General features: G+C 41.1%; 1 long non-coding RNA gene across 1 annotated transcript; it reads right to left on the bottom strand.

Moving 5' to 3' along the window:
• Window positions 1-30,971: 30,971 nt before the first annotated feature.
• Window positions 30,972-39,145, bottom strand: LOC114888338. The gene is made up of 3 exons (XR_003791763.1): window positions 38,561-39,145; window positions 33,708-33,766; window positions 30,972-31,310 (listed from the first exon to the last, which is right to left on the bottom strand). It is a non-coding gene; the product is annotated as an uncharacterized LOC114888338 (long non-coding RNA).
• Window positions 39,146-72,089: the final 32,944 nt, after the last annotated feature.

The following is a 72,089-nucleotide window of genomic DNA, read 5'->3' as shown; positions in this document are numbered from 1 at the left end:
ACCATTCCACTTACTCCACCAAACTCAAGGGCAACATAAGCCATGGAAACGAAAAATAAGAGGAGTGAGATCTCCACATGACTCTAGAAAAAAAACAGCAAAGCTCCCTTCTGAGGAAACAACTACTGGAATTGCATTGGGGGACACAGAATGACCATCTAACTTCTTGAGCTCCCGTTGTATCCTGGATGATGGTAAACAGTGCTCCAATTCTCTGGGCTGCTTGGCTGGGCCGCTTCTGAGGGTGCATCCTTTCCTCCTTAATTCATGATGTCCCTGTAGACTGTGTCTCCACTCACCGAGAGGTAACCTGATGGTGCCTTGCCTGTGTTCTTTGCAACATGAAAGAACCACCAAGAACACGGCTAGTATGCTGTCCTCCCAGGGCTCTGTTACAATATAAATTGTATTCAGATTCCCTAATAGGAAACTGACAAAACATGACCATAATGCAGGCCACCCTTTAGTTATTCCCATAATGTCGTGAAGGGTATGCAAATACCCTCCTTTACTGAAAGGAAACCCTCAAGGATAAGTACAAAGTACAGAGGAAGGGGTAAAATTATCTCGTGGGTGGTTATTTTGTTTTGTTGTCGATTTTGGGTGGGGTCACCTGGCAGCCATGCAGTCACCCTCAGAAGGTACTCACCCTGTGAGCATCTTCTCTGTCTGCTGTCCCTCTTTCTTCTCCCTTGGCAGTGCTCTCAGTCTTTTAAGCCATTCTCCTGCTCACAGGGCCCTCAATACCTGCTAACCAGTTCTTCCAAGTTTCCTACAGGTGTCTGTTGGGTTGGTCTCCTCGGGGCTCAGAACTTGTTGGGGGAAACCTTTAGTTTCTCCCAAGGAAACATAGCAAAGAGGATTTTTTCCCCCAATGGACACTGACCACTTCCTGGGTGTCACTATGCTGGCAGGGTCTCTTTTGCTCTGTTTTTACCAATGACAGACAGGGGTGGGATTAGAAAAGAAGAGGGTGGGGAAAAAAAATCCCATCCTGTCACACATGTATGAGAAGACACTGCCACGGTTACATTTTTCTAGGTCACAGTTAATAAACACTGACAAATTGCCTATGAGCATATTATTCCTGTTAGGCTGAGATATGAATATTGGATTTTAGTTTCTCTGTTTTTAATTTTGGAGGAGCCTGCATTCATCACAGGAGGCATAGGAGATGAAGACTGCAGGTTAGAGGCACAGTGCCTGTAACAGCTTACTCTGTAGGTTTAATAATATATTCTTTCCCAAGCAGTATTTGCTTCGTGCACCTATACTAGACACCCACAGGGTGACTGTCTAATTTACAAAACCTGTAGTGAGGGTGAATGGCAGCTAGCAGTAGGCAAGGGAGTCTAGACTCCAGAATCACAATTAAGTAAAAGAGCATCACCAATACTTGTCATCACACATTGAGCCTTCACTTTGGGAAAAGAGCAAAATACGCAACACATTGTCATAATCACCAGCAGCAATTAACATTCCGTGAGACTGTTTTTCCCAACACCTAAGTTCTCCCAGTTCGCAAAAACCTCGTTTGCTGTCCTCTCAAAAACGCTGAATTCCTTTTCAGGCCAGAGAATACAATTTGTACCTTTATGCAGTGCCCTACAAAATCAGGGAGCAGTTGACCTACAGCCCCTGGCTTGGAACTGGAGCTTTTAAACTGCAGATAAGTCATAGTGGTTAGAGAGATACGGAGAGAGAGGACTGAACTTTAGCTGAGATTCCCCCCTGGGTGTATCTGCAAAAGCTCTCAAGGGCCACCATGTGAGGGTCTTATAGCAACTGGAATTTACTGGCATAGAAAGTTAAATCCTCGGAGCTTTCTGTATCACACTAATGAAGCCACACAAGAGCCATGCCAGTTAAATTACCCCTTTCTGAGAAATTCCAGGCACCCCAATGAAGGATCCTGAGTCTTCCTTGGACGATCCCAGGGTGATGGCTGGCCAACTCAGTCATATCCTCTCTCTTAGGGAGTTTGAATGCAGACCATAAAGAAAATGACCCAGAGCAGAGTATTGTACAAAGTAATATACATACATAGCTTTAATAAACAAAAAATAACTGGATCTCCTAAGCAAAAAGGATTTATTGGAAGGATGCTGGGGCTCCAGGATTGATTGGAGACTGTTGACCCGGCAAGACCCAAGGATCTCTGGAAAACTGGACAGCGGGAACCACAGAAGAGTCATACATCAGGAAAAGTGTCTCTCTGAGGTGTTGTACTATAGCAGCCACAAAATGACTTCCAGTCATCTCGTACATCACTGAACGGCTTGCTCCAAGATTCAAGAACCTCAGGGCTGACTCTACATCAAATGCTCACTCCCTGGCTGCCCAGGTAGGAAACTGGACAGGCTGGCCCCAGTAGCCTTTGCAGCAGGAATTGGCTGCTGCCTCCCTCAGTGATCATACACAATGGAAGGTTACTTCAAAAGGGAGGTCACGGGCTTCCCTGGTGGCGCAGTGGTTGAGAGTCCGTCTGCCGATGCAGGGGACACAGGTTCGTGCCCCGGTCCGGGAAGATCCCACATGCTGCGGAGAGGCTGGGCCTGTGAGCCATGGCCGCTGAGCCTGCACGTCCGGAGCCTGTACTCCGCAACGGGAGAGGCCTGCGTACCGCAAAAAAAAAAAAAAAGGGAGGTCACGGTGCCATTTAGAAGAGAAGATTGGAACACCAGTTCCGTCAAATGAGGACCGCCCTCACTACTTTCTGCTGCCTAACAAATGTTCATGGCAGCATCGTTCATAATAGCCAAAAGGTGGAAACAAACTATATGACCACCAACTGATGATGGATAATCAAATGTGGTATATACATACAGTGGCATAGTATTTGGACATAAAAAGGGATGAGGTACTAGTATATGCTACAACATGACCCTTGAAAATATTATGCTCTTACCATAAAGAAGCCAGACACAAAACACCAGCTATATGACTCCATTTACATAAAATATCCAGAACATACAAATCCGTAGACAGAAAGTAGATTAGTGTCTACTTTCTGTCTCCTAGGGCTAGGGATGGTTGTAGGATTTGGGGGTGATAGATGAAGTGTACAGGCTTCTTTTTGCAGGGTGATGAAATGTTCCAAAATTTTTTGTGGTGATGGATGTACAACTATGTAAAACCATTGACTTCTATACTTTAAATGAGTGAGTTATATCTCCCACCTGTAACTAAAAAATGAATAATATTCTTTTTGCTCCAATTATGGAAGGTAAATATTTCAACTATACACTAAGTTGAGGAATAATCACTGAATGGGTTTGAAATCCCAGCTGTGTTTTTCAAGAAGCAGACTTTAGTCAAACTTTTATCACCTGCCTCGTAAACTCCACTTTGGCAGACAGTGATGTTATGTTCTGAATCCCTTGAAATTAGTGTTTATTCAGAAAAAATATCCAAAATTCCATACAGTTTTAGGGTTTATCATATTCCCCAATATACATATTCCCTGGACAATGAACATAGGTCTCTTTTGAGAAAATCTAGAATTTCCCCTCAAATTCTACACTCCCCCCCACCCAAAAAAAAAAAAAAAAACAAAACAGAGTAAGATGGTGAACAGATCAGAGTACCTCGCAGGGTTATCACAAAGTCCATGCTCAGGGTTACCCAGCCTCCCCTTCAGTTTAAAGATTGAATTTGTGCATTGAGAGGTTGTAAATCTCTGTTAAGGTGGCTTAATTCAAGAGTGTATTTTTGTTACTTTTATTTGACAAATCAGGGAAAGCCTTAGAGGGCTAGCCATCTCTCTATGCCCCAGGGATCCCACGAACAAGTAACCACCACCAAAACTCTTCTCAGGTCAGAAGACTCAAATTGCCCCCTCAGCTCTGCTGACAATTGTGGGGAAAGTGAAAGGTGATGACATAACCTCTGCTTCTCCAAATCCTCCCACCATCTTCCTTCTCCCCTCTGCAGTCAGGAATCATATTTCACTCAGCCAACAGGGAACACTTCTCACACTCAAGCTTTTGGAAAAAGGAGCACGTCTTGGACTTCTTGAGGATATAGTTAGGGGTTTACGGTAGATTCACTCCAGCATTCTTATACTCTAATGGCCTTGTTTTTAATTATGTCTATTGAGATAAAATTTACATAGAATAATCATCACCTATTTTAAGTGTATAGTTTCACGAGTTTTGACAAACACATATAGTCATGTGTATTAGTTTCTTAGGGCTGCCATAAAAACTACCACCATATATATACATATACTATATATATTTCATATATGTTGTTTATGTGATAATTACATATATCTTTATGTTGAGTGAAAGAATTTGGTGTTATACAGACAGTCTGGTGTTCGATTTCTTTTGCTCAACATAATACTTTTGATATTCATTTGTATATTTTGGCATAGCAATAGGTTGTCCCTTTTTTATTGCTGAGTAGAGGGATATACCACAAATGATCTACACATTCAATTCTTGATGGACATTTAGGTGGTTCCCAATTTTGAATTGCTATAAATAAAGCAGCTATGAACATTTGTGAACAAATCTTGTGTGGGCATAAGATTTCTCTTGGGTAGATATCTGGAGTGAAATTGCTGGGTCATAGAGTAAGGGTATGATTAACTTTATAGGAAATTGTCAAACTGATTTCCAAAGTGGTTGTACCATTTTGAATTTCTATCAGCAATGTATGAGAGTTCCAGTTGCTCTTCATCAGCACCTGACGTTGCCACTTTAAAAAAATTCTAACTATTCTAATGCATGTGTAGTTTTATCACATTGTGGTTTTAATTTGCCTTGCCCTAATGACTAATGGTGTTGAATATCTTTTCATGTGCCCTTTTGCCAGTGCTATATCTTTGTAAAATGGGTTTGCCCATTTTTATCCAGTTGCTTTTTTATTATTATTGAATTTTAAGATATATTTATGTATCTAGGATACAAGTCCTTTATCAGATATAAATTTTGCAAATATTTTCCCTAATATCTGCTTTTTATTAACAGTCTCTTTAAAAAAGCAAAGGATTCCATTTTGATGAAGACCAATTTATCCATTATTTGTTTTATAGTTTATACTTTTAATTTCCTATCTAAGAAAGGTTACAAAGAATCTGTTCTGTTCTAAAAGTTTGATAGTTGTAATTGTTACATTTAGGACTATGATCCATTTTGAGTTAATTTTTGTATATGATATGAGGTAAAGGTCAGGGTTTATTTTACTTTATTTTTTTCTGATGCTCTTCATTTTATCATGTCAATTCAGAGTTCTACCTAGTAACATTTTGTTTCAGCCTGAAGAACTTTACTTAACATTTTTGCTTAACATTTCTTATAAAGCAAGGCTGCTGGTAATAAATTATCTCATCTTTTGTTTGTCTAGAATGGACTTGATTTAGCACATATTTCAAAGTCATTTTTATTAGATATAGAATTGTCAGTTAATAATGTATTTCAACTCAAAAGACATTATAGTCTCTGGATAACATAATTTCTGATGAAAAATCTGCTGTAAATCTTTTCTTTGTTTTGCTGTATATAGTGTCATGTTTTTCTGGTTGCTTTAAATATTTTTCTTTATCAGTGCTTTTCAAAAGTTTGATAGTAATGTGCCTTGGTGTGATTTTCTCAATATTTCTTTTTTTTGGGAATTTATAAAGCTTTCCGTAATGTAGGTTTATAATTTACACCAAGTTTTACAAGTTTTTACCTGTTATTTCTTCAAGTGTTTTCTGTCTCAACTTTTCAGTCTCTTCCTCTCTCTCTCTCTCTCTCTCATCCACTTGCGCATTTGTTAGACTGACAGTGTCTCACAGTTCAGTGAGTCTTCATTTTTTCCACTGTGCTGCTTCACTTTGGATAATTGTTACTGCTTCATCTTCAGATTCATTGGACACTCCTTTGCAGTATCTAATCTGCTATTCTAGTGTGTTTTTCATTTTATATATTTCAGCTAAATCTTTAGAAGTTCCATGTGGGCCTTTTGAAAATCTTCAGTTTTTCTTATCATCATATTATGTTTTCCTTTACATTATTGAGCATATTGATAGTATTTGTAATCGTCGTTAATTACAAATTATCATACCATTTCCCTCATTTTCTTATATGATTTTTTCACCTGCTTATAGGTCATATTTTCCTGCTTTCTTTCATGCCTGATAATTTTTTAATGCTAGACATTGTGAAATTTATGTTGTTTTGTGGTGAATTTTATTGTATTCCTTTAAGCAATGTTGAATTTCTGACAGGCAGTAAAGTTACTTGCAAGTCAACGTAATCATTTCAAGGTTTTCTTTCAAGCTTTGTTAGGGTGGGCCCAGAGCAGCCTTTACGCTAGGTATAATTGAGCCCAACTACTAAGGTGAGAACTTTCTGAGGATTCTACCAAGTTCCCCGTGTACTATGAGGTCTCTCCAGTCTGGCTACAGGGGGGAAAAGTCTGTGTGAACTTGGGGAATTATTCAACCTGTAACTTGTGGAGCTTCTTTTTTCAACCTTATATATATTCATCCCATGCTCTCATAGATAAACTTTTGCTAAAAGATTCAGGGACATCCCCTACAGATCTTTGTAGTCTTCCCTGTGTCCAGCTTTCTTCTCTTCAATATTCTATCCCATAAATTCTAGAACATCAGCTTCCTTGAGTTCCAAACTCTGTCTTAATTCAGAAAGACCACTGGGCTCTGCATGCCACATCAGACAATGCTAGATGCACTAAACACTTATAGTGAACAAGCAGGAAAGTGGCCTAGTCCTTGTGGTACTTGCATTCTGATGTTTTACAAGAAAAGGAAATTTACTGGAAAGAAATCTCTAAGAAACACAGAAAAAAATACAAGCATACCTCATTTTATTGCCCTTCACTTTATTGCACTCTGCAGCTTCTTTTGGTTGGTTTGTTTTGTTTTTTTTTAACAAATTGCAGGTGTGTGGTAGCCCTGCATCAAGCATTTTCCCAACAGTACTACTTTTTAAATTAGGTATGCACATTGTTTTTATAGACATAATGCCATTGAACACTTAACAGACTGTACTGCAGTATAAACATAACTTTTTATGCACTAGGAAACAAAAAAAAAATCATGCGACTTGCTTTATTGCGATATTCATTATATTGTGGTGATCTGGACCTGAATCTGCAATATCTCTGAGGGATGCCTGTATGAGAGATATATAGGAAATGCAGAGAGTCAGCAAAATAAATAGCCAAGGTCATGCACAGAAACAATATGTACTGTACATGCTACTGTTGCTGAGATGGATAAGTCCTCTCACCATTTTCAGATTCTTGCATCATGTGCTCAAGAGTTGAAGTTCTAGAAGAAATAATCATATTAGCAAAATCTAAGATAGTTCTCACCACAAGTCCTGGACGGAAGGGAGAGGAACTTCAGGGACCCTAAATTTTTGCCGTGGAAGTGAGGCATTGTCTCTACTGACATGGCACATGATTGAGGATTTCTTATGAGGGGGATTTGGTGTGAATAGGAAGGAGGGCAGTGGTGAGAGGCTGGACAGTCAGAAGATGACAAAAATCCTCTAGAGCTGCATGGAAGAGTTGAGACCTATGGAGATGGCAGCAGTAAAAAGCAAAAATAAAACAGAAGCTGAGTTCAAGAATTAGAAAAAGAAGAATAAAGGTTATTTATTCATTAGCAGCGACAAAATACACACCAGGGAGAGGAGAGCTGAGCTCTGAGCAACTAGGGTGGCCATTCAGTAACCAGCACTCTTGCAGGCTAACTAGAGATACTGCTGTGTTCTGGACGGCAATGACTCACGTTCCAGTTGCTCACGAGGGCTGGATTTACGGTAGACACGATAATTTTCTCTCCCTTTTTATTCCCATATGCATTTACAATGAACTCATCATTAAACAAAGAAACCGCGTGTGTCTGTTCTTGGTATCTGAAAGAACAGACCAAAGCCTGCTCTGCTAAATAATGAGGAAGTTATGCCAGGGCCAGAAATGCTGGAAGTTCTCTAAGCTGTGTAGATTCTTTGGTCCCAGTGACTGGGGAATCCCATCTATAATCTCACACAGAACCTCCAAATCTTTCCCGCCTACACTGGGCTTTCTGTTCTGGGACTTTATATTTTAAGAGATGTGATAGAAGAATCAATGGTTTGACTACTGTGTCCACCTGTGACGCCTCAGCAGGCATGATTCACTCAAAATAAGTCCCTGGGCTTGGAAGATTTTTGCTCTGATGTTTAGAGAAATTATTTGTCCCACTTTGATTTTTCCAAACGCAGACTACTTTTGCTGTCTCAGAGGGCTAGACACAATGGAAGTTCTCTCCAGAGAACAAACTCTCCTTAAACACGTTAGGCTGTGAATTGGGAGTTGTAAAGTGGAGAGAACAATTAAAATCAATTACACCATTTAGCTTCCTGCCAAGAGTAGCTTGCCTAGTTAACAGCCTGCACTCAGATGCCTGCAGTGTACCAGAACACCCCTGGGCTAGCTGGCTGCTCAGCTGGGGGACACACTAATTGCTTTTATTAATGAGGAGAGCTCCCTTTTCTCCACTGATGTTTCTTGAACTTCCATCTCACGCTTGGTTGGTGAAGCATCACTACTACAAGCCAAACCAAAGTTACAATATTTTTGTACTAATCGAAATCAGCAAAGCATATTTTGAAGGAGGAAACAAGAAAAAGAAGTTATATTTAATTCCTAAATGGTTCTTTAAAATGATAAGCATTTTAGAGTGTAAAATCAACTTATTATCAAATGAATTTCAACCAGCTACAACATGTTGCCCAAGTGCTACATGTGAGTATTGGGGGTTGGATACTAGCTTTGAAGTAGAGCACTGGATTTGGAGTCCAAAAACCAGGGTTCCTGTACCAGTTGCTCAGGGATACCCAGAGTATCACTTGATGTTACTGGACTTTAGCCTCTTTCTTTGTGAAAAGGCGATGATCCAGGACCACACTGTCTCACAGCCCTGGGACTTGGGTCCAGTGAGACACTGCATGTGTATAAGGTGTTAGGCAAATACAAGAGACTGTCATCTGAAATAGTGGGTCTTACATACATTCACTATGTTTATCCCACCAGAAGAGGTTAAACTACCCATCAGTGAGGACATACTGATCTCTTAGCACAACCCAACACTGTGGTGGATGAAAGCGTTAGTTCATGTCCCTGCTCTTACCTCTGTCAACTGCTCATTCTTCAGAAAGACCAGTAGTTTTGTTAATAGAGCCATGGACAGTTAGAAAGAAAGACACTCACTTATTCCAAGACCCAGCACGAGCCAGAATTAAAAGGATTATTTTGAGGGGGATTCTTGTCCTCCTGACAGCATTTTCCCTTCAAAAGAAAATTGCTTCTTCCACCATTTGGACAATAATACAAGAAAAGAAAGCATTGTGTCTGGGAAAATATTGCACATATGGGAGAAGGTGACAAGGAGGGAATAGAACAATAAAATGAACAGGAAGTAGGTAAAAGACTATAAAAGGAGAGAGAGTGCTGGGGTATGGAGAATAAATAATTAACAATAAAGAAAAAGATATTAGCAAAGAGAGATGCTAATTTAGGAAGAGAGACCAAAAGACATTTGAAATCAACTTAGAAAACCATATTACAAAGAGATAATTTTGAAATAGAGGTCACCCAACACACAGAGCTGTGCTGAAGGCTGTGTGTAGAAAGAGGGATGGTCTAATTGAAACTAGTTATGTAGCTTAACCTGCAGCCCTAGTAGTTTAATACCTCTGTAATCATGGATATAATTGACATGCTTAATGTTTTATTTATTCTTCCGGAGTCATGTTTATTACAGACTGTTTCCTCTTAGAGTTATTTATGTTCCTGTCTATCTCATTTACCAGAGAGAGTAGATTCTCACGGGCCAGTCTTCTCAATTCTGTGTTATCTGCAACTCCTAGCACAATATCTATTATGCACTAAAGTTTTAATAAACTTCTAAATTGAGTTGAATTATTTTAAGACTTTGTTATCTCCCGTGTGTGTGTGTGTATGCATTCACGTGTGCATGCCACGTGCTAGGTTCTGGAGAGTCACATTTTGGTTTTAACTTCTCTAGTTAGAGATACGACAAAAGTGCACTAAAATACCAGGAGGACAATTCTGATAATCTGTTCACTAAACAATGCCCAGGGAGTAATTATCTGTCTATTCTTGATGGGGTCTACCTGTCCTCATGTTTAGGGGCTAAGGAGAGGAAGTGGGGATTAGAGAATTCATATCCTTGCTGGCAGGTAGAGCAGGTCGTAGGGAGTAGCATTGTGTCTAGAAAAGAAATATAATACAAGCTGCAATCCTTGCCTTACAAAATGTAAAATCTATTTGGAGAAGAAGAAACTGAAACAGTTAAGCAGCTACTGATGGGAGCAAGCCACACATTTCTTTACATAATGGGAATATTTTGGCAACAAGTGATAGAAGGCGTTACAGTTGCTCTCCACGATGATACTAGTTCAGCTTCACTCTCCTCTATTTTTGTTTAGTTACCCTGAGGGAAAAGTTTTAGCCCAAATCTTCCCGCTTAGTTACTCCAACCCTGTCAGTGTTTGAAAAAGTCCTCCAGCACCAGCACCGGCTGATATGGCAGAAGCTGGTAGGGCTGTTAGCCTGCATCAGTTGACAGTGAAGGAGCAGAATTTGAAAGTAATTTATGGTCTCTCTTAATCGAGAGCAGTGTACAACTTCCTGATACAAATGGTAAAGCTGCTTCTTTTCTCTTTGTCCATATGTGACAGTTTCACCCAGGCTATGAATGTGTGTAAAGACCCGTGGGTGACGGTGACACCTGGACTTTAGGTGAATAAGCTGAACACTGAAAGAACAAGCTTGTTGCACGCACTTGGCATTTCCACTCATGCCGTCTTTGCTTACGCCATCTCCTATTCACTACAGAAGTTTCACTTCTCATTATCTCTATGATAATTTTTGTTGTTTACACCTAAAAAAAATCAGGAATTGTTTTTTTATTAGAGGGGAACAATGATAAATGTAAGAAAAAAAAGATTCCTTTATTATATGAAGGTGGAAAGCTATTTACAGGAGGCATTGACAACTCAGAGGATTTTAATGTTTTCTTCACTTTTCTAAATCCAAATCCCTCTGGTAGTGAAACACCTAAGGATGAAAGGAAAGGGTGGCATTCTTAAACTAAGAATTACCTGTTTCGTGATCACTTTATTAAATTGGCTGTGTTCATATCCAAAGTTGCTAATGGATTGTGCTTACGGTATGAGACAAAATGGCAGTCATTGTGGAGTTTAATATTGAAAACTCATACAGCATATTCAAGTGGTGTGAAGACAGAAGAGAGAGAGAGGGTGTGGGAGGGAGGGAGAGAGGGAGAAAAATAACTGATTTTGAAACAAAAAGACTTTGGCGTTTACATGCCCTCCTTTCCAATTTATTTAAATACGGGAACATGAAAATTTGAAGAAAGAACTAAATTCGCACTGTCAACTATTTACATACAGAAGCCTTTGACATCTAGTTGTCTTTCTCTCTGTCCCAAATCTCTCCATCATAACAGTAAACATGAGACATAAGAGACTCTACAGATAGAAACTAAGAACATAAACTTTGGAACTAGCTTAATGGGTTCAAATTATGATCAATCTCTGATTTACCTGCTGGGTGAGTTGGGGGAAATTACCTAGTTTTTCTGTGCCCTCACTTCATTGCTATACGCCGCAGTCTCCTCGTCTGTAAATCTGGAATGTAGTCATTGTACTTACCTCATAAGGTTGTTGCAAAGATTAAGTGCATTCATACATCTGAAGCACTTAGAACAGAGACTGGCACATAGCCCACGTGTTAAGTAGTCTCTGCAAATTTTAGACTCATAGAAGTCAAGTTGCTTGGCCAAAAGAATATGGGAGTAAAACTGTGATACATAATATCAAATTGCACTCAAAAACAAACAAACAAAAAAAAACCCTGTACCCATTTATATTGTTAGCAGTATTTTGCAATTGTATCTATTTCTGCAAACAGTGCTGCCAATCGATGCCTGTCAGTTATTTAAATTTTACCACTCTGAATCAGAACTGGTAGTTCATTGTTTTAATTGATATTTTTCTGATTACCTGTGAAGTTTATAGCATCTTTTCTTGTGTTTATTACTACTTGGATTTCTTCTTCAGTGCATTTACTATTTATAATCTTTTTAAACAATTATTTTATTGAGTTGTTATCTTTTTCTGTTTATGGATTTGTGGCAGCTTTTTTCATTCTGAATATTAATTTGTTGTCTATTACTGTATATACATTGCAAATACTTTTTTTTTTTAGTCTATGGCTTGTCCTTTATTCATTAACTTATTTAAGACTTCCCTGGTGGTGCAGTGGTTGACTCCGTGCTCCCACTGCAGGGGACCCAGGTTCAATCCCTTGTCAGGGAACTAGATTCCCACATGCTGCAACTAAAGATCCCACGTGCCACAACTAAGACCCTGCACAGCCAAATAAATATTAAAAAAAAAGAGAGACTTTTTGAGCACTTAGTGCTGAACAGTGCTCTAGATACTGGAATTAGAGATGTGAGAAAGACACAGTCCCACTCTCTTGGAGTAAATAGTTTAGTGTGGAAGATATACAATAAACAAATAGCAAGATAATGTTATATAAATGTTATAAAGAAAAATAGAGTAGGGTAATGGATATAAATTGATGTAGCATGCTGTTATAGGGATGTCAGGGAGTTCATCTGAGGGCTGACATGAGCTGATATCTGGATGAAAAACATTCCAATCTGAGGAAACAGCATGTGCAAAGGCCCTGAGGCAGAAACATGATGGCTGTGTTTCAGAAACTGCAAGGAGACCAGTGTGGCTGGAGAACTGCAAATAAAGAGAAGGGTGGTATGACACAGACTTAGAGAGACAACCAAGGCCCAGGCAATTAAGGCCCTGTAGATTACAGTCTATGGCTTTTATTTCATTGGAGAAGGGAAGCAATTAAGGATTTTGCATTGGGGAGTGATGCAATCTGACTTCCACTTGAAAAGGATCATAAGGGCTACTGTGGAGAATAGCCTGAGAGTGTGTGTGTGTGTGTGTGTGTGTGTGTGTGTGTGTGTGTGTGTGTGTTTAAGGGGCTGCTGGGAAGAGTGGGAGCAGAATAATCATGTGGTAGGTTACTATAGCACATAGCAGGTAATTCTGATAGCCTAGGCAAGAGATGATTGCACCAGGGTTTTGGCAATAGGAGTAGTAAGAAGTCACCAGATGAGGGACATATTTTGAATGTAAGGCTGACAAGAGCAACTGATGGTTTGAAAGTGGGATATGAGGAAAAAGAGAGAAAAGATAAGTTCAAGGTGTTTGGCTCAAACACTGGGTGAGTGGTGGAGCCCTTTGCTGAGATGGAGAAAACTGGAGGGAAAAGAAAGGAACCTCTCTTGTACATGTCAAGGTTTGAGAAGCCTATTCAGTATCTCACAGCTGCCTATGCCCTGGGTGTGGAGTCCAGAGTTCAAGGGGGAGGAGGTTGGAGGAAGTGGCGTGAGTCTATGAGTCAGCAGTGCACGGATGCTATTAAAAGCCATGGAACTCTGTGGAAGTCAGTGTGGGCAGGAGAATGAGGCTGTCCAAGACCAAGTCCTAAGGTGCTCCAGTACCCATTGGGGGAAAGAACAGGGGGAGGATCCATCATGGGCTCTGAGAAGAAGTGACCAGTGGGGTGAGGCAAAAACCAGGGGAATGTGGGGTCCCAGAAGCCAAGGGAAACACTTAGAACAGTGCCTAGTGCATAGTAAATGCTACATAAAATTAGCCGCTGTTGTTAATTCTGTATGAAGCCCTATGATTTCCAGGTAGTCCCTTATGCTCTGACCTCAAATAGGGCTGAATTCCATGACAGCTTTGACCAATAGAATATGGCAGGAACTGTGATAGATTCCAAGATCAGATCTTAAGTGATGGAGAAGTAGATCAAGTTGAGAATTTAGAAGAAATACCACATTTGGCAATGTGAGGGTCATTAGTGACTTTGAGAAGAGAGGTTTTAGTGAAAGGAGACCCAATTCTAAGTGGATTGCTCTCTAGAGAGAAGAGCAAGAGGAGAAGGGTATGTACTAGGTGAGGAATTTTGTTTTAAAGAGGCACAGAGAAATAAGTTAGTAGCCAGAGGAAGATATAAAATCTGGGAAAGTTTTTATTTTTGTAAGGTACTTACTTTTTTAGGATGATTTCTGGTGATGGCAGTGAGCCAAGAGAGAGTCTAAATTAATGATGCAGGAGAGAGATAGGACAATTGTAGAAATAAAGTCCCTGGGTAGGTAAGAAGGCATCTGATCCAATGCCCAAGTTTAGATTCTGACTGTATAGAGGAGCACAAATCATTCATCCATTGGTAACAAAAAGCAACAGAGCAAATCTCCAGGGGCAGAGCAGGTAGGCTGGTAGATGTTTCAGTGGGAGGACAAGGAAGTTCAGTTCTGATTCCCTTTGCTCAGTGAAATAAGGTCATCAGTTGAGGTTGTGGAGGAAAGAGTAGATATTGGAGGTTTGTGAAGAAAGGAGAATGAATGAACTGTTAAACTTGGACAGTGTGGCAGCAGCGTGAGTCTCTCCAGGAGGCCCCGAGGGGTCCTTGGAGATGTGTGGTCAAGTTAACGTCAGCATGGTGTTTTTAATTCAGCCATTGTTATGCATTTTTGTCCATCTACACTGTTTATGTTGTTTATTTGTCTTTAATCATATGTAAGATTTTTTTTTCTTTTTATGTAGGCAGCTCAAATCTGCTAATTTTTCCTGTATAAATTCTGGGATTTATATATTGTCAAGAAGGTTTTATTTCCACTCTAAATTATTTTTTTAATTCTTCATTATTTCTTCTAATAGTTTCATAATAAAAATTAGCATTTTAGGGCTTCCCTGGTGGCGCAGTGGTTGAGAGTCCGCCTGCCGATGCAGGGGACACGGGTTCATGCCCTGGTCTGGGAAGATCCCACGTGCCGCGGAGCGGCTGGGCCCGTGAGCCATGGCCGCTGAGCCTGCGCATCTGGAGCCTGTGCTCCGCATGGGGAGAGGCCACAACAGTGAGAGGCCAGCGTAACACACACACACACACACACAAAAATTAGCATTTTATTCCATATGGATTTTTGTATGTGTGCATGTGTCTAACTTCATTTTTCTCAAAATGGATAATAATGTGTCCCAACATCATTTTTCAAAAATCCATCCTTTTCTCTCTTAAATACCCCGCTTCATATGTGCACACTAGTTTTGGACTTCCATGGTTGTTTCATTTACCATTTGTCTGCTCCTGCATTATTAATACCACATTGCTTTCATCACTATAGTATTTTTCAATATCTGATAGTAAAAGTCACCATTCAAATTTCTTTCAAAAATTTCATAGCAAAACTTGGGAATTTTATCTTCCAGATGAAAATTACCTTCCAGATAAATCCAATTCAATACAATAATTGCCTTGTAAAACATCATTTAAAATCCTGAAGAAGTTTTGCTTGGAATTAAATTGAATTTATAGATTAATTTGGAGAGAATTAGCATTTACAATCTCAGGACTTTTCATAGAGAGACCTGTTATTCTCAGTATTTATTTGGGTCTTCTCTTATGTTCTTTACAACAGTTTTATAGATATTCTTCAGTGAGGAAACTCTGTGGCATTTTTAAAGGCATTTTCTCACTCTGACACCATAAAACAAAACTCGTCTATTATCTTCTACAAGGCACCTTGAGCAAATTAATCTCTTTGTGCCATAGTTTCCTTATCTGTTAAAAGGGGACTGTTGTGAGGAATAAATGAGTTAGTATAGGTGAAGCACTTAAAACAGTGTCTGGTGCTGCCATTATTATAACTCCTTTCAAAACCCCATAATCTGACTAGTCCTTTGTGTTCTGACAACATCAAACCACTGCCATTCCACAAAAGAATATGTGCCTGGGACTTGCACACATTATTCCAAAGTGTCTGAAAAATGTAATTTCCACACCTTCAGCTTCTGTAATAAAGGAGAGAACCTGCTAGGGCAGGATACTACTGACAATTTCAAAGAAATGAGAAAGATTTCTCATGTAATCATAAAAATATGTAAAAAATTATTTGGGAACTGCTCTGTAGTTGATTATTTGTGTTTGGTACCAGTTTTTTTTCCTTTAGATGTTCTACATAATCTAAAAGCCAGACAAGTTAAATTTAAAAATATTTTAAAGGCAGAGGAAGACTTTGCAATAGATGAGTTCCCTGAGTATCAGTGTATTTATATATACAAGCAATAAAGTACACCCTTTGAACCAGCCATACAAACACATGACATTCATTTCATATTTAACATTTTAAATTATACTACATTATGCTATTTTTCATGTGCATTCAACGCCGCTACTTTTACACATAAACACATGTATCCATTAATCACCAGGAAGAGGAAGCCCTGCAAAAACTACTTTGGATTGCTACATTTCTCACCTAATGGTTTCATTGCCAGAACCAAAAGACCTATTAGACCCCTAATCTGTTAAAATATATTTTTCTAGGAAGTATTAAATGTTCTCAGTATCAGAAGTCCCTCAGAGGACTTTAATAAATGGATGCACATATTTTACATGAAAAGTTTTCCAATATATTCTTCATTCCCCCTCTCCTTAAAAAGCAGAGTTTTAGGGGAAAAGAAAATTTAGAAACTCCTAGGTTGGCCTTAGGAAGGTGACACTCACTCTTCCACAACTATCATTGACTGGGTAGAGAGTGAAAAGATGGCAAAAAGGGAAAACCTGCCTCTATTTCCCTACATCATTTCTCTCTCTCTCTCTCTCCCGCCACTGAAATAAGGGAATACATCTAAATATGGAACAGTGGGCTCTCCTTCATCTAAGTATGAGCACAAGAGCTTAACGGAAGCACTATCAGGGTATTTCAGATCACTAACTCTGAGAGCCCTGGGTTCCCTTCTGGAGGCATGTCCTAACTTCCAAGAGTTCAGCACATGCTTCATAACTAACTGAGCCAGCACTGAAAAAAAGGCAGCCTCGGTCTCTAGAGGACGTCTTCAGAAGAACATGGTAACTAGGGTACTAGGTCATCTGAAAGTAAATGAAATAGACAGAGGATAAAATAGCGCATGTAATATTAATGCAGATTGCACTCAAGAAAGAAATATGCTCTGATCACAGTGTCTCTGTGACCCGCTGCCCTAATTTACACGCCCTTAAATTTATGCACTCCTAATCCACCGTGAGTCTAGGGTTTCTGCTCCTCTCTGATGTGTTTATTTCTCAAAATTGTTGAGTTCATCTTTTTTCAGAGAGCAGAATCAACAAGATATATTAGACATAAAGTTGAGTGAAAACTGTACTGCTCTTGACCAGAGGACTACAAATGCCTGAAATCTCATGGGGTGGGGAGAGGGGGTTGGCACTTCCCTTCAGTTCCTTCATCTGGGTTTGTCCAGACCTCAAAGGGCTAGCTGAGTCCCCACCCTTCCCCCAGGCAGTGGATCTTCTGCTACTCACCAGGAGGGTGGGCTTTGAGGATTCTCAGAGAGGTGAGGAAATAGGCCTCTGAAAACAGGGCTGTGGACTTCCATCCCAGGGGAATCCTGAGCCCAGGCACAGTATGTAAATGTTCCATATGTTTACCTTTATGCAAAATTAAATATATTTGTCAAAATGAAAAGTCATTATGGACTTAACCATTGTGAACAGCTAAACACCAAGCGATGAATGATGATTTAAGGAAAAAGTAGAGCAGAAGAGGCCCCCAAACACCTTATACTGTGCCATGCAATAATGTAATAGTCCCCCAAAGCTCAAACCAGGAAATAGTACTGCTCCAGAAAACTGGCAAGGCTCTGGAAAATAGTATTTGCCAAGAAAAAAGAGCTCCTTTGAAATGGTTATTCAGCTTATCATAGCAGACGCCATTTTCTGTTGACCTCTGTGATTTCCCTGTCATTTAGTTTCTGAGAAAGCACTGCTCTGCAGATTTTTGCAACTGCTTTATACAGTTGGAAAATGATGATAAAGTTCATTTTCCATCCCTGACTGTTCCCAAGTACGACTAAGTCCTAAAGGATCTTCCTCGTGTAGGGATACAGACAGAGCTGGGGAGCCATGGCCTGTTAGAGAGAGAAAGCAAGTCCTAAGACAGAGCTCACCTTTCTGGAGTTTAATCTGGTTTGGGATTTATCTTTTCAAGCAAATCTGGTCATAAAACATAATCCACACAATGTTAGATAAAGTCTACCTTCTAGATTGTAAGGAACAAAAAAAATAAGCTACATAATTGGCCATCTTCCTTGCTCAAAAATGTCATCATTTATTACTCTGTGCCTTTGCTTTTCAGTTAAGCTGATTAAGATGAACTTAAAAGCAACAGTGCGGCAAGAACAAGGCATTCAACAAATAGCTAATCGATTGAAAGAAATAAGAGATTCACAGAGTGAGTTCGTGCACGATGAGAAACACTAATTAAAACAATATAGTTGGTTTGGTGTTTTTAGTTTTCTTAACAAGAAAATGCACCCCAAAACTCGATTTCATCATATGGAAAATGTGGGTAAATATAATGCAGTTGAAAAATAGAATCTATATGATTACAGGTAGAGAAACAATTAGTGAGAAACTGAAAGGTTAGTAAGAGAAATGGGAGAGGATAAAGAGACATGGGCAAGACCTGGGAAGCTCCATGGAATAGAGAAAAGCGTGAAAGGGAGGAGGTCTGAAGCACATGGTAGTTTTCCAGTCCGTCACTTGCTCTCTGTAAGGGACCACTTTCGTTCTGGAAAGGTCTCTTGAATGAGGTGAGTTTTTAAATGAAGGATTTGGAGAAAATGGTGAGACTGGCTGTCAGAGCAGAATATCACTCTGGAGCAGCAGGGGAGAGTGCCTGCCTGCTAAAAAGAAATGAAGGATGGAGAAAGGAGCCAGTGCCTCAGGCTGGAAGGGAGCAGTACAACAGACACAGAGGCTGCGCTGAGGCAGTTAATATGCAGCTGCCTCAGGGGTTGGCAGGCCTAACAATAAACACATCAAAACACAATTCCATACGGAGAGGGAAAGGTGTTGTGAGGAATTTAAATCAAATAAAAATAAAGACTATCAAAGCATAGAGAGAATAAGGATGTTAGAACAATAAGGGTACCCTCTCTCTACCAGCGACATTACATCATCAGCAAACTTCCCTGCTCTAGATTCTAAGGACATTGTAACCTGGGGACCACTCGCAACCTGCGCGTTTCCAGAAACAGCAGCACACGATGCAAAGTTTCCCATCAGAAACCAGACATTTTTATCTTTCTGTCATTCTTAAGGAAAAAATAAAAATCACCATAGCTTGTTTTATTGAGTGCTTCCTGTTTGGCAGGCAGTGTTCTGAGTACTTCCTACGTGGATTCAGCTATCTTCGGAACAGCTCTGTTTTATTATTATCTGCATTCTTCAGTCGAGGAAAATGAGGTACAGAAATGTTAACTAACTCTCCCAGAGTCACACAGCGAGTAAGCAAGGAAGCCTGGATGCAAACTCAGGTAACCTGGCCCCAGAGTCCATGTTCATGACCAATGCATGTCACTCTCTCCTAAGATACCAGCAGCAACACTGTAGATGACCCTGGAAACTTCTGCACTGCCTTCCAAGGACCTCATTGTCATAGGGAGACAGGACACCAGGTGCAAACCTAGCTGTTTCTATGAGATGCACAGTGTGGAGACAGGAGTGCACATACTTGTGACGAGGGGAAACTGGCTCATTTACCCTCCATATTTGGTTCATTCATGAGAATGCTGACCTGGTCCTAGTCCTTGGAGAAATTTTTAATGTCGTCTCATGTCTCTTCCCAAATATGAACACCTAGTAGGCTCTTTATAAGTCCCGGTTTGCTATCCCATTTAATTTTTAAAATGATAAGATGCCTAAGATATCTCACCAAGTACTCAGTGTTTATACACTCTTGTCTGTATAGGTTAGACCTTAAACTTAATTGGATTTTCTAATTATTGCCATTTTTGTTTTCCTGAAGCCTGATATCGGGCTTCTGGATTTGCGAATTTGCAGAATGTGTTCCTTCATATTTGTCCTCTTGTGGGCAGTACAATCCATTGCTGATTTACAAGGTCAGGTTCACCTCACAGTAACTGCAGTAGAATGGACCAGGTTTAGAAAGGTGGAAGAGAGGAATAATAATAGGATGTGTGCGAACCGAAAAAGTATATATAAATACATATTCTAAATAGAGAAAGGGTATCTGAGCAAATCAGTTTTAAAAGACTCTAATCTTTCATGAGAGAGAAAAATGCTGATGTTGATGGGAATGTATTTCCTTTTATTAATTTGATAGGTGTCTTCTTGAAGACAGTATTCACCACTTAACAGCTTTAGCAATTCTCCGGGCCCTCAGTCCATCCTTGTCTTGGTAATTTTGGAACACAATGTGGCATCTTCTTTCTTGGCTCCAATAAATCGCAGGGTTTGCTGCTCATCTTCTTTAACAAGAGTTCTGATTCTTTTATAAAAATGGGCCTCTGAGTGTAAAAGGCAGTCTAAGCCCCTAAAGACATCTTGGGTTGAAGAAAGAGAGAGACTTTCGAATGTGGCAATAAAAAATAAATTACACAGCATTAAATTTACTAAGTAAGCAAGATAAATAGAGTCTGAAACCAAGGTGCTGAGTGAGCAAGCTTCCACCTTAGTCAGAGCTGAGCTGTGATGTGACCCGAATGCTAGTCCTGCCATGTGTAAGATTCATTATTGAGATGGCATCCGTTATCGGCATTAGTTATTCAGTTTGTATGACAATTTTCATTACTAAACTTCACTTTTCCAAAGCCTATAACTCAGTGGTAAAAATTTATATCTTCCATTATTTTTAAAGGACCAAATTTGGCATACAAATTCTAGTGCTTAAAATGGAATTTTATTTCAGGAGAAAATTGGGCTGCATTCAAGTAAGATTCTATTGCATATTACAGAAGCTTACTAGCTTAACTGTTATGTCTAAGCATAAGAGAAATAATTGATACTGCGTGGGATAATATTTTTATTCCTGCATGCACAACGCAAGCAGCCTTGCAACCATATGAAAATATCGATCTGGCAAGTCGGGAGCCCCCAGAAGTTTCAATTCCTTTTCTGGGTGCCCACTGAAGGTATTTCTGGGGAATGACAGTTCTAGAATAAAGCCTCAGTATAGCCTTCATGTTTTAAGGAAAGCCAAGGGGACTTGTAAATGTGAACAGCCCACAAGTGAAAACAGAGATGAGATGGATCCCACCACTCAGCTGGCTCTAAAGATCCAGGGCCAGGAGCAGGTGTGCTCAGGAGCTTCCAGTGGACACAGTTGTGTGTGGTGTGGTCTCTCCCCAGTGAATTGAGGTTCACGATGTCATTATTGGACATCAGGTCTTTGGCCCAAAACAGCATTTGTCAACATTTTAAAAGTCATGCACCCTTTTGAGATACTTGATAATGTTGCCATTTCACTGAGACTCTAGTCTTGTCCACAGTGCTCAAGGTCAAGTCTTATTAAAATGGACTTATTAAAGCGGCCACCGTAACACATGACTTCTCATTTCTTTACTTCTTTTTAATTAGTAATTAATTAGATATATTAGATCATCCTGTAAAAACAGGTTCTAATTGGAGGGAAAAGAGTTTGAGGAAAAAATGCCTTTCACGGTGCCTGGTACATAGCAGGATCTCAACACTGTTAGTTCTCTAGCTGGGTTACAGGTTGTAAAGATGGAGCCAGGGAAACTAGTGTCCCACCCTTACTGGATTCTCTACCCACTTGACAACGTATATTCAGGTTTAGCTTGACTGTAGGTCTTTGACAGTGATTGGGAAAAATCCCACTTGGCTAATTGTCCAAGAGAAGGTGAAATTGTTACTAGCAAAGAGAAGAACGGTTATAAGGGACAAGGAATTCATAGAATTATTGACTCATATTCTGCATGAGATTATTTTTTCTTTAGGTTGTTAGTATCCTGAGTCTTCATATATCTTATTGTTTTATTTATTTTGCATGCCGTCTTTCCCACGGTCTCTCTTAGCAGACAGAATTCAGTCTCCTTTTTTTTTTAAACATCTTTATTGGAGTATAACTGCTTTACAATGTTGTGCTAGTTTCTGCTTTATAACAAAGTGAATCAACTACACATATATCCCCATATCCCCTCCCTCTTGCATCTCCCTTCCACCCTCCCCATCCCTCCCCTCTAGGTGATCTCCCTGTGAGATAGAACTAGTCTTCTTCTTTTTTTTTTTTTTTTTTTTGTGTGTGTGTGTGTGGTACGCGGGCCTCTCACTGTTGTGGCCTCTCCGGTTGTGGAGCACAGGCTCCAGACGCGCAGGCTCAGCGGCCATGGCTCACGGGCCCAGCCGCTCCGCGGCATGTGGGATCTTCCCGGACCGGGGCACGAACCTGTGTCCCCCGCATCGGCAGGCGGACTCTCAACCACTGCGCCACCAGGGAAGCCCAGAACTAGTCTTCTTTAAGGCATCAAGAGCCCCCAGCCTAGAGCTTCAAGCCCCTGGCTGGTTTATCAGACTGAAGATCAGTCTTTGTTCCAAACTGTGACACACTCTTACTCCCTCTCTGCAGTTTCAGTCAATGCCAAGCACACAATTACTTTCTTTAGATTGCTTCAGCATAGTTTGGAATACAATACATTGATTCAAGTTGAACTTCACGTTGGGTAGAAAAGAAATATATTCTCTTTCTGGTCCATTTGCCCAGCAGTAGATACTCTTTGGATGGAGTGAATAACTAATCATACAAATTCTAAGTAGAGCACAAAATGCTCTATTCAAAGCAATGTATGTTGACCATATCACTCAGTCTCGAATATCTTTAATCTATCAATCTATTAGGAACTGGAGTTAAAGGAAATCAGTTGCCTGTGAATTACAAGGTAAAATTTGCTTTGTTAGATATTATTAATTCAAAAAAATTCCAGCCTATTGGGAGAGATTTCAATTGAAGGCAAGTAGTGCCTTTTGGCCACTTTCTTCTTACTTAGACCGCAGGCACTTAAGTGTAAATCTATTAATGAACAATTGGCATTCCTAAAAGCTTATTGCCTCTAAAAGCTTAAGACTATCCATGTGCCTTCTTCCTATCAACACAGTTCCCTTTCATTTTATTCACGTATAGCTCTTTTAGAACTAGACATTCCTAGCCAATGAAGTCATGTTATTTCTTTCTCAGAGGAGTTTTGAGTGAGAAGAAAATTGGTTCCATGTAGATTGTAGTCTTGTGCTCAGCTGGCACTTCACATTGTGCTGGGCAGCAGAGCTCTGTCTGACGTACAGAAAATCATGCTAAAAAAAAGCTGACCTGCCCTAGACGCAGAAAGACAGTGTGGCTCAAATACCACATGATACTCCAGGTCTCACTGAAGGTCCCTGAACAAAGACCATGTGTCCAGCCCTCCATACACTGTCACACTGGCCCTGTGGCCAAAGCCACCTCAGTCTTCATCAAGAGTAGCCATGAAGGAACGGTGACACCAAACAAGACTATGTGGCACTGAGAGTGCTTTAGAACACCAACTCTCCCACCTGCTCCGGGGCGATGCTGACAGCAGACCCAGGAGCCACCGGGCCCATCCTTCATCCTCATTGTCATCCTCTCTGTACCCTTCATCCACTCTTTCTCTACCCCTCTTCATGCTCTCACACCACAGAGGACCTTCTTGTCTCAGAGGAAGCCAAGCGTCCTCACTCATTTATTCAACAACATTATTGAGCACCTCATGTGGGCCAGGTTCAGTGAAGGGCTCAAAGTTAGCTCTTTACTGCAAGGGGCTCTTTATTTAGGAGGAGAGGTTGACATGGAACCACTGACAAAACACTGACTTAAATGCAATGCTAGAGGTTTGTTCAGTGTTGATGACTCACAGAAAGGAGTGAACAATTATGCTTTGGAGGGAGATGAGCGACCAGGGAAGAATAAGGATAAAGAGGTGTCAGAGCAGGCTGTAGAGGAAGACACATACATTTTATCTAGGCTCGCAAGAAAGCATAGGAGTTTACTAATAAAGTAATTCACATTCTGAGTGATATAATCATTTTTCTGGATGTCCCACAAAAATCTCAAACTGAGCCCACTACCCCAAACCACCCACTGACCCACACTCAACCTGTTCTCCTAATTGATTTCCCCATATTGGTTTTTGGTATCATTAATCAACAACATCAGGTCTTGAACCTGGAGGCAACTTTGATTTCTGTGTCTCCTTTATACCTCACATCCTAAGATCTGTGGGATGAATCCACTTTACTCAAGAAATGTCAACTTGACCCATCCCCTCATCTTCTTCTCCATGAGAAGCCCACGTCAACCTTCTCTTGGACTCGTTACCGTAGACTCTTTACCGCAAGTTACTTCTTAACAAGGAAAAGATAACATATATTTTCGGCCTCCAGCTGTATTGAATGCCCCTCTGGGTACGCCCTGGGTAAGCCATGCTGCACCACTGGGTGTCCTGCATTGATCATGCCCCTACCTTAGTTCCTGTGTTCTGCTGTAGAGGATGTGTGTGTGTGTGTTCACATGTGTGCACATAGGCTTGCAGCCTGGAAATTCCTCCTTTTTGCTTTAATGCAACCCCCCTGAGTGGCCTTTTCATGTGGAAAACTCTTTCCATCATTCTAATCCACTGCTGTGTCTATAATTTTTCTGACCTCTCTTACCCATACCTTTAATGGAACACAGCACAATGAATTGTAAGGAGTTATTTGAACAAGCTGAACACAGTAGGATACAAGCAGAAAGTATCTTGATTTTTTTTATTACTGCCTTTTAAACTTGCTCTTTTGAATGTTTTTTTCCCCTTATTCCCTTATGTAATCTTGGAGTGATCCTATAGCTTTTACAGCATTCTCGGGTATTAACAAATTCTGTAGGCTTGCAGAAACGAGAAGTGTAGACGAATCTATCAATAATTGATTCTGTCATTCAACAGAAAGCACAGGGGGCTGGGAGTGGCAGTAGTGAGTTCAGAGAAAAGTTCCTGTGTCACATGGCTAATGTGGTTGTATATTGTTCATGTCCAACAACCACATGTTGTCTCTTTCATTTGTGGGGATTTGGTGGGGTCTTCAGAGAAACCACCCTGCTTGTCCTCTGCCACTTGGACCATCTTACTATCATTCCCTGAACAGGCTAAGCTTCTCCCAGCTGGCCATGAATGACCCCTTCACCCCAGCTTCTGGCCATCCACCCAGCAGGATCTATCTCTGTTGGTCACCTTGCCTCACAGATAATCAACTCCACAGAAGGTTTTTCAAAATAAACTTTTAATTTTAGAATAGTTTTAGAGTTATAGAAAAGTTGCCAAGATAATAGAGTTCCCACGTACCTCACATCTAGTTGCCCTTATTGTAAACCTCTTACATCAGTGTGGTATGTTTGACACAACCAATGAACCAATATTTACACTTTATTATTAACTAAAGTCTATACTTTATGCAGTTCCTTTTTTTCCCCCACCTAATGTCCTTTATCTGTTTCAGGATCCCTCGTTAAATTTAGTCCTCATGTTTCCGCAGGCCCCCTGTTCGCTGTGGGAGGTTCTCAGCCTTCTCTTGGTTTTGATGAACCTGCTGATTTTGAGACATATTGGTCAGGTATCTGGTAGAACGTCCTTCATTGAGGACATTCGTGATTACACTGGAGTTACCGGTTTTGAGGAAGAAGACCACACACAAAGTGCCATTCTCATCACATTATATCCAGAGTACACACTGTCTACATGACCTTCACTGTTGGTACTGACCTTGATCAGTTGGCTGACATAGTGTTTGTTCAGTTTCTCCACTGGAAAGTTAGTCTTTATGTTTCCCGCCTTTCAACACTGTACATTTTGGAAAGAAGTCATTATGGGCAGCCCATATTGAGGGAGTGGGGAGTTATGGTCTACCACTCTGAGGACAGAGTAGCTACAAAAATTATTTTTCGCACACAGCTTCTTCTGCATAGGTGGGCTGTCAACTGTTGGTCTCTGAATTTGGGGCCTCTGCCCCCTAAACTCTAGGGAAAGTTGTATTCAGTGTCCTGTTAAACTGTCACAGTTCGATGATTCTGAAAGTGTGGCCCTGGACCCACAGCATCAGCATCTCTGGAGAGTTTGTTGGAAATGCAAATCCTCAGCCCCCACCCCAGACCTTCTGAATCAGAGACTCTGGGGCTGGGGCCCAGCAGTCTGTTTTATCAAGTCCAACACCTGGTTCTTCTTTTTTTTCCAACACCTGGTTCTGATGCAAGCTGAAGTTTGATCACCACTGTGGTTAACAGTTTATGTGTACTCTACCCTGAACTCCCATCAGCCAGCCTAGCACATGACTTGACACAGGGTAGGAGCTCAAAAATGAGCTACAGTTTTCTTCTATTTTATTCTCTGTCATTGAAATTGCACTTTTTTTTTTAACATCTTTATTGGAGTATAATTGCTTTACAATGATATGTTAGTTTCTGCTGTATAACGAAGTGAATCAGCTATACATATACATATATCCCCCATAACTCCTCCCTCTTGCGTCTTCGTCTCATGGGTGGGGTTGTATTCCTGTCTTCCTAGTTGTTTGGCATAGGGTGTCCAGCACTGTAGCTTACTGGTCATTAAGTGGAGTTAGGTCTTAGCATTGAGATGGAGATCTCTGAGAGAGCTTTCACAGTTTGATATTACATGGGGCTGGGAGGTCTCTGGTAGATGAATGTCCTGAACTCGGCTCTCTCACCTCAGAGGCTCAGGCCTGACACCTGGCTGGAGCACCAAGACTCTATCATCCACCCCACCAGTTACATGGGGAGTTTCATGCCTTTTGGGAGGTCTGAGGTCTTCTGCCAGCGTTCAGTAGGTGTTCTCTAGGAGCTGTTCACCGTGTAGATGTATTTCTGATATATTTGTGGGGAGGAAGGTGATCTCTGCGTCTTACTCCTCTGCCATCTTGAAGCTCCTCCACTGTCTTAGTTTTTAAAGGTGATATTAGCTCCTTGCTGTTGTTGGGCCTTGGGTGCTTCCCCATCTTTTATGAGTTCCTTCAATTCTGCTCATACCTTTTATTAAAATCTCTTTAAAACTTTTTGAGTATGCCATCTGTGTCCTATCAGAGCCCTGATGGATACAGTGCCCTCAGATTTTATTCATTTTTGTCAAGGACCGCAAATGGAACACTTTTTTCCAAAGAAGAAAATTACTAGTGGTGTGCTTTTAGGTTTTGGTTGTTTGAGTGTGAAGAACATCCCAGTACTGTTCTGAAGAAACAGCTGGATTTATTGTCTGTGTATGTTCTGTGTGCCAGAATTATGCCCAGTCCATTGTACATTATCCATTTAATTCTCACAATAATAATCATGAAGTTTTATTATTTCAATTTTACTGGAAATCAAAGCTCGGAACAGTTGTGACTTGCATCATATTACAAAGCTAGAAGAAACGGGAGCACTGGGACTGGAGCATCTGTATGATGACAAAACCAGGGTCCTTCGGGCCCTTGTAGTCCCCAGGCATTGTCCCTTTGCATAGGTGACACTGCAGATACGCCACAGGAAGGGGGTTACTGGCCAGTCTGAGGCAGAGGACGAAGCCCTAGAGATACCTGCAACACAGCTTCTGCTTCATGTACAGAAACAGAGAATTTAGCAGGGGTCTGACAGCGCTACAGTGAAGGACAGGGTGGGGAGAGAGATTAGAAGTCAAGGTTAAGGGCACAAAAAGTCACAAAAAGTGTGTGTGTTTAGGATTAGGCTGTAAACTCAGAAGGAAATTGTGTAATATTTATAGATGAAGAAGAGGACAAAAATAGTCCCTATTGCAATTCAATTTCCACAAAAGAGGCAGTTAGGAGAGACAAATATAAGGATGGTATCAGTTAGCATTTGGAGAGTGAGTGAGATTAAGCTAACTTGTCAACTCTCCTTGCTGAGGCTTCTTTCTCTAGCCTAGTTGCCCCTGGGCAGATGATGGCAGCCACTAGAATGTGCCAAGACAGCACGTCCAGGGAAGCAATGCCAGATGGAGGCTGTAATCATTATCCCGCTAATTAATGGCATTTCTCCTCCTGAGTACAAATGCCAGCTCCTAAAAAGGGAACAGTGGATCTCAACTCAAAGTCTCCACTGAGCATGGCAAGACTTTGCCTTCCATAAATAGCATCCATAAGAACCTGCCTTGAAAAACACCTTTTAGTGAGTGGTTCCTATAGTCATAAATAAATAAATGCCTGTTGGATAAGAGGGAACGGGAATTGTAGCTAGACCGAAACATCACCTTCCTGATTACAGGGCACTGAACTCTTCATCCCAACTCTGTGGTCTGTGCCAGGGAGACCATGGTAAAAAGCCCTCGTGGAGCTTATCACACTGCAGCAGGAGGGTTAGACAAGATAGAAGTAAACTTTCACATCACAGTAGGTGCCATAAAGGAAATAAACAAAATAGGATGGAGAACAGTATGGTAGTCAAAGCCCTCGGAGGAAGAAATATTTGGGCACAGACTTAGAGGTTTAAAAAAAACACACACACACACAGAAACTGCCCATTCAAAATACACAAGCAAAGTTTTTCAGGTGGAAAGAGCAGTCAGGGCAAAAGTATGGATTTGGGAAGGTTCTTGGTACTTTCGAGTTCATGACCTGAGGACAGAGTGCAAGAAGGGAGAGGGCAGGAGATGAAGCTGGAACTAAGGGTCAATTTGAGACCACGCATGAGCCCTGGAAGAGCCCTAGGCCTCCCAGCACCATGATTCTACGAGGCCATCTGGCCTCGGGTTTCAGAAGGTGTATGCACTTTCCTTGTTTGCTGGGGATCAGGTTCTGCTCCTGGCAGGCTGTCGGTAGAGCTCTCACTTGGCAGGTACAGGCTCCCTTGACTTCATAAATGCACAGCCTGTAGTAAAGAATTTCCAAATGTGATTAAAATGAAACTGCCATGGAAGTCAGGCTTGGCCGCCTGTCTCTCAGGTACTGAGAAGGCAGAGCGCCTTCCGGACCTGGCAGATAACCTCAGTGACATTGTTTGGAATAGATTTAGGAAGGGCTGCCAGGTAGACAGGAGATTTCAATAACTGTGCAGCCAAATTAGTAATTAGAAGGACTGGGTACTGGGGACACACCATGGAAAACTTCCTGACCTCTCAATAGTTGAAGTCATTGAGATAAATGAGCTCTGAAAACAGTGCTTCATTTGAGAAGGAGCACATACGTCATGATTAACTCCAGATGGCCACACTCCCCGGAGACTGACCAAACCCTGTTCCCGGACATCAGAAAATGGTAACTTCTCAATAGCACTTTTGACCAGTTCAGCCCTTGAGCAGTTCAAAAGAGGGAAGAATTGGCCCAAAGTGTCCTATATCAGCAGAGAAGCAGAGATAAAATACATTTTCCTGGATAGTTTCAGTTTGGATCCAAGGTCAGCAGACCAAATCGCTACAATTTCCTTTCTCAGTGGTTAGTCGTGCCATGGAAGAGATGGTTCCAGAAGGATAAACAAAGGTAATGCTTTAAGTAAACAGATTGTACCTGCTCGTGAGAGTAATGACAGTCCACAGCCCGCACGGCGACAGCCCACTTCCTCTGTGGCTGGTTTTAATTGAAACCAACAGAGCTGTGGAGCTGGCTGGGCTTTGCATAAATCATCATCGGTAATACAATTTCAAGGGTAATCACGACATTAATATACCAAGCAGGAAGTGAAATAATTAAAATTCAGCATAGTGAGGTATTGAGGTTTCCAAAATTAATCTGAAGCACCTTTCCTCAGTACAAATGAGCAATTGCTTCGATCCATAGAAAAGGACATTCAAAGAAATACTGCATTACATAGTCCATCAGCACCAAAAGAAATTCCACTCTTCTTCCTATGCTGCAAATCATCTGCTTATATTTTAATCCCTTTTCCTTTCTTCTCTGGTGGTGCAAGGTTTTTGTTGTTGTTGTTGTTTTAAATTTGTTTTACCTGCCTTTAAGCTAAATATGTGTCAAAAAGCCATGTAGATTAGAAATCCCACAAATTTGTGAGTGTTAGAGGGAAAAACTGTCCCCTTATGATCTTTAGGAAGACAGTTCCAGCACAGAGAGTGAACATGGACATGTACAACAGGGAGAAACCTAGGGTGATAAACATCTCACTTCAATATATCTGCTTAGAAGGTAATGAAGTATCCAGGTTGGATCCCATAGTGAGCCACAGGGGTAAGACACTCAATGGCTCACTTGTTCTGATGGAGTAAGCATCTTTAATGCTTGATGCTTTAAAAGATGATAAGCAAAAACCTCCCCATCGTAATATGTAATCTCATATGCAGGCAGCTTGAGAACAGCAATATTTTGCAGGGGACCACACCCCTGTGTTCCAAGTCCAGGAACACCTCGACCTAGGAGCACAAAAATAGCAATCAGACATTGAGAAGGGGCTCCCTCCAATGGGCAAGATCCCTGGTACCCAGACAGCATCCCAGCTAAAAGCCAACCCTCCTCTGAGCTATAAAGCAGGTAAAGTCAGCCTCTGTAAGTTAGGAGTGACTTACCTCTTAACTCACATTGGTGTTATTTCTTTTCTCCTCAATATCACACCTTCCATTGGGAGTTAGGGGCCTAGGAGTATCTGGAGGAAAAAGTGGTAATGAACTCCCATCACCCTTGTGATAATTACTTGAACAGGCAATTTCATCTAGACTTCACTGACGAGAGGGGACACAAAGAAGAATGTCCAATGGTGGAATATCAGACACTGGGGAAGGTGAATTAGCAGTGAGACATGGGGTAGTGCCCCATGCCTCTTACATCACATTGTTCAAATCATACTCCCCATGCTGTTTGTATGTAAAGCCAATTCTTAGGACTTATCATTTGAAGCAAACACTGCCATTTCCTACATTAAAAAATTCCCTAGTGGGTTTGGTCATCCTCAAGTGATGGGATATGCAAGAATAAGTGTAGAGTGAGGAGAGTTGTCTCCCCTCCAGGAAATGTGCAAAGTGTCCTATTTATAATTGACAGTGATGATACAGCAAGAGACATTTGCTTCCAGATTTTATTTTGGTTTTGATCAGGTTGAATTTTGATAACTTTGTCATCAAGCATAATTAACAAAATAATGTAATTATGGAATACATGGCACAGGTGAAACTTAATTATTTGGACTCCCAGGAAATGAGCTCTTACAAGCAAAGTAGCAACTTGAAGGAGGATCAGGAAACCGTGTGTCATCCTTCTCTGATTTAGTGGTGGTGCCATCTGTACTGGGCTGAATCCAAGCAAGCAACCAGCCAGCCAGGAGGCTAAATGCAGGAGCAGTGGGTTGCAACCCCAGGGAACATCTGGTCCCTTGAGCAGCCAAGGCAGTTCCATAAATGGTGAGAGCGGTGGGCCTTCAGAGAAAACATTAAAAAATGAAAAGTTTAACATTTTCTCCTGCCAGCTAACCTTCCCTACTTTGGCTCTCTCTCTCTCTCGAAAATATAAGGCAGAGCCTATTATAAAATAGTTGCTGTAGACTGTTTGTGTCCCCCCAAATGCATGTGTTCAAACCTAATCCCCAGTGTAATGATATTTGGAGGTGGGGCCTTTGGGGGTGATTAGGTTATAGGAGCAGAGCCTTCATGATGGGGATTAGTGCTCTTATAAAAGAGACCCTAGAAAGCACCTTTGCCTCTTCCTCTGGGCGAGAACACAGACACATGAGAACCAGGAAGCAGGTGTTCACCAGACACTGTACCTGCCGGCACCTTGAATTTGGACCTTCCAGCCTCCAGAACTGTGAGAAGTAAAGGTCTGTTATTTCAATCACCCAGTCTGTGGTATTTTGTTATAGCAGCCAGAACAGACTTAGACAGTAGTGATTAGGGAGATAAAGTTCTCTAGTAGACAATGCATAATTTGAGAACAGGAACTGGCACAATGCATGACACCAAGTTACTGTTCAATTTAATAAGTGAATTTACTTATTAGTTTTGCGCCAACTTGGGTCTGGACTGAGGACTGACTCCTACAGAGACCAGACCCAGAGATTACAGAGAGTTCAGAGTTTTTCCTCCCCTTAAACCAGGGAATTTTAGAAGCTGCTTCAGAGTCTGAGTCCTCAGGGGATAGTCCCAAAGTAGGCAGCTGGACAGAGATGGCAAATGGGGGATCCCGGCCTGTGTTTGCCATCAGATAAAATTAACATTTGTTCACTATGGAGAACAGTATGGAGGTTCCTTAAGAAACTAAAACTAGAGCTACGATATGATCCTACAATCCCACTCCTAGGCATATATCCAGAGAAAATTCAAAAAGATACATGCACCCCAATGTCCATAGCAGCACTATTTACAATAGCCAGGACATGGAAGCAACCTAAGTATCCATCGACAGAGGAACAAAGATGTGGTACACACACACACACACACACACACACACACACACACACACACACACACAATGGAATATTACTCAGCCATAACAAAGAATGAAATAATGCCATTTGCAGCAGCATGGATGGACCTAGAGATTACCATGCTAAGTGAAGTAAGTCAGACAGAAAGAGAAATATATGATGTCACTTATATGTGGAATCTAAAAAACTGATACAAATGAACTTATCTGCAAAACAGAAATAGACTCACAGACATAGAAAACAAATTTAGCATTACCAAAGAGGAAAGGGGGGGAGGCATAAATTAGGAGTTTGGGATTAACATATACATACTACTATATATAAAATAGATTATAAAAAACAAGGACCTACTGTATAGCACAGGGAACTATATTCAATATCTTGTAATAACCTATAATGGAAAAGAATCTGAAAAATAATATATATATATAAAGTCATATATATATGACTGAATCACTTTGCTGTACACCTGAAACTAACAAAACATTGTAAATTATACCTCAATAAAAATAGTTTAAAAACAGTTTTAAAAAATTAACATTTGTGCCAAAATTTCAAGTAGTAACTTCAGTTTATGCAGACAGCAGAGGTACATGGAATATGGAAAAAGAATAAGCAAAGAGCCAGGTATCTTTGGAGCATTCATTGACGCCTACTCATGTAGGATGCAAATGAGTTTTTCTTTGGGTTTTGATCTTAAGTTTCACCTCAAAAGGAAAATGCCTTTTTATTTGGCTTGTTTGCTATTTTTTAAAACTTATTTTGTAAATATTTTATAATATTTAAAACAGTATATAAGGAGGACTCTATGCCTCTTGCAGCAGAAAATAATTAATAGTACTTGGCACTTAATGGCACTTTTCATCATTAAATCTCTTTGTAGACATTAATTAAGGAAGAGATACTTCATCTTTTTAAAGTTGGTGTTAGACTCCTGTCAGTGCATTTCATGAATATCGGTTGTAACCGTAAGTGAAATATGTAGAATCCAAAATACAATCTGCCAAAGTTTTGCTTCAAAGGTAAAAATAAGCCTTTGTATGTTTTCCATTATAGTTTGCCTCTTTGAATAGGTTTGTAAATAACTTTTATTCATAGCTCTGTCTTAAATAAGTTTTTTCTTTGATTATAACTACTGCGATGCCATATTAAAAAACAAGTATTTTATGAAGTATTTTGAATTATTCAAATGTAAAAGCTTCCTGAATAAAGGCACCAAAAGTACTCATGTTCATGGAGAAACATTCGTTCAGTTGGCAGAATCAGAGCAGCTCCCTGCTTTTCTTCCCTGGAAAGTAGAGGTTCATTTGGTGAGAGAGATGATCCGTTTAGTCATTCTCCCTCCTCCGCCTACAGGGACAAATGTGTTCATCTCCAGGGCCAAACTTACGGCCTTGTTTCAGTGGTCCTCTTCTTCCAGAAGTCTTTCTCTCCATTTGTTTCCAATGCCTGGAATATTTAAGATAATCCTTTTATCATATAATTTGAAGCAATAAACATTGCCTCCTACTTCTCATATAAAATAGTTGCCTGCAGGCCAGGATCCTCATTTTTCTTCATTTCCATCCTCACTTGTGTTTATGTCCTTCACTTCTATCTTGGAGACTAGCTCCTGTCTCAGCCAACCTCATTCCTCCATCAGCGTTAAGCACTTCCCTTTAATTCCTCCAGCAACCAACTTCTTAAGTTTGTCATTCACATCTATCTCCCTACTCATTCTTTGCAGGCATTCTTTAAATGCAAACCGTATCTGTTGAATGCATCCCCCTAGGTACCATCTTGCCCTCTCTACATGTCGGGCTTCCCACAAGAGCAGCCTTCCACATGAGCAGCCTGCATCGTCGTCTCCGGTTTCTCTGCTCCCAGTTATTCTTGAAATAACATCATCTGCTTTCTGCCCTCACAACTCCACGCCTTGCCACCCCGTGAGGCAAACCAGCCATCACCTACCTGCCAACTCCACGAGGTACCTTCCACCTAGCATCTCCTGCCTGGGCTCCTTCAATTTCATTCCTCCTGGTTCTCCACATACATGCTCAAGGCTCCTTTTCAGTCTTTTTCAGGGCTCTCATCTCCCTGAATGTTAGTGTTTGCAAGAATTCTTTCCTATGAATTCTAACCGCTGTCTTCATCCTCTCTGAGGGACTCCATCAATCCTAGGCTGCAACTGCATCTACATGTTCTAGCCCGTTCCGCTCTGTTTTCCAACATCCTGTTTCCTTCGCCTGGGGTGTCATTCATTCTTGGTGAGTCTAAAGAGAACTGCTTATCAATCTTCAAGACCCAGTTCAAAGAGAGTTCTCAAATGTCCTTTCTTTCTTCTTTCCAACCTCCACTTCCCCCAACCCTGACAGAATAAGTTGTTCCCTCCCCAGCACTCGCACGGCACCTTATATGCATTTGCCTATGTGTGAATGAATGTGTGTGTGTTAATATGTCTATACCTGAAGATTTGTCAAGGAAAGGGATTCCAGCTTAATTGTCTTTGAATTCTCAGCACATAGAATAGTTGCAATAAGTCAGACTAAGATGACTGTTTCATATTAGAGGATGGGAGAGAATAATAATGTGGATTTGGTTCAAGGTTACTTTTTCTTTGTTTTACTCCCAAAGCAGCTAATGAACAATGCAAAGGTTATAAATAAGACAAGGACACTGGGAGTGAATGTAGCTCCCATTGCTTCTCTTTGTATCTTACAGAGATATGCCCAATTTTTGGTGGTACTGGAAGACCACACAAAGTAAGACATCTGTCATGTCAGAGAAATGGAGAACTGTAATTTTTTTTTATGTCCACAGCCATGTCAGCACCCAGAAATATCTTTTTCCACTATATAAGCAAATAATTTTACAGCTCAACTAAGTAACATCTAGCTTAATAGCCAGGGCCCTAGCCTCAAAATGCTTGCCGTGACAGTACTGGGTCAAACTTTGTCTGTACTTGTACATTAGGGCCTAAGAATTTTCATGTTTGTCCATTTATCAGCTTTTCATGGTCAGGCCAGGCCAGGCCTATGTGATTGTCATAAATATTGAATGATTAGTTAGCAAATGAGTAAATGACCACCTGGTTAAAGTAATGCATTGATTGTGTAATCCATTGCCCAGTCACCCAGTGACAGAGGGGGTGTCTCAGACACACTGGGTATAACTACTAAAAGCTTCTTAGCATGAATTACTTGAGATAAGCAGTTATCTGAGATAACCTAGGGACCTGAGTCCAAGAAGACTGATTGAGTTTGAGGAATGACATTTGCTTTTTCTTTCTCTCACTGTGATTCTGATATTCCATTATATTTTTAGACTGTGGTAATATGAATGATGACTTATCATGATTCCATTAAGAAACCCCCTTGTGAAGGATTTAAGAATAGAGTGGATGAATGTATGTGTGTATGCATATATGTAAGTTCATTCAGAGAAACTCAAAATTCATTCTGTTTACACTGAACTTTATTACCTAAGAATTCTATTTTATATAGTATCTCTTTTGCATACAGAATAGGTGCATAGCTACTGATAACTTCAACAAGGATTTAATAACAACATGGCCAAATATCTCTAGGGATACAAGAGAAATATAGTTATCTAAATAACAAACGTATATGAACAGACTTCTATGTACCAAGTACTATGAAAGACTGGTCTTCAGATTCTAGGAACTTACAAATGTGTTGATAAGGCAAAATATATACATGTGAAACATTAGGGAAGAGTATATAATCTTGTGTTAGATTATGTGATTCAGATGAAATTCAACAGAATAAGAATGATGTGTGAGAACACCATGGACCAGCACATTATTGGAGGAGAGGTAGACAGTTCTGGGTTTAACTCTACTGGTTAATTTTAACCTTAGGCAGGGCTTAATTCATTTCTAAGCCAAATTTTTCTTAACTGTAGGAGTAATTCATTTTTTCTACACACTTGCCCGTTCTGCACCCTCCAGAGTTTTCATCCATGCAGTGTTGGCATCAGTCAGAGTAGGTGAGGCAAAATGAATGCATAAGTATTTGACTTGTTTATGATGGTTATGACCAAACCATAGAAAGATGCACATCATCTCTTCTCAAGAGGTGTGTGTACACTCAGACTCAGCCCAACTCCTGTACGAAAAACCCAAAGTCCCCTTCTTTAAGATCTGCTGCTTTGTCATCCAAACTCCTCCAAAATCTGTCTCTCAACCTTCTCCCTATTTTGAAGGAAATATGACTACACGATTCCCCTTTGATTATTATTTATTTTTCACTTGCAAGTGTAAAATTACGACCACGATGTGGAGCCAATCATGTGAAGATAGGGGAAGTGTTTCTCAGAGGAAGAAGCAGCAAGTTCAAAGCTCTGAAGCAGAAATGAGTGGGGCTTGTTCAAGGTAGAGAAAACAGGCCAGTATATGTGGGATTTGGAGGGTGGGGGAGTCAGTGACAGGGCGTCGGGGTGGGAGAGGCAGGCAGCAGTAGGTCAAGCAGACAAGTTAAGACACAGGGATTTCTTCTAGGAGCAATACAAAGCCCTGGGAGATTGAAGCAGTGAGGTGACTTGACTAGTTTCCCAATTCACTCTTACTGTTGAGTCTTCCTAAGGGGGCGAGAGCGAAAGCATGGAACCAGTCAGGAGACTGTTTCCATATTCTCAGCTGAAGATGGTGATGTTTAGCCTGAGGTTATGGCAATGGACTTTAAACAAATGGAAAGACTGGAGATCTATTAAAGAGAGATATTAAAAGCACATTTCCAACAAGTGTGATGCATTTAAGGAATGGAAAGGCCAGTGTCCCTGGGAACTGAGCCAGGAGAAGAGGGATGGGAGGGTGAGGTCTGAGCAGTAAGCAGAGATCCTATCAAAGACACCACGTTAGGAAACGGTGCTGTCACGTTTGGCAGAATCTGCTGTCAAATTAGATGTGGGAGGGCAAAGGGAAAGAGATTAACCAAAGATGGCTCATTTCCAGGTCTGTGGCCAGAGCAGCTCAGTAGCTGCTGATACCATTTACTGAGAAGAGGAAGCCCTGGTGAAGAGTAGATCTGGGGAGGTGGAATCCAGAGTTCTGTTTTAGACGTGATAAGACAGGAATAGTAAGTGCCTTGTATGGTTGTTGGACCACCTGGACGGCCAGAGGCATATACAGCACTTTACCAATGAGTCTTGTATGTGGTAAGAACTCAGAAAGCTTTGATTCGGGCTTTCCTGGTGGCACAGTGGTTGAGAGTCCGCCTGCTGATGCAGGGGACACGGGTTCGTGCCCTGGTCCGGGAAGATCCCACATGCCGCAGAGCGGCTGGGCCCGTGAGCCATGGCCGCTGAGCCTGCGCGTCCAGAGCCTGTGCTCCGCAACGCGAGAGGCCACAGCAGTAAGAGGCCTGCGTACGGCAAGGAAAAAAAAAAAAAAAGCTTTGATTGTTACTTTCATTGTCAACATTACCATTCATATAACTGTCTCCATCAACTAAAAAGCTTACTAAAAGGCAGCCCCATTTTTCCATGACCTCACTATCCATCATTTACAGGCAACAACAGTGAAAGATGCCTTTTGCAGAAAACGTCAGTTGGTTTCTCTCCCTTCTGCACATGCAATCATTATTTTGTGAATGGATAGGAAGTGGAGCAGAGGTAAACGAAATTTACAAAGCGCCTCTGTCTGATTTCTTTTTTTTTTTTCCATGAAGATTAAGGGTTTTCCACAGATGGATTACATTCTTTCCATCGTTAGTTAAGCCCATCTTAGTGGAAGTTCTACTTAGGAAAATATCTGAGAAAGGCAGACCAATTTGACTATGCAGAGAGCTTTACTTCATATAAAAGCAGAGTATGTGTTTGAAAGGAATTAGAGATGGAAGAACTGGGAATTTCCTGCCTCTGTCCTCATCTGCCCTCACACCCACCCCTCCCCCTGCCAGCTGATAAACAGTCACCCTCTTGACACATCTATATGCCGGGAAGGGAGCAGCAACATAGAAAATAATTGCCACACACAACACATAATTTTCATTTGCCCTCAGGACATAAAATGCACCAGGACACCTTCTGTGAGTGGGTTGAGGGGAAGCAATGATTTAGATCCTCACTCTTTATCAACATCCCTGAAGCAGAAAGCAAAATAAATAACCAGTCCAATGGACATTACTTCTGCACAACGTGCCTCTAAAAATAAAAGCTGCAAAGGACAAACATCTGTCTTGAATTTGGTGCTGGATTTGTCTGGGCGGTGGGTAGACAGATGTGGATGTACTTGGCCATTCTTACCAGGAGCCAGGAAGGAAGCATAGGCTGCGGGGAAATGTCACTGCAACTTTCTTAATGCCAGTGGCTCGTCAGAATGCCTGGGTGCCGCATGCGACATCTCAGATGTTCCTCTGGCTGACGGTCAGTTCCCGGAGTCACCAGATGAATTTTTCAGGCTGATTCTGATTCATCCAAAATCTTGGGTCTTCATATGGTTCACACTGGCTGGCTGATTGTCTGCCCTGCAAGAAGCTTAATTTATCATTTTTAATTGACAAGGAAATGTAAGAAGGGCTGGGAGTCATCGAAAATGCTACTAGGGACAGGTCTGTTCCCCAAAAGGGCATTTGGCTCTTAAGGAAGCACAGATAAGGCAGGCGTATTTGGGAATGTTTGTTGCTTTTTGTGGTTGTGCCTCATTTCCCACATCACCTGTACATCATGCAAAGTGACATTTTCTCTGGTAATTACGCATTTTCTTTCAGCAGCAGAGGAAATGGTCTGTGGAAGGCACATGATTGTCAGCCCCTGAGGTAGTGCTTTTCAGGAAGCTTAAACGAGGACTCCCAGAGTCCACATTTTTTCCCTAAAGGTTATATGTTTTCCTTTTCAGAGGATAATGCATATCCGAAGTACAAGGTTCTATAAGTCGAATCTTAAAAGCTCCAAAGCACAAGTATTGAGCGTGTCAAAGTAGCCATCAGCAAAAGAAAACAGGCTGCAATCCATCCACAATGCTCTGCACATCTCGGCAACACTAGGACCATAAGGGGGCAGGGATTTGCATATTTAATATATTGATATATGATCTGAATACGCACATGAGAATAGACTCCAAGATGTAAGGTTAGGTGCAGTGTGACAAGGTGGACCATAAGCACAGAAAGTACATTAAGAAATCATTGTTCCTCTCTCTTTTTTTAATTAGAAAAATGTTATTCATATTAAAGTGGTAACCTGAGTTAAGCCTTTTTTCAGGGAGCCAACTGTGCCAATCCTCTTAATTACAGTCACACGAATCCTGTGTGAAGAAATCTACAGAGTGCCTGCTTATGCACTGTTCAGTTGAGAGGACTGTATTATGTATGCTTCAGTGTCCTGAACTGCAGGTCTACTTAAGGCTGTAAATAGTTTGATGCTCATATCGCTTTTAAGAAAGGAAAGAAAAAGACCAAATAGGCCTCCTGCCGTGGTCCCTCCCAAAGATTTGTGAACACGACTCTCCTTAAGAGTTCCAAATCTTTATCCCAGGTCCTCCTTTTCAAGGTGGAATCTGTGACAGCAAGTGGCACCAGGAATCAAACAAAAGCGAGATCTCCCTGGCCAATGACGGTCACTCTTCAGGCTGCAATTCAGAACCTGGATGCATGAAAGGAAATCACATAATTTCAGAATCTCGCAGGTATTGAATATTGCAAATTTCTCAAAGATCTTTTAGTCCACAGAGCCAGTGCCAAAGTAAACAGAGGCAAAGGGTGTGCCCCCTGTGGGAGCATTTGTACCCTCCTGGGCTCTGCTCACTGTAAACTATGGCCCAATGAGGGTCCTATATTAACCCTATTATCGAGGGGAATAGGGAGGCAGGACCCGACATCCCTGCCCCTGTGCACCAGCACTATTGCCCAGGGATGCAAGGTGACAGGGAGCTGTGTGTTGTTTTATAACCAAAGCCACATGTTTCTCTGCCATGTCTTTACTCTGTGCTTTTCATGAACCCCACAGATCCTGTCACACGCACTTAGTAGAAGAGGGATTAGCAAACTAGAGCCGACACACTCAGTTCCAGAACCAGAGGGACTTTTACAGATTCCTCCAGTCCATCTGTCTCCGTTTAGGAAGGGTGTGGAATGCACCTGCATTGTTTTCTTTTTTTTTTTTTTTTAACGTCTTTATTGGAGTATAACTGCTTTATTACAATGGTGTGTTAGTTTCTGCTTTATAACAAAGTGAATCAGCTATACATATACATATATCCCCATATCTCCTCCCACGTATCCCCGTATCTCCCTCTCACCCTCCCTATCTCATCCCTCTAGGTGGTCACAAAGCACCGAGCTGATCTCCCTTTGCTATGTGGCTACTTCCCACATTTGGCACTGTATATATGTCCATGCCACTCTCTCACTTCGTCCTGGCTTACCCTTCCCCTTCCCTGTGTCCTCAAGTCCATTCTCTATGTCTGCGTCTCTATTCCTGTCCTACCCCTAGGTTCTTCAGAATATATATATATATATATATATATATATTTTTTTTTTTATATTTTTAGATTTCATATATGTGTGTTAGCATACGGTATTTCTATTTCTCTTTCTGACTTACTTCACTCTGTATGACAGACTCTATGCCCATCCACTTCACTACAAATAACTCAATTTCGTTTATTTTTATGGCTGAGTAATATTCCATTGTATATATGTGCCACGTCTTCTTTATCCACTCATCTGATGATGGACACTTAGGTTGTTTCCATCTCCGGGCTATTGTAAATAGAGCTGCAATAAACATTTTGGTACATGACTCTTTTTGAATTACGGTTTTCTCAGGGTATATGCCCAGTAGTGGGATTGCTGGGTCGTATGGTAGTTCCATTTGTAGTTTTTTAAGGAACCTCCATACTGCTCTCCACAGTGGCTGTATCAATTTACATTCCCACCAACAGTGCAAGAGGGTTCCCTTTTCTCCACACTCTCTCCAGCATTTATTGTTTCTAGATTTTTTGATGATGGCCATTCTGACTGGTGTGAGATGATACCTCATTGTAGTTTTGATTTGCATTTCTCTAATGATTAATGAAGTTGAACATTCTTTCATGTGTTTGCTGGCAGTCTGTATATCTTCTTTGGAGAAATGTCTATTTAGGTCTTCTGCCCATTTTTGGATAGGGTTGTTTGTTTTCTTGTTATTGAGCTGCATGAGCTGCTTATAAATTTTGGAGATTAATCCTTTGTCAGTTGCTTCATTTGCAAATATTTTCTCCCATTCTGAGGGTTGTCTTTTGGTCTTTTTTATGGTTTCCTTTGCTGTGCAAAAGCTTTGAAGTTCCATCAGGTCCCATTTGTTTATTTTTATTTCCATTTCTCTGGGAGGTGGGTCAGAAAGGATCTTGCTGTGATTTATGTCATAGAGTGTTCTGCCTATGTTTTCCTCTAAGAGTTTGATAGTTTCTGGCCTTACATTTAGGTCTTTAATCCATTTTGAGCTTATTTTTGTGTATGCTGTTAGAGAGTGATCTAATCTCATACTTTTACATGTACCTGTCCAGTTTTCCCAGCACCACTTATTGAAGACGTTGTCCTCTCTCCACTGTACATTCCTGCCTCCTTATCAAAGACAAGGTGACCATATGTGTGTGGGTTTATTTCTGGGCTTTCTATCCTGTTCCATTGATCTATCTTTCTGTTTTTATGCCAGTACCATACTGTCTTGATTACTGTAGCTTTGTAGTATAGTCTGAAGTCAGGGAGCCTGATTCCTCCAGCTCCGTTTTTCGTTCTCAAGATTGCTTTGGCTATTTGGGGTCTTTTGTGTTTCCATACAAATTGTGAAATTTTTTGTTCTAGTTCTCTGAAAAATACCTGTGGTAGTTTGATAGGGATTGCATTGAATCTATAGATTGCTTTGGGTAGTAGAGTCATTTTCACAATGTTGATTCTTCCAATCCAAGAACATGCTATATCTCTCCATCTATTTGTATCATCTTTAATTTCTTTCATCAGTGTCTTATAGTTTTCTGCATACAGGTCTTTTGTGTCCTTAGGTAGGTTTATTCCTAGATATTTTATTCCTTTTGTTGCAATGGTAAATAGAAGTGTTTTCTTGATTTCACTTTCAGATTTTTCATCATTAGTGTATAGGAATGCCAGAGATTTCTGTGCATTAATTTTGTATCCTGCTATTTTACCAAATTCATTGATTAGCTCTAGTAGTTTTCTGGTAGCATCTTTAGGATCCTCTATGTATAGTATCATGTCATCTGCAAAGAGTGACAGCTTTACTTTTTCTTTTCCAATTTGGATTCCTTTTATTTCCTTTTCTCCTCTGATTGCTTTGGCTAAAACTTCCAAAACTATGTTGAATAAGAGTGGTGAGAGTGGGCAACCTTGTCTTGTTCCTGATCTTAGTGGAAATGCTTTCAGTTTTTCACCATTGAGGATGATGTTGGCTGTGGGTTTGTCATATATGGCCTTTATTATGTTGAGGAAAATTCCCTCTATGCCTGCTTTCTGCAGGGTTTTTATCATAAATCGGTGTTGAATTTTGTCGAAAGCTTTCTCTGCATCTATTGAGATGATCATATGGTTTCTCTCCTTCAATTTGTTAATATGGTTTATCACATTGATTGTTTTGCGTATATTGAAGAATCGTTGCATTCCTGGAATAAACCCCACTTGATCATGGTGTATGATCCTTTTAATGTGCTGTTTGATTCTGTTTGCTAGTATTTTGTTGAGGATTTTTGCATCTGTGTTCATCAGTGATATTGGCCTGTAGTTTTCTTTCTTTGTGACATCCTTGTCTGGTTTTGGTATCAAGGTGATGGTGGCCTCGTAGAATGAGTTTAGGAGTGTTCCTCCCTCTGCTATATTTTGGAAGAGGTTGAGAAGGATAGGTGTTAGCTCTTCTCTAAATGTTTGATAGAATTTGCCTGTGAAGCCATCTGGTTCTGGGCTTTTGTTTGTTGGAATATTTTTAATCACAGTTTGAATTTAAGTGATTGTGATTGGTCTGTTCATATTTTCTATTTCTTCCTGATTCAGTCTTGGCAGGTTGTGCATTTCTGAGAATTTGTCCATTTCTTCCAGGTTGTCCATTTTATTGGCATAGACTTGCTTGTAGTAATCATCATGATCTTTTTTATTTCTGCAGTGTCAGTTGTTACTTCTCCTTTTTCATTTCTAATTCTATTGATTTGAGTCTTCTCCCTTGATTTCTTGATGAGCTGGCTAATGGTTTATCAATTTTGTTTATCTTCTCAAAGAACCAGCTTTTAGTTTTATTGATCATTGCTATCGTTTCCTTCATTTCTTTTTCATTTATTTCTGATCTGATCTTTATGATTTCTTTCCTTCTGCTAGCTTTGGGTCTTTTTTGTTCTTCTTTCTCTATTTGCTTTAGGTGCAAGGTTAGGTTGTTTATTCGAGATGTTTCCTGTTTCTTAAGGTAGGATTGTATTGCTATAAACGTCCCTCTTAGAACTGCTTTTGCTGCATCCCATAGATTTTGGGTTGTCGTGTCTCCATTGTCATTTGTTTCTAGGTATTTTTTTATTTCCTCTTTGATTTCTTCAGTGATCACTTCGTTATTAAGTAGTGTATTGTTTAGCCTCCACGTGTTTGTATTTTTTACAGATCTTTTCCTGTAATTGATATCTAGTCTCATAGCATTGTGTTTGGAAAAGGTACTTGAAACAATTTCAATTTTCTTAAATTTACCAAGGCTAGATTTGTGACCCAAGATATGATCTATCCTGGAGAATGTTCCATGAGCACTTGAGAAAAATGTGTATTTTGTTGTTTTTTGATGGAATGTCCTATAAATATCAAGTCCATCTTGTTTAATGTATCATTTAAAGCTTGTGTTTCCTTATTTATTTTCATTTTGGATGATCTGTCCATTGGTGAAAGTGGGGTGTTAAAGTCCCCTACTATGAATGTGTTACTGTGATTTCCCCTTTTATGGCTGTTAGTATTTGCCTTATGTATTGAGGTGCTCCTATGTTGGGTGCATAAATATTTACAATTGTTATATCTTCTTCTTGGATCGATCCCTTGATCATTATGTCGTGTCCTTCTTTGTCTCTTCTAATAGTCTTTATTTTAAAGTCTATTTTCTCTGATATGAGAATTGCTACTCCAGCTTCCTTTTGGCTTCCATTTGCATGAAATATCTTTTTCATCCCCTTACTTTCAGTCTGTATGTGTCTCTAGGTCTGAAGTGGGTCTCTTGTAGACAGCAAATATATGGTTCTTGTTTTTGTATCCATTCGGCCAATCTGTGTCTCTTGGTGGGAGCATTTAGTCCATTTACATTTAAGGTAATTATCGATATGTATGTTCCTATTCCCATTTTCTTAATTGTTTTGGGTTTGTTATTGCAGGTCTTTTCCTTCTCTTGTGTTTCTTGCCTAGAGAAGTTCTTTTAGCAGTTGTTGTAAAGCTGGTTTGGTGGTGCTGAACTCTCAGGTTTTGCTTGTCTGTAAAGGTTTTAATTTCTCCCTCAAATCTGAATGAGATCGTTGCTGGGTAGAGTAATCTTGGTTGCAGGTTTTTCTCCTTCATCACTTTAAATATGTCCTGCCAGTCCCTTCTGGCTTGGAGAGTTTCTGCTGAAAGATCAGCTGTTAACCTTATGGGGATTCCCTTGTGTGTTATTTGTTGTTTTTCCCTTGCTGCTTTTAATATGTTTTCTTTGTATTTAATTTTTGACAGTTTGATTAATATGTGTCTTGGCATATTTCTCCTTGGATTTATCCTGTATGGGACTCTCTGTGCTTCCTGGACTGGATTAACTATTTCCTTTCCCATATTAGGGAAGTTTACAACTATAATCTTTCAAATATTTTCTCAGTCCCTTTCTGTTTCTCTTCTTCTTCTGGAACCCCTATAATTCTAATGTTGGTGCGTTTAATGTTTTCCCAGAGGTCCCTGAGACTGTCCTCAGTTCTTTTCATTCTTTTTTCTTTATTCTGCTCTGCAGTAGTTATTTCCACTATTTTATCTTCCAGGTCACTTATCCGTTCTTCTGCCTCAGTTATTCTGCTATTGATCCCATCTAGAGTATTTTTAATTTCATTTATTGTGTTGTTCATCATTTCTTGTTTCATCTTTAGTTCTTCTAGGTCCTTGTTAAATGTTTCTTGCATTTTCTTTGTTCTATTTCCAAGATTTTGGATCTTTACTATCATTATTCTGAATTCTTTTTCAGGTCGACTGCCTATTTCCTCTTCGTTAGGTCTGGTGGGTTTTTATCTTGCTCCTTCATCTGCTGTGTGTTTTTCTGTCTTCTCATTTTGCTTATCTTACTGTGTTTGGGGTCTCCTTTTTGCCGGCTGCAGGTTCGTAGTTCCCGTTGTTTTTGGTGTCTGTCCCCAGTGGCTAAGGTTGGTTCAGTGGGTTGTGTAGGCTTCCTGGTGGAGGGGCCTAGTGCCTGTGTTCTAGTGGGTGAGGCTGGATCTTGTCTTTCTGGTGGGCAGGTCCACTTCTGGTGGTGTGTTTTGGGGTGTCTGTGGACTTATTATGATTTTAGGCAGCCTCTCGGCTAATGTGTGGGGTTGTGTTCCTGTCTTGCTAGTTGTTTGGCATAGGATGTCCAGCACTGTAGCTTGCTGGTCGTTGAGTGAAGCTGGGTGCTGGTGTTGAGATGGAGATCTCTGGGAGATTTTCACCGTTTGATATTATGTGGAGCTGGGAGGTCTCTTGTGGACCAGTGTCCTGAAGTTGGCTCTCCCACCTCAGAGGCACAGCACTGACTCCTGACTGCAGCACCAAGAGCCTTTCATCCACATGGCTCAGAATAAAATGGAGAGAACGTAGAAAGAAAGAATTAGTAGAAGTAGAAAGAAAGAAAGGAAGGAAGGAAGGAAGAAAGAAAGGAAGAAGATAAAGTAAAATAAAAGCTATTAAAATAAAAAATAATTATTAAGAGAAAAAATTAAAAAAAATAAAAAGGAAGGCTAGAACCCTAGGACAAATGGTGGAAGCAAAGCTATACAGACAAAATCTCACACAGAAGCATACACATACACACTCACAAAAAGAGGAAAAGGGGAAAAATCATAAATCTTGCTCTCAAAGTCCACCTCCTCAATTTGGGATGATTCGTTGTCTCTTCAGGTATTCCACAGATGCAGGTATATCAAGTTGATTGTGGAGCTTTAATCCGCTGCTTCTGAGGCTGCAGGGAGAGATTTCCCTTTCTCTTCTTTATTTGCACAGCTCCCGAGGTTCAGCTTTGGGTTTGGCCCCCCCCGCGCTGCGTGTAGGTCGCCTGAGGGCGTCTGTTCTTTGCTCAGACAGGACGGGGTTAAAGGAGCAGCTGATTCGGGGCCTCTGGCTCACTCAGGCCGCGGGGGAGGGAGGGGTACGGAGTGCGGGGCAAGCCTGCGGCGGCAGAGGCCAGCGTGACGTTGCACCAGCTTGAGACGCATCGTGCCTTCTCCCGGGGGATCCCTGGATCCCGGGACCCTGGCAGTGGCGGGCTGCACAGGCTCCCCGGAAGCGGGGTGTGGATCGTAACTTGTGTGCACACACAGACTTCTTGGTGGCGGCAGCAGCAGCCTTAGCGTCTCCTGCCCGTCTCTGGGGTCCGCGCTGATAGCCGTGGCCTGCGACAGTCTCTGGAGCTCCTTTAAGCAGTGCTCTTAATCCCCTCTCCTCGCGCACCAGGAAACAAAGAGGGAAGAAAAAGCCTCTTGCCTCTTCGGCAAGTCCAGACTTTTCCCCAGACTCCCTCCCGGGTAGCCGTGGTGCACTAATCCCCTGCAGGCTGTGTTCACGCCGCCAACCCCAGTCCTCTCCCATAGCTCCGACCAAAGCTGGAGCCTCAACTCCCAGACCCGTCTGCCCCGGCAGTTGAGCAGACAAGCCTCTCGGGCTGGTGAGTGCCGGTTGGCCCTGATCCTCTGTGCGGGAATCTCTGCGCTTTGCCCTCCGCACCCCTGTTACTGTGATCTCCTCCGTGGCCCCGCAGCATTCTCCCTGCGCCACCCGCACTCGCCGCCCGCAAAGGGGCTTCCTAGCGTGTGGAAACCTTTCCTCCTTCACAGCTCCCTCCCACTGGTGCAGGTCCCGTCCCTATCCTTTTGTCTCTGTTTATTCTTTTTTCTTTTGCCCTACCCAGGTACGTGGAGGGTTTCTTGCCTTTTGGGAGGTCTGAGGTCTTCTGCCAGCGTTCAGTAGGTATTCTGTAGGAGTTGTTCCACGTGTACTGTCACATTGTTTTCTTAAAGAAGGGAGAGTAGTTCCGGGAAATGGCTGGTGGATTTTAAGCCATGCAATCACTGTTTTCAGTGGGAAGAACTCACAAAGTCCTTCTCTGAGGCACTGAAGGTGACCAGTATTAATGTCAGTTTCAACTGGATGATCTCTGTGAAGAGTCCTTTCTGGAATGGATTTGTATCATGCCACCAAGATGTGGAGTAACCAGTTTCAGAGGGGAACGTATCCTGAATCAGATTCTGGACATTTTTCGGGGGTGTTGTAAGAGAACCTAAAGGGAATTATGTACTGAACTTAGTGGCTTTGACCTTCTCCAACTTCCTAGAATTGAGGGAATTTCTCCACTTAAATCATCTGGCATCAGCAAAATGGGGAGTCTTAATGAAACTGGTGGAGATACTGGCTTTAAATGACTGAACTAAAGTGTCACTTTCAAAAGTGAATGTTTGAAATCCATATGGCATTTGTAGCTGTTCATGTCTCTGCTGAAAATGAGAGTTAAAACAGGATCACATTTGCAGACCAACAGGGGGCAGACGGGAGCCAGCTGCCAGGGGAGAGACAACCTGTCTGCCAGTTGGAGTGGCGGAAGGAGGCAACCAGCCCTGCCGTAGGTTCTATTCTAGGCAAGCTGACAGACCATGCCAGCGAGGTGCCACCACGCCTCACTGCATCGCACAGACCATCAGGGTAAACCTGAAACTCTATCAGGAGAGGGACCTCACTCTCCCAGGAAGCCTGAAGGAACACACAGGAACACACAGCATCCTTCCTCCCTGGGTCCCTACTGCTATGGCTAAGGAGAAGGGGAAAACAGAGTGATGTGGGGAGCTTATTCCAGAAGCTACATCTGAAATGGTGTCAGGGGTATTGCTATGAAGCCTTATTGAGGCTGTCGAGTATCCATGTATAGTCTTAGAAGGGTAAGGTTGGGGAGGCTTTTATGTACAGACCAAGCTGCCTGGCTTAGAACCTTCTGTAAGGAGGGCCCTAAACTTTGCAGAACACACTAACAAGCCACGGGCCCCCTTGTGCTAAATATTCTCCTACTCTCAATTGTACGGCCATGCAAAGACCTAGAAGTCACTACCAAACCATGACAGGAAGGTCCAAGAACATTCAATATTATTCTTCCTCTTTCCTCTCCAGCCCTAATCCTAGCCTGAAGATTATTTTTCTGTTCCTTGAAGGAGTGAAAAGCATTAAACCAGAAAGCCTCTGCCTGCTACACCTTACACATTTCACTCTTGCACAAGTCAAACCTTTGAGTGTCTGTAGCTAGTAAGGTAGATCTGGGGGCCTGGACCTTTATTAAAAGATCAGACTTAGGGGTGTGTGTGACAAGCCACATAGCAATCCTGGAAACTCTGGGTATGGAAGGAACCCCTGAGAAATGAGAGCAGAGCAACTTGACCCTTGTGTCCGAATGTGCTCACTGGGACCTTTAGAGCCCCCGTGCCTCCTTGGACAAGATTGCCAGAGAGCAGCCCATGGCCAGGACTGAGGGATGTGAGGAAGTGGCCCGGAAGGCATGTGTGTCCTAGAGCAGCGTGGATGCCGGGCAGTGAGGCACCTCGTGGATGGTTTTTACCCAGCAGAACAGGCTGTGCCCTGGAAGGCCTAGGAAGGTTCCTCCTTGAATTGGGTGGGGAAACATGAAACATAGGTGAGCTGTACTCTACAAAGGCATATGTGGTTTTATTGCACTCACTGATTACCAATGTGATTCATTTGTCTAAGCCACTGGATATCTGTGCCCACAAAATGGAGGGCATCCGGCCAAGTGTGGGAATGTTCTGATGAAGTTTGGAATTTGGGTGCAACATTTTCCATGCTCGGCTGAATTGCTGGTAGAAAGCAAAATGCTGCCTCTTGAAAAACACCCCAGAAAGAAGCACAGGATACATTTTCCCGGGATTGCTAGTGACTAAGCAGTTTACCTTGCCTAGTATCATGGCTAGAAAGATAAAGAGAGGACATTGTATAAGTTGTATTAGCACCTTGCTTTTGAATTGCTTTTTTTAACTCTTCCAGAGCATCTTTTTCTACCTTCTTATTGTGCATTTACAACTTCCTAGTGAGAAGGCAAGACTGGTATTACATAACTTCCAATGGAGGAAAATCATACATAAGTAGGTTAGAGGTCTTGCTTTAGGATCCCATTACTCCAGTTTACCTGTATATCAGGGAATCCTGGCCAGAAACTGGGATAATTTTAAATAAAGGGAATTATTACAAAGGCATGGGCAAGGATTAGGGAAATCCCTGGGGGGTACTACAAGCGGCTGGGGCTGGGAAAGGCAATTGCTCTTACCATCCCGAGTCATGAAGGGGCAAGCAGAGGTAGAAAAGACCTAAGAGGACCCTGACAGGAGGGTGAACTCAGTCAAGGGATGCAGCCTGCCCAGAGCAAGCCTATGTGGCAGAACCGGGGTAATAAATACCCAACCCGTCTCTTCCCCACACCCCCTCTGGCCCCTGCTTATGTCCTGACCTTCCTCCCCAACCACTGACCAAACCCACCTGAAAGCCAGACGGCAAGGAAGCCTATTAGTGGAATCCAAAGAGTGGCGCCTCCAGGGAGCAATTCTGGGAAGGGAGGCTCTACAAAAGATGGTCTACAGAGTCAGCCTCAGAGAAAGCCAAGGCTTCTGGTTGCTAGTTCCAAGAACCCTCAGTGCCTCATCTTTCACTGTCATTTCCCAGTAAGTAAGGACAGGCATATTATCACCAGGGTTATAACCACTCTTGCTGGTGACTGAATGCATTCCTAGGTGTAAACCTGACAAGCGTGGGCTTTTGCTTTCAATTCAATGCAATTCAGAAAGTGTACTTGTGTCCTGTAGTGAGCTACACACCGGGTACATTCTTATGAGAGATGCATCAATTAATACAACGCTGCCCTTTCTTACTATTCTCCAAAGCACTTTTTATGTCTGGCCTCATCCCTAACACACACACACACATACACACACACAGGCACACACACTCAGCAGTTCACATAGGAAGATGAGAATGAAGCACAGCTTGTGTTTCTGGCTCAGATGCCACTAAGTTAATTTTAGTTGGAAAACTCCTTGACAGACTTCCAGGAAAATACCACCCTAAACAGCAGAGCTCCTGCTAACATCTGCCTGCTATTTGCTCAGTGACACCCAATGCCAGTCTCTAAGTCTGGATCCTCAAACTTCCTCTGAAATTAGTCACCTTGATGAGACTCACGATGACATAAAAGCAGCTGTTACTGAAAGGAACTGCTACATGCTTGGTGGTGATGGTAGTTGGGGAACAAGTAAATGGAAGTATGGATGGATGGCTGGATGACTGAATGGCTGGCTGGCTGGATGAATGGCCAGATGGATGGCTGGGTGGGTGAATGGATGGTGTCAGCTGGAAGATGGAAGAATTAATGAGGGGGGGGTCTACCTAACTCTTCCCTCACTATTCTTGGCGACAATAAACCTGAGATCCCTCTAAATCCTGAGGTAAAGTAGTCTCTGCCTGAAACCACTGCATTCAGAGCTGGGATATATTGTAGAATATATTTTAGAGAGATAGAGAGAGAGATGATGGATAGATAGATAGATAATAGAGAGACAGATGATAGATTAGGTAGATAGATAGATAGATAGATAGACAAACAAAGCCTGAATTAAGAACTCTGGAGTCCGAGTCTTGGATTTGAATTGTGAACCAACCTCTCTTACTAGCTGTGGAACTTCTCGGTGCCTCTGCAAGGTACTGTCCCTCCCTCTGCTCCTCTGCCTATGACACAGGGATGCAGTGGCAGTGACAATTGCCTTAGGGCATCACAGGGAAGATCACCCCATAACCCCCAAGTCGTAGCCCTCTATGAAAATCAACCTTTTCACTGGAAACTGAAACCACTTTTGGCCTCTTTCTCAGGAAAAAATATTGAAGTAGGAATTGAACTCAAATATCTATGACCAGATTTGTTAGAAAAGAAAATAACATTTAAAATAATTCTATCATTTACGATAGAAAGATTATGAATGATGCAACCCTGAGGGAGAGGAAAAAGCCTGCGTGCCCTGGAATCCTGAGGAGACAGGACACAGGGCAGAGGAGGGGGAAGACGCGGGAAGAAGAGCGGCCGGGAAGTTGATAACACCTCTTCTCGGTGGTGATCACTGATTTCAGTTGCATTTTGGCCCAAGCGCACTATCCACTGATAGAAACAGGGCGGAATCATGTGCGCCAAGTGATCTGAGGAATTCTAAGAATGTGCACCTGCTCACGCCACCCTGGCCCCAAAGATCTTTGAGCTCATGGCTGCCTTCCAGGACCCTGTTATGGTCACAGCTCCTACGCCCACCACCCTCCCTGCCCCGGGCTGGTCCTGCCTCTCCTGGCCCGTAGAGAGCCCCTTCCATTTGTCCGGGTGATTATACCTATTAGGCAGCTCTTCTCTGGACTGCTTGGAGGCGGCCTGGAAGCAGACCCTCCTGACCCAGTCTCCCCCAGCCTCCTGCCCTTCCTTGTGAAACATCAACACAGAATGATTTGTGTGAAGCATATCTGAGGACATGTTAGGCTGCTCTTCTCACTAAAACCTGGTTGCAAATTCACTTGCCAGGTTTGCTTCAGGAAATGAACTGGGATGGCAGGGTGGTGAGAAGCAAGAGAAGCTGGGGAGAGGCACCCAGGCTGTACGGGGAGAGGCAGAGTAAGGAAAGCCATGGAAAGGGGTGAGAGGAGGCAGCAGGCTGGCCAGGGCCCTGGGAACACCTCTCCCCTCGAATCCAAGGAGAAAATGGTCTCATCCAGCTCGGGCAGACTCTGGCTAAGCACCGGAAACCCCGTTGCCAATACCTGCTGAATTGACTTGGATTGAACTGACCTGTATCATAATTCCAGGCACCACACCAGAAAGTACTTCAGTTTAGTTATGTTTTGTTTTGTAATGTTTTAGGAAACAAGCTATATGCAGCCTGAGAACATATTGGTTTCTTTGCTTTCTGCTCTGAAGCCCAGAGATGTCACCCCAGATCTGGAAGTCTGACATCACAGGACCGGCTGGCTCTCTCTGGCGCTGGAGCAGGTTTTTCTAAAGCAGGATCATTTGCTGCCAGCTTGGGGTCTGGGCATGGACACCAGGACTTGGGAATGTGACTAATAATCAGCAGACAGTCTGCTTGTCAGGTGATCCTCTACTCATCTTGGGATGAAGCTGAGGAGGGACGTGTGAGAGCAACCGAGGGAAGGGGGTGTGAGCAGGCCTGGGGCTCTTCCACGTGACGCTGCCCGCCTGCCATCTGCTCTCGGAGCCCTGAGCTGCACCAGCCACAGGGCGCTGGGACCCCGCGTTAGGTCACAGGAGCAGCGCTGTCTAGGTTATTTCCATCCCCCCTCTCACTACCACCACTTATCCTGACCCGCTTTTCTGGACTCAGCTGGGAGGGGTGCAGAGTGTCAGAGAAACTCTGGGCTCACACCCCCACTGGAACCTCTGGGTGCTTTCAGAGTGCCCTGAGAGGCAGACAGCCCCGGAGCCCCCTGCCCCTTCCTCCACCTCAAGCCTTCTTTAGCAAAGTTTTCTAAATCAGTGATGCTCAAACTCTCCTCAGTGGATCAGCAGCCTCAGCATCACCTGAGAGCTTGAAAGAAACATAGGAGCTCAGACCCCATCCAGATCCACTAAACCAGAATGTGCATTTTACAGGATCCCAAGTGATTCATATGCTTGTTACACTGGAGAAGCATCAACTGCAGACGATCTCCTGAAATAAACAGGACAAGTCCCGGTCACAGGATTTGAAGGAGACCAGGAATAGAAACCCACCCCGAGCCTTTCTCAAAATTTCTTTCTCACTCATGTTGAAATGTCACAGTTCATCCTTTTAGACCTTCATCTTTTGTCTAAGCTGTGCCATTTTTATTAAAATTCAAACACTGCCTGGAAGAGAATGGGTCCCTTACTTCTTAGTCAAAAAATTAAGAAATTTTTAATGGGCTTGTGTTATGTGCCCCACATAGCACAGGATGCTAGGGGTTAACGAGTTTAGTGCAAATGAATTACTTTTCCTCAGAGACAAGAGAGCTGGGCATTCAGAGGACAGCAGGCTTCTCTCTGGCAGGAAGAATTATTCAAGGGGCAGAAGAAAGAGCTCTCCTAAGACCAGCCTACCCTTCTGCTCTGTCTTCATGTGACCCAACTTGCCTCTAGGAGCTCATCAAGTCCTTGAGTTGATGCTTCCATTTCCATTCAGAGCCATCCTTTGTCATTTCAACTTAATGGAAAAACCCAATGGCATTTTGAAGACAAAATGTCCAGGTGCATACTTATTTTTAGAAGGAAATGGACCACAACACATCCATCCTGCAAAAAAGAAGCAAGACACAGCTCTGCGTCCTGAAGCAGAAAGCGGTACCTCAAGGGTGGAAAGACTGAACTTGCTGATGAATGGGCAGCTCCCCCTCTTACAGATTCTCTCCCAAGAACCGCACAGTATCCACGAGTGTCCAGGAAGTGCAGAGTTAGTGCCAATACCAAAGGCACTGGAGGGAAGAGTAAAAGCTCTCCTCAAGCTTTCTGACTTGGTTTGGGTAACTGTGAACAATTAGCAGCTATTTCAATTTCTAGAACACATGGGATACATGATGATTTGTTTGCATTTTCTTTTTATTTCATCAGTCACTGAACAAGGTCATCTTTTATGAGGTGGAACTGTCTCTTTGACCTAATAACAGCAATAATCACAGTCACCAAGGGCTTGCTCTGTGCCAGGTGCTATTATAAGTGCTTTACAAGTTGAGAGTCAAGTTTTCCATGGCTCACTCACATTGCTGTGTGTTCTGCCAGCAGAGACACTGACTGCCTTTGTCCCGGATGATCTTTTTCAAGATGTTTGTCTAGAAAAACAGCTTTGGGAGATAAGATAGATAAGTGTCTCCCTCCAGAGCAAGGAGCAGACTTACTGTCCAATATGATAAACATTGTGTCCCTTTCTGAAGCAAAGGACAAGCATGCTGCTGCCCATCCTGAAGGATTCAGGTTCCCTAAGCTCAGAGTTCTGCAGCACAGCCACTGTGTGTGTGCAGGTGTCACCTGGCCCTCTTTGTGTCGCCCTGTGGGAGCTGGGGCACAAGAGAATGTGCTACTCTGGCTACTACTTTTGCTGCGAGTCAGAAAGTCCCTGGTCTCTGACCCAGGAGTCTCATGTCTTCTGCCAGCATCCATGAAACTTAACTTTGGCAGGATAACTCATTAGATTGGGAGCAGAGTAGAATCTCAGACTCTTCCCCGTTTTTGACAGAAGTAATATCTCATTTAATCCTCTGAACAACTTTGGGAGGGTACTATTTCCACCATTTTATAAATAAGGAAACTAACTTAGTGTATATTCTCCTAGGTCATACATAATCACAGTTGTTATTACTAAACCATACTGACATGCTCAGTCCCAAGACTGAAATTCCTGACTGAGAGAGACTTTACTTTCCAGGAACTGTTGTCTTTCTATACCTTCTTTTTAAATACTGCAAATACTGCTGAGAATTATACTAAGTTAATTCCTACCCCTAACAATGTATATGAATTAGACATAGTCTAAGAAGTAGAATGCTAAAAGGGGACAGAGGGATACAGAGAAGAGATATGGAAGACATACTTTTGCTTCCCTATTTTTGACTAGGGCTGGCCCAGTAAATGCCCAATTCTCTCTATCACAGAGAGAATAAAGAGCAGCAGAATTCCATACACATGGTTCCCCTGCAGGTTTACAGGGGTCAGTGCATGTCTGAGGAGGGAAAACATATACTTCTCTCCTAGGGCTGCTCTGCTCTTGGCCATTCCACTGGCATGTTTCATGAATGATGACCTGTCACTTCATCTGTGACACCTAGTGGCCACAATCCCCTGAGGTGTTGGCATAAATGGGGATCTGCCAGGAAGACATAAAATTGGCCACTACTATTTGTTGTCTGAAATAGACTGGATAGTTCAATGCTCGCCTAAGACTCAGTACAGGGGCACTTCTACACAGATGTAGGTAGGCAAGGCATAATGGGGGGCTTAAATATATACTATGTCTCTCATTTTCATAATCACAGGGCTGAAGGTGAAGGGGGTGTGAGGCCTACATTACTTACTCATTTGATGAGCATTTACAAGTTCCTTGGTATGGAGTTCAACAGGGCATCCAGAGATGAATGAAATATAGGCATTTATCCCACCTAAAAGTTTACAGTTTAATCCAAAACTAACACAAATAAACAATAAAACATTGCAGACTAGGGAATAGATCGCACAAAAGTAGACAAATCAAGCCCTGTCGGAACGCAGATCGGGGAGTAGTTGCACCAGGCTGGGGAGCAAGATCTGGGTCTTCCTTAGAGGATAGATAGGGTTTTCACAGACAAGGATGAGGAAGGAGGCAGAGAGTTCTATGTTGAGGAGACAACTTAGACAAGTGATGGGGACCTGATCGTGGAGGGGGAAAGCAAGTAGCCCAAATAGGCCAGAGCATAAAGTACAGAAAACTAATTAGGGACAGATGAGGCTGGAAAGAAGGTTGGGGTCAGATGGAGAACTGTGAATGCCAACTGGAGGATTCAAAGCTTTATTCCAGGGGGATCCAGAAACCACTGACCATAGGTTGGCCAGGGGTGGAACATAATCAGATGTTACAGAGACTTAAGGCACATATGTAGCAAAGATTCTCGTCTATAAAACCAAATCTTAGGGAGAGACCTCAGGTCAGACATCAACAAAACAAAGAATTATTATTTGCTAAACAGAAGGAGAGGAGTTACTCTTTTGAGGTGAGCGTGACAGTGACTTCAGTTTTGGGGGTCATTCACTTAGAATTTACCCATTACCTTAGTGGTTCAGTTTCAAACAACACTAACCATAATCTGTTATATTCATATGTGGGTTTTTGGCTCCTTCACAGAAGAATTAATAGCTCTTCAATTAACCACCATGTAACATTCTGCCGAGCACAAGGTAGGTGCTCAATAAATATTTTAATAAATTACATTGGATGAAACATAAAAATAAATTATATCTCCAGTAAGTCAAGACCAGATACATCGAATGTCTGCAACAGGTGTAAAAAGTTAACAAAAACATTCACTCTGTTTCTGGTTGAATGTCTTTATCCAGAGCTAATTATTTGAATAGTCTGGTGATAAATGCAAATATATTTTTTTTTCTGGCAAATATATGTGGCTTTTAAAATTACTACATTTAATACCAGAAAACCAAGCTTACTTAACACTTCCATGTGCCTGAGACTTCAATGCCAGACATATGACCTATTTAAACAAACAATAATTAACCTAGTCACACAAATTGTAGTAAACAGAACTAAATTTAAACAATCTGATCATTTTTTCTCCCTGCTGTTACACATTTTAGTTTGCATTTTTCTTTATCAAGAGTACATACCTATATGTGTGTACACAGACCTCCAGAAAAAGATACACAGTATGATTGTAAAGAACCCAAGGAAGCTGTTAAGTCATAAACAAGATTGTGAATCTATAGAATTCATCCTATTGATTAACTCAGAATCATCAAGAGTTGCGTGCCTTTGAATGCTGAAACTTGCGTCAGTAAAATAGTGAAACTGTTCAGTTGTTGCAGACAGGTAGAAAATGTGATTCCTAAAGTAGTGTCTGTTGAAATTTTAAATAGTTTAATGAACTTAAAAGAGAGCAAAGATTCATTCTCATGAGGATTAAAGTTATCCTATCTACTGTGGAGATTTAATTAATGACCTATTTGATTGCCCCAGACTTTTAAAACTGACGTTTTCACCACTGTTTCCAGTGCCTGCTGACCTTGTCACCTGCAGCAGGCAGACTCCCGAGGGTGTACCACCCGACAGCCTGCCCCAACAAGCCAGGGCCCCACCCAAGGGCTCACAGCAAGGCTAGTAAAGACTGGGAAAGGACAGACGTGTCTAAACACCTTGTGGTGTAGTTTGGAGGGTGTCGAAATCTCTGAATAGGCTGTGCTTTACTTTGTGGGTGAACATTCCCGACAGGCGCATAGAGGAAGGGGAAAAGTCAGGCCCCCTAAATAATAATTGGCCAGAATCCTCCTTGTACCAGCAGGGTGAGAGTCAGGATGGTCAGCAGATGTGCTTTTGAGCCAGAAAAATCTGGGTTTGCTTACCAGTGGTGTGCCTGTGAATAAGGAATCCCACCTCCCTGCATCTCAATTTGCCATCTGTGAAATGGGGAGAATGCAGAAGCATATGGGAAGGGTCTTGTTCTGGGGTACAAACACCTTCAGATCTCGGTGTTAAAGCATTACAGAGAACACAGCTTGGATGTGCATATTTATAGTGGCAGCAAGTCATTGCCATAACCTGAATTATGATGGAAGAATTTCACCTGATTAATGCAGAGGGTCTGCAACTTGGTTTTCTCCATTAACTATTTGCTGAGCACCACTCTTCTATTTGCCGCCTTCTGAAAATATTTAACGGAAGGAGACAAAGGGAAGATTGGGAAAGGAGAGGAAACTGGGGGGGGGAAGGAAAGGTACAAACTGTAAAAACCTGCTTGTCTTCCTGCATAAACTTCATTTACTCTTCTTCCAAAGGACGAAGGTACATCAGTTATGTGGATTAGAAATGTCCTAAACAGGCATGTACAGTAATTTGAACATTTTATATTAACACTTATTCATGCAGTTCTTTACAGATGAATTGAGAGATCCTTTACAATCTAGATGAGTAAAGCTTAATGCTTTTTTTTGAAGTAGCTATCATTTGGATAGATCTATGCTTAAGTGAAAAAGGACTTTTTCAATAATGTTCATTCCATCATTTCAACATTTTAATTGTATATTTATTTTATATTTCCTAGAATAAATGAATTTATCAATAAAATGTATTCAGTCAAAGAGTACGCTTCACCTGAGCACAACATAAGAATTTTGATAAACCACCATATCTTTGGGGTATATTAAATGAAGAGATGCACAAGAGAACTTTTAGAAGTCTGATCTCCTCTATAATTGGACTTGATAGAACTGCTTTCCTTGAGAAGCTCAATAAACAGAACCACTCCCTGCTGGTGTTCTGTGGCTCCTTAGAAACACAGTGTGTGTGTGTGTGTGTTGCGGGGAGAGGAGGTCTCCAGAGCAAGAAATGAAAAGACATTGCTTTAGCACTCAGCAAAACAACAGAGCCCCAGGCAGCCATGCACTGATCCTTGGCAGTGAGAAGCTGAATGAGGACCAACTTTAAATACCACTTTTAATATCACTGAACTGTACCACTAAAAATGGTTGACACGGTAAATTTTATGTTACGTATCTTTAACCACAATAAAAAAATTGAAAAGAAAAAGAAAACAGGCCTCACACAGTTATGTGGTTGGAAAAGGGGGGAGTATTTTAATACCTTTTCAGATAACTATGGATATCCAGTCCACTGAACCAAAACTCAACAAGTGGTTAGCTGAGTTAGCTGCAAATGTAGAGTCTGAAACCTTGTCAGTAAAGTTTTGGTATCCTGGGCAATCTTAAATTGCTCACAAAGGACAGAATAAAGCTGTGTTCTCCAAGATGGTACCACTAGCCACATATGTATGGCTTTTGAGCACTTGAAACGTGGCTTAGGGAGACTGAAGAATTTTATTTTAAATTTTATTTTAATTTATTTAAATTTGACTTTAAAAAATTTAAACTTGATTCAGTTATTGGAAAAATTTTCAGTATGTTTGGACCAACTTGGATATGATCGCCTATTCTTTCAACTGTAACTGTTGTGAAACCTAAATACAGGTCAAGGTATTCGCGGTGAAAATGTAGTGCTCCAATTGAGATGTGCTCTAACTATAAAATGCACACTGAATTTTAAAGACTTAGAATAAAAGAATAAAAAAATATCTCATTGGGCTTCCCTGGTGGCGCAGTGGTTGAGAGTCCGCCTGCCGATGCAGGGGACACGGGTTTGTGTCCCGGTCCAGGAAGATCCCACATGGCGCGGAGCAGCTGGGTCCGTGAGCCATGACCGCTGAGCCTGCGCGTCCGGAGCCTGTGCTCCGCAACGGGAGAGGCCACAACAGCGAGAGGCCCGCGTACCGCAAAAAAAAAAAAAAAAAATCTCATTAATAATTTTAAAAATTGAGTATATTTCATATTGAGTATATGTTAAAATAATACTTGGGACACACTGAGTTAAATAAAATATATTATTCAAATTAAAAAAAAATCTCTGTAAAGGAACAACTGAAGGATACCTGATTCAGGTGATTTTTTTTGGTTTTTTTGTGGTACGCGGGCCTCTCACTGTTGTGGCCTCTCCCGTTGCGGAGCAACAGGCTCCGGACGCGCAGGCTCAGCGGCCATGGCTCACGGGCGCAGCCGCTCCGCAGCATGTGGGATGTTCCCGGACTGGGGCATGAACCCGTGTCCCCTGCATCGGCAGGCAGGCAGACTCTCAACCACTGCGCCACCAGGGAGGACCCAGGTGATTCTTAATTGAAGTAAGGCATCACCCCAGAGGTCTCTAGTTTGTACTCTGCCCAGAAAAAGAAATGAGAATTGTTTCCATTGGAAAAATGAATCATTAGAGGATGCATAGATAATTGGGTATAGGTGTCTACATCTCAAGAAATACACTAGCTATGATCACTCACTCCACAGAAGTGTGAGGGGTAGTAATAATAGCACTGAAAGGAAGTTCATTTTCAAAGTACTCAGCATATGTTAACACATTTTGCATTGTTACAATATTATAATACAGAACCACAGTCTGCATTTTGTGGATGAGAAATATTAAAGTAATAAAAGAGCTCCTGCCATACATATATAATATACATATATATATATAATGTATGTATATATGTGTATGTGTGTATTGACAATATATATATCTATAGATAGATAGATTGTCAGAGCCTCAATGAAAGCTCAGAAGTTTCTCCTTCTGGTTTCCTGTTTGTTAAATCTATTTAAGTACGGTTTTGCTAATAATTTGGCAATTATTAGGTAAATCTGAACAATCTGGATAGTCAAACTGATTTTTTACATCACAACAAAGATTCTAGAGCCTGAGTGATCTGCATTTCTGCCGACATTTATTTTTTAAAAATTGGGGTTTCTAGATGTTTATTTACTTAATCCAGTGTGAACAGAAATCTTTGTGCATATTTATAAGGCTGTTTTCATCAAAGCTGCTGTTTCCAATGGAGCCACAGGCAGCCAAAGCCAAATGATCAAATTACTCACACGGAAATCATAAATGAAATCCATAGATGATTTGCAAACCTCATTTCAGCCAATGGGTTTAGCTCTTTTCCTCGGCAGATCTCTCCTGAAAGCTGCTAACAGGCTGATTGGAATTTCATATCCTCTCCACTCTCTGGTGGAAGCGCTAATTAGCGATGAAAATGACTAGAGCACAGTGCACAGGGGGAGGAGAAGCAAGGGAAGCAAAGCCACTGAAAACCCTCCAGCTTCAAAATCGCACCCTGAATAATCAGCGATTGACAGAAACTCCTCACACAGTGCTTTCTCCACACTCAAGCAAACGGGGCTAAGGCTGTGAAACCTCGGTGTCATGCATACACTTGTTCTGAAATTGCTCGACAGACTACATGAGGTTAGATCAAAGCCTGATTTGCCATCACAGCCAGTCAGATTTCCCTGGTAGTATTAGCTATCTTTAAAACGTTTCCATGGCAACTAGTTTAAAAACATATTGGACTGTAGAGGCTCTTCCGTTACGAGTGCCAGAAAAACCCGAGCGACCTTTTCTTTTCAGAGCTCTTTTCCACCAGGAGAGTGACTCTGAGGCCAGCGAGGGTGAGGGGAAGGGCCCCTTCAGTGGAGTATCCAGGGGCCTGGGTCCACACCCTTCCAGGTTGCGGGGACGTTAGCTGGTTGGATTTGCCAGGGTCACTGCTTCTTTCCATGAGACAAACCTCCTCCTGTGCTCCTCTTCCTGAGCTCCTCTGAACCCAGCTCTGCTGCTGGACATTCTTCCTCCAGGTCCCCTCTAATTTTTCTCCAGCTCTGCTCTAGATGCTAAGGCTAGTCAGAATATGATGGTTGCAGAAGTGAGAGACAAAACCCTGTTTGCTCTATGAAAAAGAAAAGAGGAATGAATACTCAGGTCTCCTTTGTTTCACAACTATCTGGCCTTTCCATCACTGCCATGTCAGCTTGGGTTGAGGCTTAATGCAGGGACCCTGGCACGCCTGAATTCTTAACCTTTTATTAGGAGAAGTCATTAATTTTCTGTAGAGTCGGCTGTTAGGACCAGACCCACAGTGACCCTCTCTCAGGGCCAAGGTGAGACATTAATGGTTCTTAGCTAGTTCTTCACCTCCAAAAAACTCAGTATTTTCCAAGGTATTTTCTGTAATCTCCCCTAGATGTATATCTAAGTATCACTAATTCTTGTTTTCTCATCTTGGGGTGAAAAACAGCCTGGAAACTTTGGACCAGAGCTAGGTCTCTATGTAGATTGCATTGATAAATGGGGTCTACAACGTGCAGATTTGGCTGCAGCAATAGGGACCACCAATCCAAAGGTATCATCTCCCATACCCCTGAGATGCTGCAAATTCCTACTCCTTCAATTCGAGACTTTATCTTCTAAATGAGATATATTTCTGCAAGCATCAAATCCTTTTTGAATTAAGGCAAGATAGGTATGAAACAATGAATGGACACAATACTCGAGAGAGTCCAAAAATCAGATTTGGGCCCCAAGATTTTGGAGCAAGAGTATTTCACTGAAAGAGAAGTAGGAGACTTCCCTGGAACAAGTCCAGGTTGAGTCCTTGCACTGCAGGATACCTCAGAAGGGACTCTCCAGGACAGTCTTCTGGAAGGTAGAAATATTATCTTGCAGTCTTCCCAGGACCAGCCTTGTTCTGGGTTCTGAGTACACTCTTCTCTGATTTAGGCCACATCAATATGTGGCTGGTGTCCATTTCAGGTATCTTCATGAGGCATATTGATCACCATCTCAGATCACTCATTCAGCAATCTTCATTGATCATTAAATGGCTGGAATTAATAGATTAGCCATTGGAAGGGCTATTCATTTAATGTGCATAGGCAGAGACAGTGAGTCTTTGGGGACCCTAAGGCTTTTATCTACTACTGTGTGGTGCCTCGGGACTCTCAGGGAGTATTTTTATGTGAGAGTGTATATAGTTCAGTGTTCATATACATAAAAACTGAAATGTAGGGTACCCAGGACAATTGCATTAATTTGAACATCAATCTGAAAATTGTGGCTCAGAAGGAGCCCCAGTGAAACCTATTTTTGGATTACCTATGAAGACTTTATTAATTGTATAAGCAACATTTCAGGGAGAATGTGTAAAATGCTTATGAGAGGAAAAAAGTTTTAAGTAACTTCAAGATTCCAATTTCAAATGATTGATATACCAATTAAAAAGCATTTTCTTTTCTTTTTTTTTTTTCCCCAAATAACCTATTCTTATCTATTTATCAAAACAAGTCTCCTAAGAACATTTACTAAACACATTTGGTTATCTGTATTCTGGTACTATGTGTCCTTGGGTAGTGGGAAACTAAGGGTTCTGCATCCAATTCCAACATGTTTTTCTTTTCCCCCATTTAACATACAATTCTATGCTAATCACAAGTGCAGGTTGTCACCCGTGCTTCTAATCGACTGACTATAGATTTGAGGTTCCAACATCCCCCTCCTTAGGTTCAATTAATTTGCTAGAGTGACTCACAAAACTCAAAGAAACATTTTACTTACTGAGTACTGGTTTATTATAAAAGGATGTAAGTCAGGAATAGCCAGATGGAAGAGATGCAGAGGACCAGGTGTGGGGAAAGCTTCTGTGCCCTCTCCAAGCACACCACTCTTCCCAAATTTCCACGTGTTCACCAATCCAGACCCCATCCTTTGGGTTTTTATGGAGGCTTCATTACATATTCATGATTGATTAACTCATTGACTATTGGTGACTGATTCAACCTCCAGCATTTCTCCCCTCCCAGGAGGTAGAGGGGAAAGTGGGGCGGGGACAGAAAGTTCTAACCCTCTAATTACAAGGTTGGGTTTCCTGGCAACCAGCCCATCCTTAGGTTAGCTTAGGGGATTTCCAAAAGTCACCTCATTAACAAAAGAACTTTATCACTCTTATGACAGGAAATTCCAAGAGTTTTAGGAGCTCTGTATCAGAAATAGGATGAAGACCAAATGTATATATTATATATAACATATATTACATATTATATATATTTATATATCATAAATATAATATAAATTTATATTCTTATTATAAATCACAATATCACAGAAACCCAGCTTAAGGCTAACCTAAGTCCATTGCTTGTACGGGGAACTGTGGGCATGTGAGCTAGGCTGATGGGGAGGGCCTACCAGGAGTTCATTTACTTGGGTTGACTCTTTGGGACTCTTCGTTGGAAGGGATCCACACTGGAGCAGTGGGTGATGGGAAAGGCAGCGACTTGTGTCTTTTAGAATTTCTCTGGCAGCCTCTCGGATGTTATCTGAAGACTGAGGAGAGGGGGGATGATAGAAGGTGAAGGAGTTACTATTTGCATTACTGGTACTGGCAGTAATGACTCTATCAGATGTTGGGCTTTTGTCTCATTAGGTGAGAAAATGGGGGGAAGGGTAAGGAGAAAAGTCTTTCTTCATGAGGCACTGGTGATTTCATATCACTGGTGGTTCTGGAGGGAAGAACAAGGTGGTGGTAGTCAGGATGTATTCCCAGTGCACGGGACTCATATATTTGGGTGTCCCAGATATAATCATGGACAAGGGGCCATATGGGGCCTAGAAAAGGGCTTGGGAGAGCAGAGGAGTGAGGACTAAGGATTCAGCCAAATCCAAATATGGCTTATTACAATTAAAGTGGCATTGTTTATGTCCATAATTAACATTGCCACAGAAAATTTGATCTATCCCTGAAAATAATAAAACTAAATTTATTTTAAAAAATATTTGGAAGGGGTATAATACAGTGAAAAGAGCATAGGCCTTGGATCAGAACCAAATTCAAGCTCTGACTCTGCCAATTACTACCTGTATGACTTTGGGCAAGTTGCTCAGTGTGGCAGATGGCCGTGTGTTCACTGAAACCTGTGTTCCCTCCCATCTGAGTACACACCTTGACTATGTCTCCCACCCTCTCTGCCAGCCCAGAGTGAACATGTGAGGGAGCTCTGACAAATGCACTGTAGACAGAAGTAAAACATCCCGCTTCCAGGTCCTGTCCATTAGAACTCCTTGTGCCTGGGAAGCTTGCATTAATTTGAGCATCAATCTGAAATTAATATAACTCAGAAGGAGCCAGAATAAAATCTAATGTGGGGTTACCTTTATTAACTATATGAACAGTATTTCTAATAGGAACATGCAGAGTATCCTGCAGTATCCCAAAGGGTGGTAGAGGCTGGACCCTGACTGACCACACGGAAGGCCAGAAACGTTGGTACTGGACTCTGCAGGGGCAAGACATTAACCCTTATTGTCTTAAACACTAAAATTGGCATTTATGTGCTACAGCAGTTAGCATCCTTTACATTAATTAATCTACCTGAGAGTCAATTACTTCTCACTAATAAAAAAGGAAATAATATTATCTAACAGAGCAGTTAGAATTAACTATAGAGGCACACAGTAAGTGCTAAATAAAGTAGATACTATAAAATCTCTTATTCAGGTTTGCCCTTCATTTTGATCCTTTTCTTATAATTGGTGAGTTAAATTTATTAGTGGGAAATGAATCATACTGATGAAAGCAAAGCACAGCATCAGGCTTAGGTGGAAGGAAAGAGCAATTTAATGAATCTGTATGGACATTGGTTGCAAGATATGGGACCTTGGTACTATTCTGGTTTTTTTTTTTTTTTTTTTTTTTGCTTTGTTTTTTTTTTAACATCTTTATTGGAGTATAATTGATTTACAGTGGTGTGTTAGTTACTGCTTTAAAACAAAGTGAATCAGCTATACATATACATATATCCCCATAACTCCTCCCTCTTGCATCTCCCTCCCACCCTCCCTATCCCACCCCTCTAGGTGGTCAAAAACCACTGAGCTGATCTCCCTGTGCTATGTGGCTGCTTCCCACTAGCCATCTATTTTACATTTGGTAGGGTATATATGTCCATGCTACTCTCTCATGTCATCCCAGCTTACCCTTCCCCCTCCCTGTGTCCTCAAGTCTATTCTCTACATCTGCGTCTTTATTTCTACCTTGCCCCTAGGTTCTTCAGAAACTTTTCCTTTTTTTTTAGATTCCATATATATGTGTTAGCATATGGTATTTGTTTTTCTCTTTCTGACTTCCTCACTCTGTATGACAGACTCTAGGTCCATCCACCTCACTACAAATAACTCAATATCTTTCCTTTTTATGGCTGAGTAATATTCCATTGTATACATGTGCCACATCTTCTTTATCCATTCATCTGTCGATGGACACTTAGGTTGCTTCCATGTCCTGGCTATTGCACATAGAGCTGCAGTGAACATTGTGGTACATGACTGTTTTTGAATTATGGTTTTCTCAGGGTATACGCCCAGTAGTGGGATTGCTGGGTCGTAAGGTAGTTCTATTTTTAGTTTTTTAAGGGACCTCCATACTGTTCTTCATAGTGGCTGTATCAATTTACATTCCCACCAACAGTGCAAGAGGGTTCCCTTTTCTCCACACCCTCTCCAGCATTTATTGTTTGTAGATTTTTTGATGATGGCCAAAAAACGTGTGAGGTGATACCTCATTGTAGTTTTGATTTGCATTTCTAATGATTAGTGATGTTGAGCATCCTTGCATGTGTTTGTTGGCAATCTGTATGTCTTCTTTGGAGAAATGTCTATTTAGGTCTTCTGCCCATTTTGGGATTGGGTTGTTTGATTTTTGGATATTGACCATGAGCTGCTTGTAAATTTTGGAGATTAATCCTTTGTCAGTTGCTTCATTTGCAAATATTTTCTCCCATTCTGAGGGTTGTCTTTTCGTCTTGTTTATGTTTTCCTTTGCAGTACAAAAGCTTTTAAGTTTCATTAGGTCACCTTTGTTTATTTTTGTTTTTACTTCCATTACTCTAGGAGGTGGGTCAAAAAGGATCTTGCTGTGATTTATGTCATAGAGTGTTCTGCCTATGTTTTCCTCTAAGAGTTTGATAGTTTCTGGCCTTACATTTAGGCCTTTAATCCATTTTGAGTTTATTTTTGTGTATGCTGTTAAGGAGTGTTCTAATTTCATTCTTTTACATGTAGCTCTCCAGTTTTCCCAGCACCACTTATAGAAGAGGATGTCTTTTCTCCATTGTATATACTTGTCTCCTTTATCAAAAATAAGGTGACCATATGTGTGTGGGTTTATCTCTGGGCTTTCTATCTTGTTCCACTGATCTATATTTCTGTTTTTGTGCTAGCACCATACTGCCTCGATTACTCTAGCTTTGTAGTATAGTCTGAAGACCAAGAGCCTGATTCCTCCAGCTCCGTTTTTCGTTCTCAAGATTGCTTTGGCTATTTGGGGTCTTTTGTGTTTCCATACAAATTGTGAAATTTTTTGTTCTAGTTCTGTGAAAAATGCCAGTGGTAGTTTGACAGGGATTGCATTGAATCTGTAGATTGCTTTGGGTAGTAGAGTCATTTTCACAATGTTAATTCTTCCAATCCAAGAACATGGTATATCTCTCCATCTATTTGTATCATCTTTAATTTCTTTCATCAGTGTCTTATAGTTTTCTGCATACAGGTCTTTTGTGTCCTTAGGTAGGTTTATTCCTAGGTATTTTATTCTTTTTGTTGCAATGGTAAATGGGAGAGTTTCCTTAATTTCTCTTTCAGATTTTTCATCATTAATGTATAGGAATGCAAGAGATTTCTGTGCATTGATTTTGTATCCTGCTACTTTACCAAATTCATTGATTAGCTCTAGTAGTTTTCTGGTAGCATCTTTAGGATTCTCTATGTATAGTATCATGTCATCTGCAAACAGTGACAGCTTTACTTCTTCTTTTCTGATTTTTTAAAAATTTCTTTTTCTCCTCTGATTGCTTTGGCTAAAACTTCCAAAACTATGTTGAATAATAGTGGTGAGAGTGGACAACCTTGTCTTGTTCGTGATCTTAGAGGAAATGGTTTCAGTTTTTCACCATTGAGAACAATGTTGGCTGTGGGTTTGTCATATATAGCCTTTATTATGTTGAGGTAAGTTCCCTCTATGCCTACTTTCTGGAAAGTTTTTATCATAAATGGGTGTTGAATTTTGTCAAAAGCTTTTTCTGCATCTATTGAGATGATCATATGGTTTTTCTCCTTCAGTTTGTTAATATGGTTTATCACATTGATAGATTTGCATATATTGAAGAATCCTTGCATTCCTGGAATAAACCCCACTTGATCATGGTGTATCATCCTTTTAATGTGCTGTTGGATTCTGTTTGCTAGTATTTTGTTGAGGATTTTTGCATCTATGTTCATTAGTGATATTGGCCTGTAGTTTTCTTTCTTTGTGACATCTTTTTCTGGTTTTGGTATCAGGGTGATGGTGGCCTCGTAGAATGAGTTTGGGAGTGTTCCTCCCTCTGCTATATTTTGGAAGAGTTTGAGAAGGATAGGTGTTATCTCTTTTGTAAATGTTTGATAGAATTGGCCTGTGAAGCGATCTGGTACTGGGCTTTTGTTTGTTGGAAGATTTTTAATCACAGTCTCAATTTCAGTGTTTGTGATTGGTCTGTTTATATTTTCTATTTCTTCCTGGTTCAGTCTCAGAAGATTGTGCTTTTCTAAGGATTTGTCCACTTTTTCCAGGTTGTCCATTTTATTGCATATAGTTGCTTGTAGCAATCTATTATGATCCTTTGTATGTCAGCAGTGTCAGTTGTTGCTTCTCCTTTTTCATTGCTAATCCTGTTGATTTGAGTCTTCTCCCTTTTTTTCTTGATGAGTCTGGCTAGTGGTTTATCAATTTTGTTTATCTTCTCAAAGAACCAGCTTTTAGTTTTATTGCTCTTAGCTATTGTTTCCTTCATTTTTTAAAATTTATTTCTGATCTGATCTTTTTGATTTTCTTCCTTCTGCTAACTTTGGGTTTTTTTTTGTTGTTGTTGTTCTTCTTTCTCTAATTGCTTTAGGTGTAAGGTTAGGTTGTTTATTTGAGATGTTTCTTGTTTCTTGAGGTAGGATTGTATAGCTATAAACTTCCCTCTTAGAACTGCTTTAGTTGCATCCCATAGGTTTTGGGTCGTCGTGTTTTCATTGTCATTTGTTTCTAGGTATTAAGTTTTCTGAGCCTTAGCCTCCTCATTTGTAAAACAGGTATAAGAATCCATGCTTCACAGGAGATATGTGAGAATAAAATGAGGCAACAAATGTAAAAGTATCCCTTACTCTTTGGATTTCCCTAAAATTGCATCATTTATTATTATAGATTAGCCATTTTAAACTCACAAAACCAAGCAGGTTTTTTGCAAACACTGTCTTCCCAAACAGTGTATGAATTTCCACTGGATTAGCAAAGTTGTTGCTTTATATTGTAATGTTTTTAATGTCGGTGGATACATGTGATTAATATTACCTTTCCATTTTCTAAGGTGTTTAATTTGATGAACTAACAGCAGTAATGTACTTGAAATGTCCCATTTTCCTTTTATTTTAAAGGCGGAAAAAAGACATTGCTAGCTATAAATCATGTAGGCCCAAATTGAATCTGATGGGTCAGGAAAAAGTAAGATCTTCATTTTTCTGCTGTCAGTCATTGAAATTTCCTTTGGAGAGAGATGCATTGGGAGCTGGGGCTTCATTAGAATCAAACCAGATCTTGGCATATGTCAGTTAAGCAAGTTCTGCGGCGGTGAACCTATGGTCTACTTTAAACTTCTCAATACATTTTCTTAATTTTACAATTTATAATCTCTGAAAACACCTCGTATGAATTTTATTACTGTGACTTGAAGGTTATCAAAAAGCCAGGTCTTCCTGGAAGAGCATTTGGTATGTTCCTCACATAGCCACACCATGTCAGCCATGGAGATGCCAATTTTTCTCTAGATAGAAAGTTAAAACTCTGAATATTTAAAGTACGTGTGCCTGGACCCTGAAAAAGAAAGTTGAAGTGCCTAATATCTTAAAAGAGATCATGGACACTATTGAGTGGATGCTGTTTGTAGCTGTGTGAAGGAGGTTGGGAGGAAAATACTTTTGGTTAATAATTCAGCAAAAATGTATGGAACTTTAACCAAGTAATCAGAGTGAACACAGCTATTAATGTCATATTGATATCATGTACTCCCAGATATGATGTCATGAGAGGGGCACTTCACCTCTGTGTTATTTAAACCATGCCCCCCCCAAAATAATAAACCAAAAAAAAAACCTAATGATGATAAAATCGAGGAACATTCTACAAAAGTAAGGAACATGCTACAAAATATCTGACCAGTACTCACCAAACTATAAAGGACTTGAAAAATAAGGAAAGCCTGAGAAACTGTCACAGACCAGAGGAGGCTAAGAAAACATGAAAACTTTCTGTGATATGGTATAAGGACCCTGGATAGGATCTTGGAATAGAAAATAAGTAATTAGTGGGAAAAGTAGTGAAATCCAAATAAAGTCTAGAATTTGGTTAAATGTAATGTGCAATGGTGGTTTCTTAGTTTTGGCAAATACACCATGGTAATATAATATGACAACATTAGGGGAAACTAAAACTGGGTGAGAGGTATACAGGAGCTCTCTGTACTACTTTTGTATTTTTTTCAGTAAATCTAAAGTTATTTAAAATAAAAGTTTATTAACAAATTAAATATATGTATATAATTTTAATAAATAAATATCACTTTAATAAATTTTTAAATATTTCAATGAGTAAATTTTTATTTTAGCATTAAAATTAAACATTAATAACTAATTGTACATATATTTTTTAATAAATAAATTTATGTATCTAAGGAGAAGACTCTAGCATTCTAGAAAAATGCTGGTGACAGTATAATTTTCGATCTCTTGAATTCACCACATAAAAACAGATGAAGCAAAATAGTAAATACTATAGATTTATAGTAAAATAGAAAACCCATGACAAAATTTACCACAAATCTGGTTGGCGTGGTGTCTCTTTGAATGTCAAAATGCCAAGCAGGTGTGGGTGAGCCACCAAGAGCCACCAAAGCATACAGTTCCAGAATCTGTGCAGGGAGAAGCAGAGGGAGCATCAGATAGATCTCAGGATAGAATCCCCAAATAGTCAACAAGTATTCACTGGAAGGCATGACCAGAGAATGGGAGAAATGCACCTGAATCCGGGAGAGGTTGTGCCCAGCCTACTAGCGGGTGAGTTCAAGAACCCTTCAGGAAGGTGTGAAGGGTCAGGGGCAGTCAGCGTCCTTATGAACAGCCCGGACTCCCTACACAGACCTACCAGGGCTCCTCCAAGACAAGGCCACTTAATGAAGAAAAACTGCTAGAACTGAAATTATAATTGAGCAAAATGAGGACACAAAGATGAAGAAAGAGAATTTCCCAATAAAAGTAAGGAGAGAACAGAGCCAAGAAATCTCAGAAAGAAGGCTGTCCTACTTTTTAATACTATATGACAAAAAAGCATAACAAAACAAGAAGAGGGTAGTCCATGAAGTGAACCTTTGTTTCACAAATCCTTCCAAAAGTTCAAAAAATTAATTTCTCAAAAGTAGGCAACAGAAAACAAGCAAAACAAAACAGGCAAAGCCATGGTGAGGTCAATAATAAGGAGCAGAATACCTATGTGGACATCTCAAAAAGTCATGCTGAGCAAACAGATAAAATCTGTACCTACTGTTTCAAAACAAGGGTAAAAGACCTTTAACAACTGACATAAGACATGAAAGAACAACATAAACCAAAATTAGAGAAATTACAAAATGAAGTATAGAACTCAGTAACGAATTAGAAATAAAAGAAAAAAACCATTTCAGACTATTAGACTAAAAGTCGTACCAGACTACTGGAGGGAATACAAGAGAAAATAATGTCCTGAGAGAAACAGAAGATGAAAAGAAGAAAATATTTAAAAATCAAAAAAGGAATGAAGAGATAAAAAGAGTTCAAGAGAAAGTGACAAGTATTGACAATAAACAAAGAAAATCCAAAATCCAAACAACAGAAATCCCTGAAGAAGAAAATGAAACCAAGGAAATATAACAGGATGAAAGAATATAAACCATCTATAATCTTGATAGTGATGGTTGAAGTTGGGCTAGGTTGTAGACAGAATAATGACCCCCAAAGATGTTCACTGCATAATTCCCTGCACCTGTGAATGTGTTATCTTCCTATGGCTAACAGGACTTTGCAGTTGTTACTAAGTCAAGGATATTGAGATAGAGAGTTGAGCTACTAGTGCTGGAAAGGTAGAATGCTATTGTCAGAGATAAAATATCTGAAATTAGGATTATGGAGTATTGCAATCATTGGTGCAGACATTCTCAATCAGAGTTCCTTGAGAGAATTCAGCTTTCATGCCCAACGTATCTAAAATATGTAATGAATTAACCTCACTCCTATGAATTTAGAATGGCATTAGTTATGTACCATCTTTGAGAGATCTGAGAAAATATTTACTCAAATTATCTGCAGAATTCTATGGATCAGACGAAGAGCCCCTTT

This window comes from Monodon monoceros, unplaced genomic scaffold, assembly GCF_005190385.1.
Source record: "Monodon monoceros isolate NGI ecotype Baffin Bay Population unplaced genomic scaffold, NGI_Narwhal_1 Super_Scaffold_8, whole genome shotgun sequence".
NCBI classification, from domain to species: domain Eukaryota; kingdom Metazoa; phylum Chordata; class Mammalia; order Artiodactyla; family Monodontidae; genus Monodon; species Monodon monoceros.
The sequence above is the reverse complement of the archived record's forward strand: the minus strand, read 5'-3'. Positions and strand labels throughout refer to the sequence as shown.